The sequence below is a fragment of the Cannabis sativa genome, chromosome 2 (genome assembly GCF_029168945.1).
Source record: "Cannabis sativa cultivar Pink pepper isolate KNU-18-1 chromosome 2, ASM2916894v1, whole genome shotgun sequence".
NCBI classification, from domain to species: Eukaryota; Viridiplantae; Streptophyta; class Magnoliopsida; order Rosales; family Cannabaceae; genus Cannabis; species Cannabis sativa.
This window is the reverse complement of record NC_083602.1, coordinates 3,106,004-3,175,438: the sequence shown is the minus strand read 5'-3', so window position 1 is coordinate 3,175,438 and position 69,435 is coordinate 3,106,004. Positions and strand designations below refer to the sequence as shown.

Below are 69,435 nucleotides of genomic sequence, written 5' to 3'. Positions count from 1 at the left end.
CCAAGTTTGAACCGTTTAGCCTCTTTTTGTTGTGCAACCCAATCATACATCTAATGCCACTCTTAAATTGCATTTCTACATATGTCCTAACTTAATTGCTCACTTGTCAAGAGCCAAGTTTCACATTAAGTTTGGGGTGAGTACGGTGAGTGTAATTTGTGGCGAGCTAATTCAAGATTATACTTTTAGCCACATTGGGGACAATGTTGGGTTGTAAGTTTGGGGTGGGGGAATTAGCTCACAAGGTTTATTAGTATGCATTTTTAATAACTTTCTCTTGCTATATATAAGTATACTATAGTACTAAATTCCTTTTTAGTTCAAAAAAAAAAAAAATAAACATAGCAAGAGAAGTTAATTTTAATATCAAGTACTTGTGAGTATAATGAATTAGGGAAGTGAGTCAAAAGAAAAAAAAAAATTATGGAAGAGGCTCGGTTTTTGACAAGTGAAGTGGTTAGGTGTTGAGCTAGCTAAAATACATCCTTTACCATACCCTAACCCAAGCCTAGCATTACAAGCCTAATAAAGTCCTATTGATCAAGGGGATAAGTTTAGACTACATTAGTGGAGAGGAGTGCACTAATTCAACTTATGGAGCTGAAATGAATATAAAATTTTTTTTTAAGGTAATTGGAGAGAAGTTCGAAGTTTAGGTGGGATATACTTGTATAAATTGTTGATTAGGTGACTTTTGGGAAATATTAATGTTATCCAATGACAAAAATGTTAAAGGGGCAGCATACAAAGTTACGGCAAGCAATTTCATATTCCATTTAATTCCATTTTTTCTGAGAGCGTCAATGTTCGCTAGGCCATCTTAAATTTCTATAGAATCTCTCATGTGTCTTGTGTGTGAGTCTTAGTGTAAATTTGTTGTGTGCTTTTTGTTGTTTAATTTTTGTTGTCATTGCTCGAGGACGAGCAAGATTCTAAGTTTGGGGTGTTGATAACTCTAAGATTTAGAGTTAATTTCATATCTTTAAGCTTGAATTTAATGTGAATGGTGGATCAATTAATGTTCATATTGTGTAATTGTGTCTAGTTTGTTGTGTCTTTGTAATAAATGAAAGTGTGTGTGTTAGTAAGTGTTAAATAGACTTATGTTATTGTTTTTATGTGTTTTAAGCAGAAAAAAATACAAGAATAGGTATTTGAAAATGTTTGGGACAAGGAGAAAAAGGAGCAGGAAAATGATTATTGCTAACTGGCATTGCTGTAGCACTCATCGCGTAGCAATTTGTCAACCCAGTAAGTTTATTTTGGCAGATAGTCCAGCTGGCTTTAATGAAAAGAAAAACGAGCTGAGGTGGCGGAATTTGGCTATTGACTCAACAAACATGTGGAAAATGTAGGACAAGTGGGTGATGATTGGGATTTCCAATTAGGGTAAACTTTGGTACCCTAATTGGGTGGCAAAAAGAGAAGTGAGGTCATAATAGAGAGATGGTGGCTGCACCTGAATAGAGTACGAAAAATACAGCAGAAAAGGTTTCTAAGTACAAAGAAAGAAGAGAGTACAAAGAAGAAGAAGATTGAGAAGAAGGCAACAACCAAAGGAAGGATTTGAGCTCATCACTCATTTCCCTTGCTCTCTACTTCGTTTGTATCATTTCCTTCTCTTCAAGTTCTCTTTAACTCCATGAACAATATATTTTCTAGTTTTGAGTTTTTAATTTCAGCTATGAACTAAACTTTTTGAGATTTGGGTGGTTAAAAACCCTTGTATGGACTAGTGTTTTGGCTTTGCAATGATGAAGTAATCTTGTCTTTGTTCAATTAGTTGTGATGAAATGTTGAATGAATGTTAATTTTTGGCCATTTTTAACTTTAGCAAGCTAGATCTTACTTGGAAAAGTAAGACCTAGTTGAACCCTTCTAATTGATGCATGATTTCTACCTTTTCTTTTAGGTATTAATTAGTAGTGAAATAGGAATATTTTGCTACCATGTATAACTAAGGATTTGGTGCTTTATTGGGCTATTTGTGATCGAAACTGATGTAGGAATGCATTGTGAGATTATGAATGGTTATTTGCAAGTTTTGGAAAAAGCTTGCTGGTTTTTGTTGAAATTTGTTAACTCTGCCAGGATTGCTGGGTCATTGTTGTATCAACTGGGGCATACAAGTGGGAATTAATCACCCAAGTCTAATTTCCAAATCTGAAATTACCACCATTTTAATCACTTTTAGTTTCTTATTTTTAGTTTATTTAGTTTAAAAAATTAGTTCTCAAGTTTAGATTCAAGGCTATAAATTTTTCTCGTGAATTAATGTGTGACTTTATTTTATTTTTATTTGAAATTCTTGGAATTACTTTTAGTTGATTTAACATTATTTAGTAAAAAAGTCCCTGTGGAGACGAACTTTGATTACTTATCATTGTATTACTTGTTTGTGATTGTGTACACTTGCGCAATTATAAAGCAATAGAATTTTCACAACATTTTTCGGTAGCCCATCTCGAAAGAACTCCACAGTTAAGCGTGCTTGGCCTGGAGCAATTTCAGGATGGGTGACCTCCTGGGAAGTTTTCCCAGGAAGCGTGCGAGTGAGGACAAAGCACGCTGGAAACACTTGTGTTGGTCTGTAGGGTCAGTCATCAATCCAGGAAGCAGCCAGAGTGACGAACTCGTGTATAAGAGCTATTATTTCGTGGGTGTAAGGGCCCAATGGAGGCTTGAAGCGGGGACGTTACAAATGGTATCAGAGCCTTGACCCAGCCGGAAGTGTGGTCGACGAGGACGTCGGACCCCGTAAGGGGGGGTGATTGTGACAGTCAGTAGTCCCGTGATCCGTAAGGGGAAATACCGGGTAAGCTGTACAATCCCACACCGCCTGGGGAAGGTCAAGTGGGATGATTCAGAGACTGTGTAGGTATGGGACTACACAGTTGAAGAGAGCTTAAATGGATTGATTGGTACTACCTATATCAACAAGGTGCATCTTGTTTTTCGGTAGCCCATCACGAAAGAACTCCACAGTTAAGCGTGCTTGACCTGGAACAATTTTAGGATGAGTGACCTCCTGGGAAGTTTTCCCAGGATGCGTGTGAGTGAGGACAAAGCACGCTGAAAACACTCGTGTTGGTCTGTAGGGTCAGTCATCAGTCCATGAAGCAGCTAGAGTGACAAACTCGTGTATAAGAGCCATTAGTCCGTGGGTGTAAGGGCCCAATGGAAGCTTGAAGCGGGGACGTTACAGTTACTTAGTTACAAGGAGGATATTTTTTATATGCATGGGCTTACTGAGAAGGTTACCGTGAGGGAAGTTGTTAGTGTTTTCTTTAGCGGTGCATTGAAAGATAATGAAGATTATGTGAAGATAGCTCTTGTATACTTCTTTGCTGGGAATTTGTATGGTTATCCCCAAGGCAAAAAGATTGACAACTTTATATTTGCTATGATTAATGTGGATGATTTTATTGAAGTGTTTAATCGGTTTGGATGGGGAAAGTTATTGTGGGAAAATACTTTTTATCACCTGAAGATTGCATTGAAGGATGGAAATGATACCTTTGAACAACTTGCTAAGAAAAGGATGATTGAGAAGGGTTACAAGCTTAAAGGATTTCTTATTGTGTTTCTTATTTGGCTGTACGAGATCATTCCGTCTTTGTCACCTCGTTTTTGCAAAAGAATCGACAACAAGAGTCCTCGTGTTCTGAATTGGGAGAATAGCCCTACATCGGAATTTAGTGAGTTGATTCAGGATGTGTTTAACAATTCGAAGGTAATTTTTTAATTCAAATTTCATTGTTTTGGTTATTGTTTGTTTTATTTTTCTTTGGTTTTTTTTTAAATTGTTTAGTTTTTTTATCTTTCCAGATTGTTATAAAGGATTTTGTTGCTTGAGTTGTGAAAAGTCCCAAAGTCTCTTTTCTAAATTTAAGTTTGATCCCCAATACATTCCCAAGAGGGTTGATGATGCTGTGTGTTCTGATGAAATTAATGATGAGATCAAGATATTAAAAACCGGTTTCTTAATTTATTTTGTTTGTGTATTTTTGTATTTATATGTATATCATTACTTACTTTTTATGTTTTTTTTTGTCAAATATTCAGGTTTCTCATGAAAAGTTGGACCATATTTGTGTTGAACTGAATTTTATTAAAGAGTGTCAACAACAAATTAAGGATGGTATTTCTAGTTTGAGAATTGAGTTTTTGGGTGAGTTTGCTAAATTAGGAAAAATTCTCAATGGATTGAAGAAGAAGAGTGATGGCAGTTCTAAGGATTCTAAATTTTTTCCATCCCTTATAAGAGAGGTAACTAGTTTCTTTGTTTAGTGTTATTTGATTATACTATCGATGAACCATCGATATTATTGATGGTTTAGTGATGGCAGGATGACATATTTTTTCTTGGTATTTTAATTGATTATCGATGGTTTGTCGATGGTTTTTCCTTATGTGATTAATTTTGCTATATCTTTTTTGGATCGAAATAGTATCGATATACCATCGAAAAAGTGTCAAAAATTGTCATCTCTTACTTTTTACCCTAATTATCGAGAAGATGTTGACATATTATCGAAAAAGCATCATAATTATAGAATTATAAATATTCAATGTAATAGTTTTAATTTTAAATATTCAATGTTATATTTAAGTTTACTATTATTTTATTTTATTTATTCAATGTTATATTTAATTTATTAATAATTGATAAATATGTATCTATTATTATTAAATTAAATGAATTTTGAATGTACCGTGCTTAGCGTGTCGTGCCTTTAAGGCTAGTTTATTCGTATTTACATGCTATGCTTGTCGTGCTTAAACATATATTTTTCGTATCATGTCATGCCTAAGTTTATATTTTTTTGTACCTAATTGAACTCGTACCTTTCGGACTCATGCCAATCTCATACCTAATTTCGTATCGTGTCAACAAATTTAGCATTTATTTACACTGTCATTTACAGTGCACCAATTTAGGTCCATAGGATTCACCACATATTATTTTTCTTTTACCAACCACTTTTTATAACTCCACATGTTATTTAAAAAAAAAAAGTAGATTTTTCCAACTCTTTCCTTTCTTTAACACATGTTTAAATACAATTGAGAAAACCCCAATTTCTCTCTCTCTTAAAGTAACACATCTAATTTATTCGGGTATTCAACTCAAAACCAAAACACCCAAAAGAAACCTAAACCCTTACCTCTCTCACCCAAAATCAGCACCAAATACAAGCCATGGGGGTGAAGATATTAGATATGGAAAGGTTTGTTTGTTCTTAACTTTCAATGTCTATACTCATTTATTTCTTAACTTGTTTCTTTGCTCAAACTTCTTGGCAAATCATACCCCATTATGGGAAATTATTTTGTTCATATTATAAAGTAATCTTGGTTGTGTGAAATGTATAGTTATACCCATTTATGGTGTTGATAAAGGTTGATAAATTCATACACAAATACTGAAATATAGTTGAGTGTTATTACCATTTCAATCTAATACTTTGTTTTTTCACTACTTAACTTGTTTATTATTAAGGTTGATAAATGCACTTCTAACTATGTTTCAAATATTACAGCAAACTTTTCATGAATTTGAAGAGTACTTATTGCTTATTTGATTGTTTTATCTATTAGAATTTCTATTATCATTTTTAAGTTATCAAACTACTCTAAAATGACATTTTTGTAAGTTATTATCGGTAAGAATTTATAATGGATAACTAATTGATATGGTATAATATGAAACTTCTTTGGGATAATTTATATGATTTGAACATTCTTATTAGTAATCTATTAGGACTCTTTTGAGGGGTCCATTTGAGTTGGTAAACATGTTTTCTCTCTTTAATTCTTTTATTTTTTAAAAAAATTCTATACAGTATGCAATCATAATTTAAAAGTGCTTGTGAACTAGTTAAGATTAGCTTTGACATACCTGCATTTTCCCCAAAGATCTAAAGTGAAAAGGAAGAAAAATAGAACATAGATCAGACAAATAATATGTAATAACCTTAACTGCTCACTCATTATATATGAATAGAATCAGTTTTGGCATAAACTTGAAAAGAAAAAAAGACAGACAGATAGACATTTCATACAAGCACTTAACATTAGAATTGGAAAAGATATATACTTATACATGTATATATACATATAAAAACATTTATTGTCTAATAATTATTATTGTTCTCTTATTTTGGACATTGTCCCACATTGAACAATGATAGAGTATTGAGCCATATACATTATATAAAAACTCTCCATTCATTACTAATTGGTATTAAGATGAAATCCAAAAGTAAAACATGTTTTGATCAAGTTACCCTATCTTGTGCCAGTATCTTTTATTGTTTTTTTTTAAAAAACAATGTCTTACTTTTATTACAAATCTTGTCGGAGCTCGACTCACCCACCCGCCGCATTTTTGTCGAGAACCTCCCCGTGGAGGTCGACGAAAATGATATCCAAAGTCGTTTTAGTGAGCTTGGGATGATACTCGAGGTTCAAGTATACTAGAGAACACTACATAGCATCAATGTCATATAGTAGTATCAAAACAATATTCTATGATAGCATCTATTTAACTCTAATAGTATAGCATACATTTAACTCCAATAGTATAACATAATTTTGTCAAATAAGCAATCCACATACACGCATTCTCTAAAATTTAACCTTTGGAGATGCTCTAATAGATCCAATGGACCACTCAATTTAAGAGGTCGCACCAACATAGCCATTGCTAGGGCTTTTCATAGGTTGGGCTGACCGATTAAGACTATTTTAGTAGGCTAACCCAATAAGATTGACCTATTAGATTTGAACTCATTCATATTAAATTTTAGTTGTAACCAACCCCTACCCATTACATTATTACATTATTACATTATGTATTGAGTTGGGTTACAACCCTTATTTTGTTACAATTAATTTTCAATTTTATAGTTTTTGAGGTATAAGTTTGCAAATTCAAAAAAAAAATTATTTTATTAGAAAAAAGTTAAAAAAATATATGGGAAAAACAATATAAAGTAATTTTTTTTTTTGAAACATGAAATATCAACTTCATTGAAATAAAGCATTCAAATTACAAATTGGCATGAAAGTCTGCCAAAACATCAACATCATGAATGCTACGATCAGAATAGAAACAAGAGCGCCTAGCTACGAAGTGGGCAACTTTGTTTGCTGATCGTCTAACAAAATGAAAACTAACATTAGGTAGAGAGGATAAGAGAATTTTACAATCATGAGCAATCAGACCAAAGACGGAAGACATTTGTTGATTACTAGAGATTGCTTGGACAGTGAGTAGACTATCAGTTTCCACCTCTACCATATTCCAACCTTTATCTTTGAGCCAACTGAGTGCTTCCTTGACCCCCAAGGCCTCAACAACCTCAGCCGAGAACGAGCCATGATAGTACTTGGCCACGAAGTCAATGATCTTGCCTTCTGAATCACAAGCTACAATACCAAACCCATATGCATTGTCTTTCTCAAAGATGGCCCCGTCAACGTTGATCTTGATCGTATTATAAGCAGGTTTAGTCCAGTGCTCAAAGTTGTTTCCATCTCCTATCAAAGAAGAGGATAACTGTTTTATCTTGAGCTTTTAACCAGTGATCAAGAGTAGTCCACGCTGAAGAGACAACATGAGAAGGGGAAGAAGCTTTTTTGTCCCAAACTAAAGAATTTCTTGCCTTCCAAATCGACCAACATAGCATCACAACACGGCAAGAGATGTCTTCATCAAAACCATTGAACACATCATGAAGAAAGTGTCCAATGGTTCCAACAGAGTTAGCATGGGTAACAATATCAGCCTTTTGCCAGCAACTTATTGCAAAGGGACAGCTGAGTAAAATATGCGAAGTAGATTCAGCAGCATGATTGCATACAGGGCACATAGAAGAGACACTTACCCCCTTAGAGATGAGCTGAAGGAAGGTAGGAAGCACATTAAAAACTGCCCGCCACATAAAGTTCTTCACTTTAGGAGGTATTTTGAGATGCCACAGTTTACGCCAAAAGCCTGAATTGTTTTCCCCAGAACGGCTGTTCTTCTGATTTTGCAGCAAATTGTAGGCCGATTTGACAGAGTAATGGCCTGATTTCTCACCAAGCCCAATGATCATCAGTAACAGAGAAACTGAGGGGAATTCCCAGAATAAGGTTCGCATCCCTGACATTAAACATATCTCGCACAAGAGAGACATCCCAACTTCTATCATCCACATGAAAAAGAGAGTTGACCGTATAATGGTTGAGACTCGGAGTAGTGGTGGATACAAAAGGGTTATTATTATCAGGGAGCCAAGGATGAGCCAGAATACTTGCTGCAGTACCAGTGCCAATGATCCTCCTAGTACCAGATCGTACCAAATGTTGGGCATTCCAAATACTACGCCAAACAAAACTGGGGTTACTTCCGAGTTCAGCATTAAGAAAATTCGATCGTGGGTAGTACTTGGCTTTAAAGACTTGACTAACAAGGGATGAGTCAGAGCATAATAACCGCCATCCTTGCTTGGCAAGCATTGCAAGATTAAAATCGTGGAGATGACGAAAACCCATACCTCCCAAGTCCTTGTGAACAGCCAACCGATCCCAAGACATCCAAATAATGCCTTGTCCACTAGCACTCTTTGTTTTCCACCAAAAGCTAGCCATAAGCTTCTCAATATCATTACATATTTTTAGAGGAATCAGAAACACACTCATGGCATATGTTGGAAGAGATTGGATGTCAGTCTTTAACAGAATTTCCTTACTAGCACGAGAAAGGAACTTACCATCCCAACTATTTATGCGGTTAATGATCTTATTCTTGAGAAAGCCAAGGATAACCGTCTTCTTTCTTCTAATAATATTCGGCATTCCTAAGTAGAAAGAGCCTTCAGTAGCTTCAGGCATGCTGAGGGTTGAGCATATTTGAGTTTTGACCACACCATCAGAGTTAGGACTGAAGAATATCGAAGACTTGGATGCATTGACACGCTGACCAGAGGCAAGCTCAAAAGAGTGAAGGAGTCTATTCATACTATCAGCAACACTTGGGGTGGCTTGGCAAAATAAATAACTGTCATCAGCGAAGAGCATATGAGTCATAGAGGGGGCCCCGTTTGCTACACGACACCCGTGGATGATCCTATCTGTTTCATACTTCTTAATAAGAGCTGAAAACCCTTCTGCACAGATAATAAACAGATATGTGGACAAAGGATCGCCCTCACGAATGCCTCGCGAAGGAATAATAGGGCCCATGATATGACCACTATGGATAACAGAGTATTTAACCGAGGTAACACATTTCAGGATAAGATTAATCCATTTTCTGGCAAAGCCCATTCGACACATTACAGCTTGCAAGTAGCCCCATTCAACTCTATCATAATAAGCCTTGCTCATATCAAGCTTCAAGGCCATATAGCCTTTTTTGCCTCTTCTTTTCCTCTTGAGGTAATGCATGATCTCAAACGCCACCATAATGTTATCAAAGATGAGCCTACCGGGGATGAAAGCACTTTAAGTTGGAGAAATAATCAAATCAATCATGCTTCGCATTCTATTTGCAAGGACTTTAGCAACAATCTTGTAAGATACATTGCAAAGAGCAATAGGACGCAGATCACCATTGTGGAAAAGTTTTTCTTCTTCGGAATCAAAACAAGATTGGTATCATTGATATCAGGAGGCAAATCTTCAGATTCGAAGAAACTAGTAACAAGCTGAACAATGCCAGGACCAACAGTATCCAAGTGATGTTGATAAAAGCCAGGCCCCATACCATCTGGACCAGGAGCTTTATCAGGATGCATTTGAAAAATAGCTTGTTTTATTTCTTCAGGAGCGACCGGCTGTAAGAGAGCTTCATTATGATCATCAGTGACAGAACTAGATATACCATGTACCACAGAATTGCAATCAATACCATCAGTAGCATAGAGAGCAAGAAAATAATCAGTAATAACCTGATCAAGACCCGAAGACCAGTTGACCCACGCATCATCAGAGTTTTTCAGTTGAACAATTTGGTTGGTACGTCTGCGAGTACTAGCAGTGGTATGAAAATACATACTGTTTTTATCACCTGCGTGAAGCCAAAACTGTTTTGAACGTTGTTTCCAATAGATCTCCTATTGAGCTAAAATCTCAAAATAATTACACTGTTCAGCAGAGAAATCATGAGCATGAGAATCACCATTATCCACTTTCAGCTTTGCTATTTTCTTCTTACTCTGTTTCAGCCTTTTCTTAAAATTTCCCTTAAGCTCAAAACCCCATTCAGATAAAATAATGCTGCAACATTTTAACTTTTCAGCAAGGGATAAATGACTATTCACGGCCCAACAATTTTTCACAAGCTCAACACACAAAGGCTCACGAGACCAAACAGTATAAAGTAATTAGTTAACTCTCTTAGCGTAACTGGTTACCCATTTGGTTACCTTAAAAGTACTTGGTTACCTTTACCTAGTACTCTTATATTTTTCAACTTTTTCTTGAATTATGCATTTTTTTGCACAGATAATATAAAAACTCATAAAATTTATGATTTCCTCATTAAAAATTTAGAACTAAATATGATTACATTATAAAAAATTGGAAAAGTCATCAAAAATTCAAAATATTAAAAAAAAAAATCATTTATTACAATCATCCAACTTTAAAATACAAATAACTCTCTTAAATAGTAATTAACAACTTAAAAAACAAAATCAGATCAAAAGAAAGAAAGAAAAAACCATGTTTACACCATCATCAATGCCAATAGCCTTCTCTTTTGGTGTTTGGCCTTTGGTTTATTGCCTACGAGTAAAAAACAAACAATCTGAGAAAAAAAAATACATTTGATTTATGAATAATTAGCTTTTTCACTCTTGAACGTTTTCCATTATTTAATGTCTCTCAAGATATACGACTTGCAAATAATACTTATTGAAATATAAATTTTACATTATCGTGGTCTTTCTATCACATTCTATTTAATTTTTTCTGTGACACAATAAATGGTAGACTAATATTAATGAAAATATATTTAAAATGTATAGATTCAACTTCATCTAGAGAAGCAGCAAAATGTCCATGTTGAGTCAAAATGCCAGATGAATCTATTATCTACATCAATAGACAATAGATGAGAAATATTGCTCCAATAAATCTGTATTCCACTCTCTAGCATCTTTCATAAGTTAGCAACTACACTTAAAGAAACTAGTATATATGTCTTCTTAGTATTTTACATATATAAACAATTTCTCTATGCATGATTTTATACAAACAATATTGGTAGTTGTACAATATTGTACTCTTGTTTACCTTGAATATTGTACTCTTGTTTTCTCTAGTAATTCTATTATCATTTTTAAAGTATTAAATCATTCTAAAATGACAGTTTTGTAAGTTTTTTTTTTTATGAGTAATTATATTTTTATGATTTTAATTGGTACAAGGAGCAATTCAATAAATCATCTCAATAAATTTCTCTACTCGCGGTAAGAATTTATAATTGATAACTAATTATATGATATGATATGAGACATACTTTATTATTCTTTTAGATATATTTCTTATTTTAATGGTTGAATTAAATTTTATGTCTACATACTTATTGTTCAAATTTGAATTTTTGGAGATTTTTTTTCTTAATTGTGTCAATTTGTCTTCTAAAATCAAATACATATATTAACAAAATTAATTTATATATTTATATGCATAACCATGTATATGAATTTGGACTTAGTTGCTAATTGAGTCCATTGACTTGGTACTTCTTGGTTAGGAATCTTAGTATTGAGGGCCATGCATCACATTTATTCCCTCAAGATTATTCATATCGATATTACACCTCACAATATCTACATTAATTGATATGGAAGATAATGTTCAGCTAGCCGATTTCGCTTTAGGTAAAAATTATTTAAAAATTCATAATTATTTTTAGTATTGTAAATTACTTCATCAAATTTAAAATGTGCATTAATTTTTTTTTTCTTTCTTTTGTGCTCTTAGAAAAGAAGGGGAGAAAAGGTGTATACAATGAAAACGTCTTTACCAACCCGTTGAAGCTAATGAGACCAAAGAAGTGGATCAGAAAGTGTCTATACAAAACATCACTTGAAAATATGATATGTCCTCATTAGGGGTAATTTTTTATGAGTGGGCTGCAAAATTCACAACTGCCATGGAGAGAGAACCAAGCAAAAGACCAAAGGCAGATGAGGTATTGAGAGCAGACTCCCTTAAATGTTCCTTGAGTAACATAACATTGTTATGTGTGTTAATGGAAGTGAAGTTGGTTTTAGTATAAAATAGATTTTGATTGGACACTTAGTGCTTTCCTTTTTCATAACAAGGTGAAAGTTTCAATGAAAACTCTGTAATTTTGCTTGTAAATCCCTTTACAATCTCAGTAACATAGGTGAAATATTGTAGAGCATGAATACCATAATGTTAGTGTAATTGCTGTCAATTTTAGTACCCATATTGTAGATTTGAACTACAAAAGTATGTCATTTGTGATAGTTCTTTTAAGTCAATATTGTCAAATCATGTCTAATAGTTTGTTCTTCATACTTGAACTTAGTAACCCTTGTGAAAAGTAGTGCTATATATTAGGTGAGTTATTGCTAAATAGTCTATGTTTTAGAACAGGAAGCCATTGTTACATCGATGCTTCTGGTTCAAGTTTCTCTCGTCCATCAATGGAGAAATTGAGTCTCTTCTTAAAAGAAGAGTACAAGGATGGTGTTGAGGATGATGAGGAGTATGTATGAAAAATGTATTTGTGTGAGTTATTCTTATAAAATGATACTTTCTATAATGTTTCACTAGAATTCTTATATTTGTATCTTAAAAATATCTTCTTTTTTTCTTTTTGTACATGTATATAATTGTAAAATATATTTTTAACTACAATGGAAACATAATTACTGTACTAATTATAAAGTACTATAGCTTTGATCACTTTTGGTTTTATGTTGCTATATGAGAATATAGAGAATTTTATTCATTTTTATCTTTCTTTTTTAGGTATAATACTAGCAATTCAATAAATCATCTCAAATAATTATTTAGGTAAGTTTCCTTATTACCATTACTTTTTAATTTTCTTAGAAATATACTGATCATTTATGATGTTGATTTCCATTTGTCTGGGTTTTGAATTCTTGAGATACATTTTACTTATGTTGTTATGTTTGCCCATAATATTCAATAGAGCCTCTAGTGAAGACATTTTAACAAAATTCTTGAAGTGAATAATTCTAATTCTGTTGGTAAATCAGAATTGTTCTTATTGGTACCCTATACCATTAGTGTTTTTAACTTCATGTTAATTTTATTTAATTGTTAGATGAGTTTCAATACTTGATGATACAACTAATAGAATTATTTCACATTTCTCTCTTGCATACTCTATCAATGACTGACTATATATAAACTTTTTTCTTCACTTGCAAACTTTTGCTGATATCTTTTTCTCTTTTCTTCTTATATTAACAGGATTTTAGCTGTTTATGTTGGACATTGAAGGGAAATGAAGAGATTTTTGATACTTAAACCATACTTCATTTCGAAGGGTTTCTATATCAAGCCGAAAAAGAATTCGGATTTAGGAGGCCTCACATATAGTTCCATGTAGAGAGGACGTCGTCATCAATCTGGTTTCTTGAATATTTCAATTTGTTGCTCCAAAGTTTTATTGCAAACAATATTGGGTGTATATATTTTTTCTGGTGTCTTAAAAGTATTATAACTATAGTCTAAATAAGATTAATAAGCTTAGATTACAGCTTTTAGAAGTACTTGAACAAAACCATGTGTGCTCCAAACTAAGTCCATCTCTTGAGATTGGACACCTCCAATCTAAGTCTCCAAACTCTAGATTTATATTCGTGGTGCAGGGTGATTTTTAGGTAATTTTTCAAACAAAATTGCACATACGGTTTTTCGTAATCTTCTAAACCGCAATAGCACTGCAAGAGCTCAAAACTGCAAAAATCACACCACCAAAATGTGATGCGGTGTGACTATTTGTACTATCACAAAATAATTAAATTTTTAATATTTGAAAGGAAATAGTAATTAATTGTTCAATTTATTTATTTTTCAATGGTAAAATTGATTCTACCGATCACTAATTTACATACCCTTAATTATATATAACATATTAAAAGTAAGAATAACACCAAGTAGAATAGAGTAAATAACATTATAATTTTCATATCAAAAAAATAAGAAGACTGGTACACTGAACCAACTTCAAATATATTAATAACCTATGATAAGGTTTTGGTAATTAGATAAATGATATATTTAGTCTAATTTTATCAAAAAAAGAAACTTCAAATATACCAAAATATAGGACATTATTCATTTATCTCACACAAAAAATAATATATATTTATATATACTAGCAAAAAGTACGTGCGAGGCACGTATATTAAATTTTATGTTAGTTTTTTTTTTTTCTATATTATTTAAAAGTGATACAATTACAAATTAAAAAAAATTATTATTAGTTATTAGGTGAGATTATTATTACGTGTATCTAAATAATATACTTTATAATTTGGATATAGTGCGTGGAATTCGTAGTCCATTGGATGCTTGGCAACATCTTCAGGCTCGATTCTAGCAAGAACTCGAATTTGCAAAATGAATATTAAGAGTATGAATAAATATACAACTCCTAAAGTCATAACCCCAAAGTGTAGCAGAAATGGTTCTGAGAGGTAAAACTGAATATTTTAAATGGAATGCCACCGGTAAGTACCTTTATTATAAAAACTAAGCTCGTTAAAAATGTGACCAGGAGAAAACAAAATATTCTCAATGGAAAAATGTTATAATTACCACTGGATGAGAAGGAAAATATGGTGCCTAAGTGTTTCTTCACACCAGTAGGACCACCTCCTCCATGTGGAATACAAAATGTTTTATGAATTGAAAATTGAGATGGCAAACATCAACTCCAATCCAAATCACTGAATGAATTTCAAAATCAAAAAATAAATTAGAAATATGATAAAATAATGAATGAATGAAAAAAAAAAAAAAAGCCAAAAAAAAACTATTTTAAATGATTCGTCTATCTTTTTTAACTATTTTAAATGAATTTGTTCAATGTAATTCAACCATCTAATTATAATTTGGATGATTATCAAGGAGCATTGAAGCTTGTTTCTCATGTTTTGGTATCTTAGAACTCGATATCGATCTACTGGAGCTTGCAACCCCCTTTGATGCAATATCAATAGAAACGAAGATAATCCGCACTAAACATGTAGCAATAAATTATATATACACATAGAGTTTATAGATATTCCATTAAATTAATAAACATATATAGGGTGATACCTCAAATAAAACAAGTGTACCTTAACAAAAAAAAAAAAATGGGTTGTACAAGTTGTATTGATACTTGAAAATCTGATTTGTTTGGGCTCGGCTTTGTTCCAATCAAAAGAGGTAAATGAACCACATAATTAATTTCTTTCGTTCCGATTAGTTCTCTATTTAATTTTGTTTCCATTGAGAAGAGATTAGAATTTGACGCCTAAATCTTGATCGGAGATTCGCCATACTCTGAGGAAATCGATTGATGTGGCTCGGAGACGGGTTTTTGGCACTCCTTGTCTGGAATGAAGATTGTTTGGTCGAAGGGTATGGGTGTTAGAATGAGAGAGAGGCAGAACGGAGCAGATATCGCCATTGGAGTCGTATGTGTAGATCTCTGAACGTTTTTGCTACTTCAAAAGCTTAGTGAATAAATGATTTAACAAAAAGGAAAAGAAAGAAGAAATAGTTGGGATTTCACCAAGAACCAGGAAAAAATAGCTAAAAATAATTAAATAAATAATAAAAAAAACAATACAAATAAAAACATATTCATACTAAAAATTAAAAAATTTACAGATCAAGAATGCTTTAAAAAAAACGTTATAGATTCGACTAATGTCTAAGAATGAGCAATTCAGAGAAGAGAGTCCTGATCATCATCTTTAAAAAAAATCAGAAAATGTAATTCTACATAAAGCCCTAATCTTTCCACTAAACTAAATTAGATTTGTATGAAGAAAAGGGATTAGGGTTTGATTCCGTCTAAATAAAGCCCCATCTTTCTACTAAACTAAACTACATTTGAAAATCAGAAGTAGATATTGGGATTTTAGTTTATTTTTGCTAATAAATTGGTTTCAGTTTCGATTTCCACGGGAGATCATTTTGATTTCATAGTTTAATTTGTACTTTTATTTTTTGTTTATATTTATTTTGAGAAAAAATTAAAAACTTAAGAGACGTTACGTTAGCTTAGGCATTCAAAATTGTTAAATAGTAATTGGAATAAAGTCACCCAAAAACTAAGAATTCTGTTATATAGCTACATTTTATATAAAATAGATATATCTATAAATTAAATCAGAAACAAATTACAAATATCAGTTCAAATATTAATGAGATTTGTTTTATTTTTATTTTATTGTATATAAATAATATTTTATTATTTTATTAAATATAAATAAAAAGTCACTCATGAATTTCTCATAAACCAAGAAATTTAGTTATATAGGCACACTTTATATAGAATAGATAAGACTATTCTAATGTAGGGAATTTAAAAAAGACTATTGGTAGGACATTTAATATGGTTGAGACCTACATTATTGAGTGAGTATGAGTACAAGTGCAAATTTAATTTGGTGAGTTTGGTTGTAGGTAAATATTAGCATTGTCTGTCTCTTGATTTAAAAAAAAAAAAGTGCTCATCCAAGCTCTAGCTACTTCTGCAAAGTTGGAGATTAAGACTTTGCTTTATGAGTATTTTCTGCTTCTGTTGCTTCTGTAGAAATTGAAGGAAGAATTGTTTCTTTGTTGCAAAGTTATGAGAAACCAAATTTTGTTAGACTCTCTTTTATTAATTGAATTTAGTATACTGCTATACATGGTATTTTATAGCTCAATAAAATTTCTCCTCTTTCTTATTTTTTTAACAAGTTTAAGATAATTTAATATGTATCTCTACCCAGCTATACAATAAGTGTTCTTTTACTTCCTCTCGAGAGATCACTTGTGATATGGAACAACAAATGGCTAATTTCTTGTGGAAGTCTTCTAGTTCTAGAGGGAAAGGTATCAATTGGATATCTTAGGATCATTTGTGTCGACATAAAAGTATTAGCGGAATGGGTTTTCGCTTTGCAGGATTTAATATTGCCCTTTTGGGCAAGCAAGGCTGGCGTCTTCTCACAAAGTCATCATCTTTGGCTGCGAGAATTTTCAAAGCTAGGTACTTTTCCAATGTTACAATCTTACTACACAAATCGGTGATAATCCAAGTTTTGTTTGGAGAAGTATCTAGGAAGCTCAGCACTTAGTAAAGGAAGGGGTTCGTAGGCATGTGGGCAATGGTGAAAAATATTAAGGTTTTGAATTCCTCGTGGCTTCTTGATGTGGAAAACCCACTGGTTTTATCTAATTCCAACCTTAAATCATGTTAAAGTAAGTAAATTGATGAATATGAATGGGAATGGTTGGGATGAGGAGTTGCTTATAGAGTTGTTCGAACAACGAGATATTGATCTCATTTTAGGCATCCCATCACATCTTAATCAAGGAGTGAATCACTATGTTTGGAACCAAGAAGTCTTTGGTGCATATTTAGTTAAGAGTACTTACAATCTCTTGCAAAAAATTCAAGGGCGTTGGCATGAACATGATTTTTCAAGTTTTTGGAAGCTCAAACTCCCACCCAAGGGGAAGAGTCTCATGTGACGTGTTGGTATGGGTTGTCTTCCAACTATGACTCAACTTCTTACTAAGCGAGTTGAGGGGAGTTCTTTATGCCCCATCTGTAACACGGAGGAAGAGTCTATTCTTCACTGTCTCTTGTCAAATTATTCAGCTTGTTTGGAACAGGGTTGGGACCAATGTGGCAATCGAGAACACATTTTTGGATTGGGTGGTGAATTAAGTGTTTTCAACATGTTGATAATGAGAGGCGTTGTTTATTAACAACTTTGTGTTGGGCCATTTGGAGAGCTAGGAATGAGATTGTTTGTAACAAAAAGGCTTTTGGAATTTCTAGTATTGTTCTTTCGACATATGGGTATCTTAAGCAATGGAGAAAGGCTCGGGCATCAAATTTTGAGTCATTACATTCTTTTTATGAGATTGGTGATGGAGCTGAGCTTTGGATAGTACCTTAGTCAAACAATGTCAAGGTAAACATGGATGCAACAATTTTTAATGAATTTCAGTCATTTGGTTTTGGGTTTGTGGCTCGAGATGATATTGGGTCTTCATTGAAGGGGTACTCATTTGCTTCAAGGCAATATCAAGTCAATTTTAGCAGAAGCAATGGGGGCAATAGTAGGTGTATTTTTTAATTTTTTTTTTGTTATTGGCCCATGGGTTTAGTGGGCTCTATATCGATGCCTAACCCATCTTAGATCAAGTCCAATCCTAACATATTGTTACTATATTTATGCACTGATTATTTGACCAAGGTCTAATGATGTAAGAAAAAATTGGAAATTTAGGATTATAAACTCCTACAGTATTTGAGTATTAAAGCATCTCTAGATCCAACATTTCCACCAAATTAGTGTAGAATTTTCACAACACTATTTCACTCTAAAGAGACCAATTTATATTGGTGTATAAACCTTATACTTATTCTTTTAATTGCCCACAGGTTGGTAGCTTTCTAACATTTGCCCCTTTTTTAAGTGTGAGTGAGATAAAGATTGTACCTCTTTGTTACTACCTTTGGTTGTTTATTTATCAGAAATAAATAAATAAAAATGTAAAAAATGTTACCAAGGACAAGAATGAACTTTCACACCCAACAATCCCTATATATAAATACATATTTTTCTCACCAATACCATAACCCTACCTTACCTTCTCTTTCTATATCTCAATCAACGATCAGCAGCTCAAAGCATTTCTTCAGCTTTTGTTGCAGATCTCTCTTAAAGCAAATGAAGAGTTAGTACAGGTATTTACCTCTTTGAAAATTTATTTTATTGTAATTATTTATTTATTTTATTATTTTTTTTTTTAAAAAAAAAAGAAAAATAGAAACAGAAGCAGAGAGGGAAGATCATATATATTATATATAATTATATGTGGATGAATGAATGAGCTATAACTAGCTCATCTCTTACAACTTGTTTCCTAAACTTATTTGATTTTCTTCTGATACAAAAGGAAAATAAAAAATGAGTCATTCTCCAACTCTGCTCAATCCAAGGTATAATTACTAAACTCAAACTATTTTTCTTTTCAATATTTATTATCTTTTTACAAATATTAAAATAGAATTTTGTTCTTATTATTAAGTAATGATTGTTATGAAAAGCACATCCACTCTCTATACAAATATTGAAATAGAATCACCACACATATATATATATATAGTTGAGTGTAATTACCATTTCAATCTAATACCCTTTTTCCTCATTTGGTCTGCAGCAATTTACACAGAGGAAAACTTCAAAGTTCAGGGGTTGATGATTTCATCTACCATTTAGAGACTAAAATGAAAAGTAATCTCTACACTATTTAATTGCAAAACTTATTTTTTTTGAATTATTTCCTTCCTTCTTTTCCAATTTATATATATAGAGTGCTTTTGGCTTATTGTTTCCTGACTATGTTTCACATGACAGTTTTGTAAGTTATTTTTACAACTAATTGTATTTTTGTTTTTATTAGGTACAATGAGCAATTTAATAAATCATCTCAACAAATTCCAAACTCTCGGTAAGAATTTATACACTACTACAATGTTAGCCTTTAGAGGCTGTTTTTTCACCTCATTTATAAAAAGGGAAGCTAAAGATTGTAAAAATACCCGCTTTGTTCGAAATTGACATTTAAAGGCGGTTTTTTGATAAAAATCGTAGGTATAAAATTGCATTATACCATTTAGAGGCAGTTGGGAATTAATTATTTTTTTTTCTGGTCGACCCTATGGCGTCGGCATAGAGTACGCGGTTTGCTGACACGTGTACCCTATGCCGTCGGTCACTCTATTTTCTGCTTTTATGTTGTAAAACTTTATATTGTGGTTGTTTATGCTCAATACTTAACAATTTGTTTATGCATTTAATATTTCGTATACACTACTTGTTATATATATAGCTAACTTTAAATTTTGTTTGTTAATGGTGTAGATATGGCCAACTCGGGATCAGGATCTGATTCAGGCGCAGAGGCAGAGTGTCCAATCGTAATACTTACACGAGGGCCTACGCAAATGAATGAAATATCTAAACTAATGCATCGGGGCAAAAGAGTGGCCCTCGAAGTTAATGACAAAGGACAATGCTGCGGGAAAAATTATGCCAAGTTCGTATCAACTCTAGGAGTCAGATGCCGGCAGACGATAGGGTTGTCCTATAAAAACTGGAAAGAAGCCAACCCTACTCTGAAAAATAAAGTTTGGAAAGACATACAAGTAAGCAGTTATTTGTTAGAATTTTGATTTGTTTTTCTATTAATTCAAATGTTCACTCTAACCATGTTTGTTTTCCTTCAAACTAGATGGGATTCATTGTGCCGGACTCCTTCAAACATGATTGTCTCATCCTAGCTGGGAAGTTAATGAAAGACTTCACGAATAGGATGACAAAAGACATCATAATGCCCGCTTTGCAAGAGAAGGATCTGGGACGACTGACACAAGTCCCTGAAAAGCACCCCGAGATCGACCACGCTGATTGGTGCAAATTTGTTGAGAGTCGACTAACTCCTGAATTTCAGGTACACTAATTATATTAACACTAAGATAAACTCTTAAATACAAGTACATGTATCTAATGCATTTTTTTGGCATTGTAGGAGTTGAGTAAGGTGCAACGTGAACGTTCCTCGAAAATCCAATCCAGACATCGAAGTGGTTAGAGTGGAATGGTGAACGTACGGGAAGCTATGGTAAGTAATGCTTAAATTCTAATAATGTGCTATAAAATTTAATTGGTACTCATTTAATTATTATAAAATATTGTAGAAAAAAAATCTCGAAGTTCCAGATCCCCCCGCCACTGTGTTTGGATTAAATCTCGCACCAAGAGTCGAAAACTTGTCACTGATTACGACAAGGAAATTACAGAGAAGATAGTAAGTATATATTAATCTTTAATTGAGTTCTACTAATGAGTTAGTGTATATAATTGACATACTAATTGCTTGAATATATGTGTGCATTAGGCTCAATTGGTGCAAATTTGTTGAGAGTCGACTAACCCCTGAATTTCAGGTATGCTAATTATATTTGTACCAAGATAAACTTTTAAATACAAGTACATGTATCTAATGTATTTTTTTTGGCATTGTAGGAATTGAAAAAGGTGCAAAGGGAACGCTTGGCAAAAATCCAATCCAGACATCGAAGTGGTCGGAGTGGAATGGTGAACGTACGGGAAGATGTGGTAAGTAATCAATGAATTCTAATATTGTGCTTTAAAATGTAATTTGTACTCATTTAATTGTTATGAAATAATGCAGAAAAATGACCTCGACGTTCAAGATCCCCCACGCTACCGTGTTTGGATCAAATCTCAGACCAAGAGAACAAAACTTGTCACTGATTACGACAAGAAAATTGCTGAGAAGATAGTAAGTGTATATTTATCTTTAATTGAGTATTGCTAATGAGTTAGTATATATAATTCATATACTAATTGCTTGAATATATGTGTTGTGCAATAGGCTAAATTAGAGGAGCAACTTACTCAGGGTCAAATTCAAGTCCAGGGCCAAAACGACATCTTGACGCAGGCGCTCGGGACACCATAGCATCCTAGATGTGTCAAGACTGCTGGGTATGCTATGTTTTGGACATATAGATTTAGTTTAGTATTAAAATTATAGAGTACCATGTGTGAAATCTTATAAGACCATTCACTTCACATTTCTCTCTTGCATACTCTATCAATGACTAGACTACATATAAACATGAGATTTAGTTTAGTACAACAACATATTTCTTCACTTGCAAACTTTTTATGATATCTTTTTTCTCTTCTCTTCTTATATCAATAGGATTTTGTATGCTTGGTGTTGATAATGCTAAACACTTCCTCAAATGCTAACTAAGCTGCTGATGTTTGAAGAGGCTATGTTGGAGATGGAAGGAAAGTGAAGAGATTTCTGATTCCCGTATCCTACTTCAACCGAATTACGTTTCAAAGAGTTTATTTGCCAAGTCAAATGAAGAATTCGGATTTGATCCTCCAATGGGAGGCCTCATTCTAGTTTCTTTCTTGAATGTTTCCTCATGAGGGTGGACACCTATATATGACATTTTTCACTCATCAAATGTTTTTGTTACAAATTTATATTGTAAACAATGCCAGCATTGTAAATATTTTTTCTTGGTGTCTTAAAAGGATTATAACAATGGATTAAAAATATTTTTCAATGGACTCCTTGCAGCAAAAAAAAAAAAAGCTGAGCGATTCCTATGATACAACGAAGCATAGTACCTCTAAGTTTAGAAATTTAGGATTATCTTAGACAAACACTGATAACTACCACATCAAGTGTCTCCCTAAAGATCTCAACCACTAACAGATCCAAAGGACCACTCAATTTAGGATGCCACACCAGCATAGCCACCGCCTCATTACAATTGGAATGCAGCCAACACCGCTACAATCCCAGCAAACTACCTATTCTTATACCATCACGAATGACATAATTCAGCCACAACAAGAGAGTAAGGAAGAGAAAGAAAAACTTATCATGTGTTACCACTCCGACCTTGATGATCCCTAACAACAACTCTACTGCTACAACAACCTTTAACATTAATCAAAAGCTCAAATGTTCAGGTGATGCTTTTACAACTCGCTCCTTAACGACATTACAACTATTTTTGTCCAAAATTAGTCTTGGATAACCAATACTCAAAAATTGACCTCTCCATCAGCTCAAAATTGTAATGTATCATATTGTTGCGAGGTCCCAAGCTTGCCAAGCCAATATAACAAAATACTCAAAATAATCAACAAGAACCGACAACATGTCCCCATATACACCATTCCTCCTAATATATAAAGCTTTTCTAAAATATTTAAATAGGTTATATTTTGTAATCATAATAGTTAATGATATATTTGCAATTTAATGACTTGATAAAAAAAGTTGGAAGTAAATAATCCTACCCTTGATAAATAATTATTTGAAATTTATTTTTAACAAAATAAATTATTTATTTTTTTTTTTAAAAAATAGAGTTGATACATTATTATGAAAAAAAATAAAATAAAGAAGTTTTTCTCCCCAACGATAAGACTTTGTACTAAAATTAATTGTTTATTTTGTGTTTTTTTTTTATAAAATTTTACTCTAATATAAATATAAGAAGGTAAATGTTCTAGGAGAGTTTGAGAAATTTGGCAAAGGTATTAAATGCAACTGTAAAATAGAAACTTATTTCAAAAAGAGTATCGATTTCTAAAATAAAAAAAAGTTATCCTTGAAAGTATAAAAGTAAAGAATTTTTAGCAGTTAAACCTTCATAACTAAAGTTTCACTTACACTTAATTCTCTAAGATTAAATTTTAGAAGTAAAATTTTTTAACCTACTGAACTATTAATAAATTTAAGGTGTCAATAATTGCAACCATAGACTGTTTATGTATACACTACCGAGTGACACGTTTATTTTGATACATATATTATTATTATTTCAAAATTTATTTTAAAATTAAAAGAATTAAAAATAAAATCTACATTATAGTCTTTAAATAATAGTAATATTATTAATTTGAAACAAAAGTGTACACGTAAGTAGTTCATGTTGACAGTTAATTGTAAAAAGTAGATCATGACAACTTAAATTTGCTAAGGTTTAGTAGCAAAAAAAATTTACATAAAATAATATTTTTTGTAAAATTTTTATATTTTTACTTTTAAAGATTTTTTTTTTAAAAATTTTAGAGTGTTATAAATAAATAAGAAAATTATATTAAAATAATATATAAATAACAAAAAATTAATAATAATATAATATAAAAATACATTTTGTATTTTCTACAAATAAAATCATAAAAATATTTAAAATTTTATACAAGTCTATTTTTTGTAATTTTATTATGTATTTGTGATATAATAATAATTAAAAAACTTATGCTAAAAGAGTTTAAAATATAATTCAAAAAAAAAAAGAAAGTAAAATATAAGTATGAGACGAGGCATCTCTCTAAGAACCCTATTCTCAATTTTCTTCTCATAAACACTAATCTCATCGTGATGCTCTTCTCTCTCTGCATCTCGCTCATTACTTTGACCATTTGGTATGCAATGGCTTAGATTATTTCTATTATGTACCCACAAAATGTTCTTCTTCAATACTTCATTTTCTTAAAAAAAAAAAATTAATTTGGGGATTTTTCAGTTATTTTAGTGTTCTTGTTCTATGCTTTCGTTAGTAAGTGGCTGAGATTTTTACTCAACCTAATCAGAGTCCAATTCTCTCTTTTGACCCAAAAAACAGATCATAAGGTGGTAAGTGGTGAGCAAGTAACTCAGGAAAATCAGAAATGAGTCCTTCTCCAACTCTGCTCAATTCAAGGTATAACAATAATATATTCTCTTATATTATTATCTTTTCTTACATTTGGGTTCTTTAAAATTGATTAGATTTATAGCATTTTGTTCATATCATAATGAAATGCTGGTTATGTATAGTTCTATTTGTAAAAGTTAGACAAACTCTTACTTATATTAAATAAGTATATACAAATCCTCAGATACAATCACCACAATTATAATCAATCTCATACTCTTTTTTCTCTTTTGGTCTGCAGCAATTTACACACAAGGAAAAAGCTTCAAAGTTCAAAGACTGATGATTCAGTCTACCATATAAACACTAAAATGAAAAGTAATCTCTACACTAATTACATGTTACTTAGGGAACTTATTATATTCCCTTTCATTTTTTTCCAATTTCCAACTGCTATTTTATTTTTTTGCTATTGCAGTGCTATTTGTACTGATTTTCGACTTTTGGATCGCAAAAGTAGGAACCAGGCTGAACAATATTGTAAATTGTTCAAGGTATCACATTGCTCTCTCCACTTTTATGTTTTATTAGTATTGAATCTTTGTTCAGCGCTGAATGTAATGATCATTTGTTTCGCAATTTTTACAAAACATATTCTTGTTAAAAAATGTGCTTGCAATAGTTGAGTTTCTTGTGGTGGCAGTATATCAAACAAGTTCTTTGAATAAGTGATCCTTCGAAATCAGTTTGCTATTCTTTTGCCATTAGTTTAGCTTGTGAATTTATATTGATCTTCCATTTTTTCTCATTGTGTGATTTGAGATTGGAGGAGCATGTGATGAATGAGAGAACAAGTTTATTTTTCGCAGCTTGTTAGTTAATAAGTTTCCGAATACACCACCCAATTTGTTTCCTAACTATGTTTCAAATATGACAACAAACTTTTCATGAATTTGAAGAGTACTTATTGCTTATTTGATTGTTTTCTCTAGTAAAAATTCTGTTATCATTTTTAAGGTATTAAATTATTCTAAAATGACAGTTTTGTAAGTTTTTCTTATGATTAATTATATTTTCATCACTTTTAATAGGTACAATGAGCAATCCAATAAATCATCTCAACAATCGGGTAAGAATTTATGATTGACAACTAATTGATATGATATGAGACATACTTTGATATTCTTTGAGGTATATATTGCTTACTTTTGTGGTTGAATTAAATTTTATGTCTATGTACTCGTTGTTTAGATTTTTAATTTTTTGAGGTTTTTTTTTTTTTACAATTATGTCGATTTGTTTTCCAGAACAGATAAAAATACTAACCAAATAAGTTTACATATTGTGGATTTCCACCTTCTAATCAGAACAACATTGAGTTTCTTGCCATCAAAAATCATCTCAATATGCCATCTCCAAAGGGTTTCACACACTAATAGGAGGACACACATAAAAAATCAAGACAAGGAAACTTTACAATCAAAAGCACTAATATTAAGTTGCACACAAAATTAAACACTTAAACCAAAACATAGAAGAATTCACGCTCCCTACATCATCAACAAACACAATCCAGATTTCTCTTCTCCATCAAATGCGTTTGGAATGATCACGGTGTTTAGTGGTTCTTCCTTGAAGATTAGGCTGAACAATAATACATAAGTTGAAGCAACATCTAACACAGCTGCAAGCATTTCTCTATTTGAAACTTACCAAGCTACACTTTCGTAGACGCAACAGCAGCCCCTTCTCTTCTCACTTCATTTCCACAACAACAACATCAAACAAAAGACATTTTAAATATATGAAAGTTCCACCTGATAGTCTTTAGCCATTAGTCCCTACTTTCATTGAAAGCAAAGGAAAATATAATATAAGAATTTGCTTTAAGTTATTTATAGTTTAAGAGCTAAACATTATTTGGCCAAGGGAGGTGTTTTTAGACCACTAAAATATCAGTGAAGAAGACCAAAACAGATACCCTTCTCTGAAAGAACAGTCAATCGAAATAGTAATCCACACTACAACAAATATATCTTTTATTTTTCGTTTTTTTTTCTTTGATAAATTAAAAATCCCAAGATAAAATTATTTTAAGTCCTGTATCATCGCCTTTGGATTGGCGCATAATAAAATTTTGGTTATATTTTGGTTTTTGTTAATAAGTTAAAAGTGCTTGTAAATGTGAAGACCTTTGTCTTCGGTAACTATAAAAAAATTGAAATTGTAGGCGTCCACGTGGAGACCTTTGTTTTCGGTTTTTACATAATTACTGTTGGGGACGATATCATATCATCCCGTAATGATGGTGAAGGATTATGGTTGAACGAATCTATCAACACATGATTCATATATCAAACACGTATTGATATTTAGTCTTTTTGATATATTTACATTTCTATTAATTTGCCTATTCTTGTATTTTCTATTGTATAATTTTAAATTTGTGTAGGCTTTTATATCATGGAACGAGGTGGGGACGATGAGTGGAGTGCGTGGTTGGATTATGATGGTGATGATGGTCCATCCGTGCTAGAAGGATCAAGTGTTGATCATGAACAACCATCCATGGAAGAAGGTAGTGGTGATCCTGAACAACCAACACAGAAAAATACTCGCGGGAGAAGCAAACGAAACGATATATCAAAAATGGTTAGCGAGGGAAAAAAGTTAGAGGTTGAGTACAACAACTACGGACAACACTGGGGAAAGGGAGCGACGACAAAACTTACTCGAATTGGAGCATGGGTGCGAACTAATATTCCACTTCGAGATATTACGTGGCCTAGAGTGAGTCAGGACCTTACAAACCAATTATGGGAACACATAAAGGTAAAATTAATTCTATTATTCGAGTTCTTTACTATTGATTATAATTTGTACTTATAACTACTATTGTCAATGTGGCAGGCCGCGTTCGATGTACCAGACACAGATAAGAAATTAACAATTTCTAAAAGTGGAGATAGGTGGAAAGACTGGAAAAATACCCTAACAGAAGGTATTTTTACATTCAAAGATGTGGCTCTCCATCTTCTCGAGAAGCCCCCCAAACTTTATGAAAAAATAATTGATTTGCAAGAATGGAGAGAGTTTGTGGCCTCGAGATTAAGTCCAGAATTTGAGGTGAAGAGGAAGAAGGCCCAAAAGAGTAGGTCTTGTAATGTTTACAGCCATCGCACCGGATGAGGTGGTGTAAGGATGGTTCAAGAATAGATGGAGAAAGAGGCCGACTACCAAATTGCTGAATTTGACAGATTTGAAATCTGGAAAAAATGTCACATGAACACGAAAGGCGAGGTGGAGGGCCCAGCTGCGAAAATCGCTAAACAGATTGTAAGCTTAAAGTATAATTTTATTTGTATTAATTCTTATGCTTCATAATTTATTTCTAACTCTAATTGTTTTGTTTGTAGGACAAATTACGCAAGCAAGTGGAAGAGGGTGTTGTACAAGTGGAAGGTAAAAGGGACGTGCTGACCATGGCGCTCGGGACAGATGAGCATGGTGGCTGGGTTCGAGCCATGGGTTTCGGCGTCACCCAAACCAAATATTTCAACACACGACGCCCTAAAAGGAAAAACACCGATGGGTCGAACCAGGCATCATCTGATTTGGAGAGACGCGTGCGTGAGACAGAGGAAAGCAACAGAAAGCTGCAGGATAAAGTGGATGAGCTCATTCGTCTTATTAGTTCCCAACATAGCAGCGTTGCATCTGGTTCCGGTGTTGGAGGAGCATTAAATGAACAACCCCATGTTGACCTTGCCTTTGATCCAGTAGCACAACCACTGGGTGCTGCCAATGTCTACTCCGCACCAGATCCCATAGCACAACCGTCGGGTGCTGCCAATGTCTACTCTCCATCACCACCGCATTTTCGAGAGGAAATTGCTCCAGCAGCAGCACTGCCACCTAGTGGTGGTAGTTCAGAAGAGGTAATCTTAATGTTATTTTACGAATTATTCTAATGCAAAATTATAAATATGGTCAACTTACAAATTGAGTTGTTGCTTGTTTGTTTTGGATTTACAGACCTTACCATGTTGGATGCACTGTCTGTTGGAGCCTAGTGGGATGGTACTGAAGGTTGCTTCGGGCCACATTCTCAAGGAAAAATATTTGAGTTTTTCATTGACATGGATGAATACCTACACAAAGATTATCGTCGGGTATATATCGAAGAAGCCAATATGGAGAATGCACTGCTCCCGTGTCCCATAGCCGACGATTCATTGACGACAGTAGGTCAAGCTGTAAATTGTTATGTAGCATGGCCAAAAGACTATCTTACACCTGTTCGAAAACATTTGGTATGTTTCAATTTGTTTACTTAACTTATTGTGTTTATTCATTAATGACATTGCTAACTTTATTGTTTCTTTTTCATATATATATAGACACAACCACCCACCAAGAAACTTCAAAAGCAACCCGTGAAGAGAATCACAAAAGCCTTTGAAGATTTACTTGGTCCTCCAACACAACCTCTAAAACACCTTGAGAGGCCGAGTAAGGCAAAAGTTCATGGTCGTTATGTCCAACCACACCAAACTTCCTCCATTATTGCCTTTTGGAACTTCGTTAGAAGGTGGTCCAATTCATCCATAATCCAATTCCAAGTTGATAATGAGCTATTTGGGGTCGCAGATGACTTTATTTGGCTTGCTAAGAGTGACAATCAGAAATTGTGCACAATGCAATACTTGGGAGCCCAACAAATAGGAGTTTGGTGCAAGTATCATTTCTAACTCTTAAAAATAAACTTGATAATGTTCTTTTGAAAGCAACGATTATTAATTATGACTTTTTATCAGGTACATGAAAGAATGACTGTTGGACATTGGTGGCCTGAATCGAGTATATGAATTTTTGAATCCAGGTGCGATTGCCACTGATTCAGGGGCTGATAGTAATCGTTGCCAAGCACTAGTCACTCGAATGACTTGGATGACTAACTCAGACAATGGCTTATTGCCCCATATAATAATAGGTATATGTAGATGTAAATGTTGTACATTATGTTGCATGTGAAAATGTTGTTGAAATCAAGAAATTAAAAGTTGAAATTGAGAGGCTAAAGGCACAAAGAAATACACAAACAAAAGAGCTTCAAATGTTAGACGATGCATATAGAGATGAAGAGAGACATGAAGACCAAGAACCGACCGAAAATTATGAAGACTAAGAACCAATCGACAATTATGAGGATCAAGAATCGGTCGGAAATTATGAAGACCAAGAACCAACCGACAATTATGAGGACCAAGAGCCAACCGAAAATTATGAAGACCAAGAACCAACCGATCGACAATTATAAAGACCAAGAACCAACTGAAAATTATGAATACCAAGAACAACCCGAGCATGATGAAGACCAAGGACAACCAATGGACTATGAAGATGAAGGTCAATGTGTAAAATTATGTTCGGATAATGACAATGTCATGGCTGAGGGTGGCATGATTGAACCGGTTGATATCTTTTCATATCATGGTATCGTGATTTCAAATAATTATGCACGGGTTTAAATCACAAAAATTATTCAAGAAGTTGAAATCCCATAGGTGTTATACGCTATGTTTATTGGCCTAAGAAATTGATTTTGATCGAAGAGGTATGCAATAATTTATTTGTATTTACATTAATGTTTTATCATAAATTGTTCAAGGTACAACATTGCTCCCTCCCCCTTATTATTAAGTTCTTATGCTGGTAGCACATCATAGAAGTTCTTTGAATAAACTGATGAGCCTTCGAAATTTTGTTGATTTCCGCATTCACCTTTCTACTTGTTTCCTGTGTTTCAAATATTACGACAAACTTTTCATGAATTTGAAGAATTGCTTATTTTATTGTTTTCTTTAGTAGAAATTCTATTATCATCTTCTTCTTCTTTTTTTTTTTTTTTTAAAGAAAAATGGAAATTTTCATTAAATGAAAATTCTATTATCATTTTTATGTATCAAACTATTCTCAAATGATAGTTTTATAAGGTTTTTTTACAATTAATTATATTTTCATTTTTATTAGGTACAACGAGCAATCCAATAAATCATCTCAACAAATTTCGACACTCTCTTGGTAAGAATTTATTAGAGTTCCGGTGCATATACATTTTTAGTTCATGTGGCCTTCTCTTGTACACGCTCTCTTCTTTCCTATAGATAGATTAGTGAATTTGATAAATATTTTTTTTATTATGTGTAGTATTCAGTGCTTGATGTTAGTTCTCATTCAAGTCTAAAATCACCGAGTACAAGTGTCGAATCTAATGGCATACAATGTTGATATTCGTTATGAAGTATGCCTAAAGTTTTACGACCAAGTTAAATCCCGCAAGTTTCTTAAAGACTCAGGTAAACATGAATGATTCTTTTGATAAGTTGTTATTTTAAATACATTCAATACAAGATTATTGTTTTCTATTTTTTATTTTATCGTTCAAGATTGACTATCCTCACGCGCTACAATGAGATAAATGCATTACAGAACGGATGAGCAGAATTTAGAATTTGTGAAATCTCATTTATCAGCTATTGAGTGTGGTTATCACTTTTAATTATAATATATAGTGTATAACTTCTATCTATCACTTTTGGTATTATATTAGCTATAGTTACTTTTATCTCTGTTAAAGAAATGAGAATAGAGATAATTTTATTCATTGTCTTATAGATTCAGTTTAGTATTAAAATTATAGAGTACCATGTGTGAAATCTTATACACCATTCACTTCACATTTCTCTCTTGCATACTCTATCAATGACTACTACATATAAACATGAGATTTAGTTAAGTACAACAACATATTTCTTCACTTGCAAACTTTTTATGATATCTTTTTTCTCTTCTCTTCTTATATCAATAGGATTTTGTATGCTTGGTGTTGATAATGCTAAACACTTCCTCAAATGCTAACTAAGCTGCTGATGTTTGAAGAGGCTATGTTGGAGATGGAAGGAAAGTGAAGAGATTTGTGATCCCCATATCCTACTTAAACCGGACTTCATTTCGAAGAGTTTCTTTGCCAAGTCGAATGAAGAATTCGGATTTGATCATCAAATGGGAGGCCTCATTCTAGTTTCTTTCTTGAATGTTTACGAGGGTGGACACCTATATATGACAATTTTCACTCACCAAATTTTGTTGTTACAAATTCATATTGAAAATAATGCCAGCATTGTAAATATTTTTTCTTGGTGTCTTAAAAGGATTATTTTTATAATTTTTAAATAATAATAATATTAAGTGTGCTAATATAAATGTGCAATGTATACAAAATTATATATACACATAAAATAATATTTCTTTTGTAAAATTTTTATATTTTTATATTTTGGAAAATTCTAAAAATGTACCTCCTTAAAATGGATACATTGATGCACTCTTATCTATTTTAGCACTCGAAATAATTTTTTAGTCAAATTTTTTCTCATGGTCATGTACGTTATAGTTATTTAAGACATCTTGCAAAATTTTAAGAAATTTGGAAAAATTTAACACGCCGAAAAATACGTTCAAACAGTGTGTTGCACGCGTGACTATTTTATTTTATACGCGTGTAAAATAGACTGTTTGAACATTGTTTTCTATATTGTAAACTATTCTGAATTTTTCAAAATTTTGTAGGTTATCTTAAATATCTATAATGAATATGAAAAAAAATTAGACTAAAAAATTCTTCTAAATACCGAAAGTAGATCCCTTTTAAAGGGGTGTAATGTAGAATTACCCTTATTTTTTTTTTAATATTTTTACAATATTTTATAAAATAACAAAAATACTATATAAAAGTAATTTGAAAATAACAATAAATTTACAATCGGACAATATAAAAATACATCAAAATATCACATTAATAGTAAATAAAATCTTGAAAATCGTATTTAAAATTATATAAATCATATTTTTTTTTTAATTATTTTTATGTATTTGTGAAATAATAATAATAAAAAAAATAAAACTTGTCAAAAGAGTTAGTTTGAGAGAACCTCAAATAAAACCTCATTTTCTTCTCATAAACCCTAGTTTAATCGTGATGCTCTTCTCTGTCTACATCTGCATCTCGCTTATTACTTTGACCATTTGGTATGCAATGTCTTACATTAATTCTATTCTGTATCCACAAAATGTTCTTCTGTAATGCTTACTTTATTTTCTTAAAAAAGAAGAAGATAATTTGGGGATTTTTCAGTTATGCAAAGGGCTTCAATCAGAGATTGTTACTCATCTAATCAGAGTCCAATGCTTTATATTTATTTTCATTCAAAAAACAGATCGTAAGGTGGTAAGTGGTGAGCAAGTAACTCAGGAAAATCAGAAATGAGTCATTCTCCAACTCTGCTCAATCCAAGGTAACATTTTTATGATATATTATTATCTTTTTTTACATTTGGGTTCTTTAAAATTGATTAGATTTATAGCATTTTTTTCATATCATAATGAAATGCTGGTTGTGTATAGTTCTATTTGTAAAAGTTAGACAAACTCTTACTTATATTAAATAAGTATATACAAATCCTCAGATACAATCACCACAAATATATTCAATCTCATACTCTTTTTTCTCTTTTGGTCTGCAGAAATTTACACACAAGGAAAAAGCTTCAAAGTTCAAAGACTGATGATTCAGTCTACCATATAATTATAAAGACTAAAATGAAAAGTAATCTCTACTCTAATTACATGTTACTTAGGGAACTTATTATTTTCCCTTTCAGTTTTTTCCAATTTCCAATTGCTATTTTATTTTTTGCTATTGCAGTGCTATTCATACTGATTTTCGACTTTTGGATCGCAAAAGTAGGAACCAGGCTGAACAATAACGTAAATTGTTCAAGGTATCACATTGCTCTCTCCACTTTTATGTTTTATTAATATTGAATCTTTGTTCAGCGCTGAATGTGATAATCATTTCTTTCGGAAGTTTTACAAAACATACATAACCTTTCTTCTCAAAAAATGTGCTTGCAATAGTTGAGTTTTTTTGTTGTGGTAGCATATCAAACAAGTTCTTTGAATCGAGTAAAGTGAGCCTTCGAAATCAGTCTCCTATTCTTTTGGCATTAGTTTGTGAATTTATATTGATCTTCCATTTTTGGTCATTGTGTGATTTGAGATTGGAGGAGCATGTGATGAATGAGAGAACAAGTCTATTTTTCACAGCTTGTTAGTTAATAAGTTTCCGAATACACCACCCATTTTGTTCCTAACTATGTTTCAAATATGACAACAAACTTTTCATGAATTTGAAGAGAACTTATTGCTTATTTGATTGTTTTCTCTTGTAGAAATTCTATCATCATTTTTAAGGTATCAAATTATTCTAAAATCACAGTTTTGTAAGTTTTATTTTTGATTAATTATATTTTCATCATTTTTAATAGGTACAATGAGCAATCCAATAAATCATCTCAACAATCGGTAAGATTTTATGATTGATAACTAATTGATATGATATGAGACATACTTTATTATTCTTTGAGGTATATTGCTTACTTTTGTGGTTGAATTACATTTTATGTCTATGTACTTATTGTTTAGATTTTGAATTTTTGGAGAATTTTTTTTTTTTTTTTTTTTTTTTTTTTTTAAAAAAAATTATGTTGATTTGTTTTCTAGAACAGATAAAAATACTAACCAAATTAGTTTACATATTTTGGATTCCCACCTTCTAATCAGAACATCATTGAGTTTCTTGCCATCAAAAATCATCTCAATATGCCATCTCCAAAGGGTTTAACGCACTAATAGGAGGACACACATACAAAATCAAGACAAGGAAACTTTACAATCAAAAGCACTAATATTAAGTGCTACAAGTATTTTATAAACTTCAAGTCAATGATTATTTTACTCATTCAAAAACAGAGAAGAAGTTGTCACAAAATTAAACACTTAAATCAAAACATAGAATAATTCACGCTCCCTACATCATCATCAAACACAATCCAGATTTCTCTTCTCCATCAAATGCGTTTGGAATGATCATGGTGTTTAGTGGTTCTTCCTTAAAGATTAGGCTGAACAATAGTACATAAGCAGAAGCAACATCTAACACAGCTGGAAGCATTTCTCTATTTGAAACTTACCTAGCTACACTTTTGTAGACGCAACAACAGCCCCTTCTCTTCTCACTTCATTTCTACAACAACAACATCAAACAAATGACATTTTAAATATAAACTGGCTCTCAGTTATACATAGATGAAAGTTCCATTTGATAGTCTTTATGTAATTGATCAGCTTATAGCCATTAGTCCCTTCTTTCATTGAAAGCAAAGGAAAATATAATATAAGAATTTGCTTTATGTTATTTATAGTTTAAGAGCTAAACATTATTTGGCCGAGGAAGGTGTTTTTAGACCACTAACTGTTTGCTAATTTCTACATCTAGCGTGGTTACAAAGTTTGGGCAGATTGGAAAAAAGATTGTCTTAAAATTGCAGGACGAATTATGAAAGATTTTAAGACAAATTACATCCGACGTCATAATGCCTTTGGCCAAAGAGAATATGGTGAAGGAGCTCGCTATTCCCCAAAAAACCATCTTGAAATTGATCAACAAGATTGGGTAAAATTTGTTGCGAGTCGTCTAACACTTGAGCGTCTGGTACGTACATGTATATTCAATACATTTATATAATTAGCTTGGATATATGAGCCTTAATAGTATTTAACTTACACATTCTTATTGTAGGCTTTGAGAAAGGCACAATCTGAAGGAGCTCGCCAGAATACATTAAGGCACCACGCAATTCGTAGAGGCATGGTGACTCTCCGAAAGGATGTGGTAATGAATTACATACTTGTTTCTATTTAGTTTAATTGTTTACAATGACTTCATCAATAATATCTTTAATTGTGTTCTTTTATAAATAGAGCCTTTGATTTCAATCATGTAAAAGTAAGTAGCAATATGATTTTGTTGTTGACTAAGGAATCCTAACCCTTTTTTCTAAAGGGTGTCTTTGACAAGTTTGTTTTATATGCCATATTCATTTTCAGAGAGCACCATCTGAAGCAAAAAACACTTCTGCAACAATAAGAAAATATTTGTATATACTATATTCATGTGAAGAATGTGAGAAGTTTATTGAATCTTTTTAAGGATTTATCTAGACAAGGACTAATTAGGACGTAACATGGTTTTAGCACTGGACAAGATTTAGCTAATGAAGTTAATTGAGCTAGTAATTTTTGTTGAAATTTCATTGCTGCAACATTGTTTGCTGATATAAGCATTTCTGTAAGCCTTTGGTGTATATTGATTGAAATTTTCTATACATGAACAAAAGGAGGCTATTGAGTTTATCTTACATAGTATTATTTCACTTATTTCAGTATGTTGTAAAACTAGTAAAATTTACAACCACAAAAGGTTACATTTGCTGCACTTTATATTATTACCATATACTATGTGTTTTCTTCAAGATATCAACCATTATTAATGACATATTTGTTGCAGAAAAAAGAAAATAGAATTCCAGATCCACCCTGCCATCAAGTTTGGTTAAAATCCTGTAAGACAATAATTTTTTAGTTACAAACTTAGATAGGGTGATTGCTGCAAGGATAGTAAGTGATATCTAACACAATTCAGTAACATGAATATATGGCTTGTTATTATTAAGTACTAAGTACTAACTATAATCAATCATACTGCATAGGCTGAACTCAAGGAAAAAGTAAACTCGGGTGAAGTTTTGGCCAGCAGTCGGACGACATATTGACTCAAGCATTAGGGACACCCGAGCACCCTGGTCGGATCAGAGCTGCTGGGTATGCTATTTTCTTGATTTAATGTTAGATCATTTTATTTATTTTACTTAATTTTTTATTGAATGAGTGTTCCAACTGTTATTTGTAGGTTCACTACAAAAGCCACTAAGATATTTGGTCGAAAGAAAAGGGCTAAATGTAGTGACTTAACCTCCCAAAAACAAAAAATTCTTCAACTCAAAAAAGAAATTGAAGAGAAAATTGTCTGCTGCACAACAAGAAAATGATGGGAATGACAACTCCTCAGAAGAAAATGTTGATTACTTGGATGATCAGTAGGAGTTTGGTGGGTATGAAGATGATAATTAGGCATCTCCTGTCATGTATGACTTCTCATCCACTAATAACAACGATGTACTTTTGCGTTCAGACAACATCCATAATATAGTAGCGAAAGGTGTAATTCTGCAATCTGTTAGTCCAGTAAAAGTTCATACGGTGGAGTATGAAGAAGGGATTGCATGAGTTTTGATTATAGAACCACTTCAAGAGGAGGCTGAAATCGCTCACTCTATCCAAAATGTCTGATATGTTCATGGGATAAATGACACATTCCTTTCCTGGCTAAAACATATAGTTCTAAATTTGAATAAGGTAAAAATTATTTATTTATTGTCATATATGATTAATGCATAATTATTATATATTGATGTCATAATTCATATTTTGTAGGTTCCCATATTCCCGGATGTCGCAACCACCCATAGATCACCATATAAGGGGAAATAGATGTCAGATCCCTGCTATGTCTTTGACTGGATCACAATCAAATGTCAGGAGAGATCCAGTGGAAAAGAAGAAAACATTCTCCTCGAAGGTTTGGGCTCAAATACCTACATGTCTCCACTTTTTGGTTGAAGAATTTCTAAGGAGGAAAGGGATGCACAACATTGTTGAAGTTCCAATTGATTTTGATTTCATGCCACCTTGCACAAATATTATCTTGACATCAGGGGATGTAGAGCAAGTTGGGACTTTGAATTATATTGGATGTCAAGGCATGATCTTTGGAATTAGGTATGTTTTACATAATGATTTTTTGAATTAAGTATGTTTTACATAATATTCTTCCCAATTGATTAAAATATAACACTTAACCATGGTAAATTTATGCAGATGCATTTGGGATGATTTAACGAATATGCGGGATTATTTCAAGTTCTTTGACCCAGAGTTTCTCAACGCCATGGACAAAGATGGAGTTATCGACCAAGAAGTTATCAAATTGGTTGAATGGTTGAATACAATGAATAACAATTCCCAAATGTTCTTTATACCGTGGAACCACGAGTATGTACACGTACTATATAAGGACTATCTAAATATAGTTTCATTTTTTAAAATTAACATTTAATATTTTCTTATTAATTTCGTATTAGTGATCATTGGATGCTTGAGATCGTTCACTTGGACCCTTTGTCAGGACATAGACGCCTAAGATGACTATTGACCTCACACTCCAAAGGTACATTTCAATTTTTATTTTCATGTTATAATTTTTATTTTAATTTATACCAACTATAGCTAATTGAATCTAGTATAAATTATTGAATTTTCATTACTTTGGTTATCTTTCTATAACAATATAGATAGGGGTTGAAGAGGGGGGTCAAGTGTAAAAGAACGTTGGGACCTAAAGTTGTTTGTTCTTGATGTATTTTTGTTGATAAATTATAATGAGCTGTTCTTAGCTCTCCTGGAAGAGCTTGTTTAGATTTGTGGGGTTCCTTTTTAGACCACCAGGCAAGCCCTCAAGTATTCTATTGGGCCATTTTTCTACCATGTCCACTCACAAGACTTCAAAGAATAAGTCATGGAAGTTGGCCACTTGTTAGTAACATACTTCAATTATGTGTTTAGATGGTATTTGGACTAGGTAGTTTAGAGATATAAGAGTAAAATAGAGATAAAAAATGATATTGAGATGCTATATTTTTTTTAAGTGTGTGGAGTTCAAATGATACATATTTCGTCTTGATAATTTGATCTTTTGGATATAATTTCTTGATTGGATTTTTTTGGTGGTTTTTGAGGCATATGATTATACATTCGGATACAGTCCTTGAAATTCATATTTCAACTGCAGTCCAAAGAGTAGGTATTGCTGTAGGGAGTAAAAATGAATGAGATCAAAGATATCGGTTTAATAATCAATCATGGCTTTACTATGCTTTTTTTAGTTTTCTCTTAGCAATAATTTTTGCAGGATTGGGATTTTATTAATCACCTTATGCAATATGTATAATGTCTTTTTGTTTTTATTTGATTTGGTCTTGTGAATTGTTTGTTGCGTCTCTTGACAAGAAAAATCCTAATGTATGGTGTGTTTTTTATTCTAGCTAGGATAATTTCCGAACAATTTCTCTTGAGATTTTTCTTTTTAAGCTTTAGAGATTTGAGAATTTTTATGAGATTTGAATTTGGCTCTTTAGATCAAATTTTCAATGTTGCCCAGATATATTCATAAGTTTATGATTTCTCTTATGATTAGAGTTCAATTTTTTTTTAGATGCAGATGACTATCCTACGAATGGGCAAAAACAGCAACAAAAGGAAAACAAGCTTGAAGTATCAACTTGGTACTCATGACTTGCTACATGAAAGACCACTTAGTAAAAAAAAACTTCTCTGTGTAAATTGGCTGCACCATCTACTAGGGTTGTCAATGACTCACCACCTGCCCTTAGTACAAGGGTAGCAACTCGTCGCATGATTCTAATTGATTCACCTAAAGTAGTAGAGGCTCCAACCAACCAAAGTATAATTGATTCTCCTATTGCGACTCAGAAAAGCTAGACACTTGTAGAAAATCAACTCGATTACAAAATACAAGTATTGCAATTCAAAATCAGCTGGATGCAACACCTCAGGATCGTAATGCAGATGAAGAATTAGAGATGATCACCAAGAAGGCTAGAGGCAGAACTATGCTAGCTAATCTTACTGGAAAGAATGGTGATTTGATAAAAGTTAATTGGAACATGAATGGGCAACCAATTAGTGATGATTCAGTACAATTTGCATCTTTTGTTGGTATTCTTGTGAAGGAGATTGTTCCTTACACTCTATCCGATTGGAGGAAAATGACACCAATGATGAGAGATATTCTTTGGGCATCTATTCAGGTAACCGTTAATTTTAGATAACTTCCTAAATATATTATGTGTAGTTTTAACATTTATATGTTATTATAGGCCAAATATGATTTGCATCAAGATTGGGAAAAAAGTTATGCTTTCAAATGATGGTTGATCTATAGAGAGCCTCAAAATCTAGACTTGTTAAGACATTATCAATGCTAAAAGTGATAATAAACAACAAGCACTAAAACCAGATTGCATCAAGAGCGATGTAGAGTGGAGGAGGGCTTTTGTTAAACAGGAAACGAGTAAAGAACACATGGTACATATATTTGTCTCTTTATTTATTTATATATTTTTCTCTTTATTTAGTAACATAAAAATTGTATATTTTGTATATACATATAAAGTTTCAAGTTTCAGGTGACTTTTATACTTTGCATTTTAAAGTCGCCAAGTCTTATACTTTTTTTAGTGTTCTCTAAGTTATGTCACCACTATTCTTTTTGCTAGTAAATTGAAAATATTCTCATACAAGGAAATATTTTTTTAGTCCACTATAACTAGCCTTTTAATTTTTTTTAGATATAGTTTGTTTTACTTTGTTCTCTTCTAAATAGGCTTTAAGTAGAAGAGGGTATACTCGAACAATTGATGATATGGTATTTCATTAACTATTATAATATTTTTATTGCGTTACTTAAATGTATGTAATTGCATTAGTTAACTTGTTCTATGATATTTTATGCAACATGCAGATTAAACAAAATGAAGGTATAAAAATAACTAGGGTCCATATATTTCAAAAAGCCCATACTAAAAAGAATGGTTAGCCAATCAACTCAATAGCTTCTGAAAAATTGGTGAGTACTTATTATTCGTAATTTTTTTTTTTTTTTATGTTTCTACTTTACTCTTGTTATTTAACTTTCTAATTGATGTGTAGGGACAACTAGATGACATTATACGTGAAAATCCAAATTCTCAAACTACAAATAATATTGACGAGGATGCACTAACAATGTTGTTTGGTATACCAAAATCTGGTCGTCACATTGGCCAAGGAAGAGGGATATCAAAATCAAAAGTAGCTGTTGTTAACATGTTCCAAGATAAAATTGAAGCTTATAATAAAGAACTAGGTAGCATGAAGAAGCAAATTGCTGAGTTATTCAAGTTGTTAAAGCCTTGAAGCTCTTCTTGCAATCATCTTGACAATAATGTAGTCCATAGAAAGAATAGTAAATTTTCTAATGTGAATAATGCTTGCAACTTACTTTACTGGAAGGATGAAATAGTTGCTGGGTCATTGGTGTTCTAGCGATCCGAACATAGAAGTTCATGGGATTACTCTTGGATCTGAATTCATGCAAGTGTGGGTTGACAAAGACAAAGTTATCTCACCAAGTGCCTATTTTTTTCGTCCTAGCCACCCGATGATTACTATACAAGAAGCTGTCGGCTCTTTTGTTGTATGTCCATCAGAGAAGGTTGTTCCAAGATGTTAAGGTTAGTTTTTTTGTTTATCTAATTTAATGATGTTTGACTACCTTGTTTTGCACTATCGAAAAACAGAGTCCTAAATTAGTTAAACATACTACTCCACAAATGATGTTAAGGTGAGAATTATTGTAGAGTATTCAATAATATTTTCAATATAATTCAAAAAATAAATTATGAAAACTAAGAGTTTTTAATAATATTTTAGTAATATGAATACCAAATTTTCTTGAAGTGAATTATTCATTTTACCTTATGAGTTGATTTAACTTTTTTAGGTATAATACCTACAATTCAATAAATCATCTCATCACAGATAATTAACCAGGTAATACTCCTTATTATTACCACTATTTTTTAATTTTCTTTTAAATATACTGATCATGTATGTTTTTTCTTATTTTGCTAAATATACTTTATCGTTTATATTGTTGATTTCCATTTGTGTGGGTTTTGAATTCAGATATTTGTGTTATTGATTTTCAGTTGGCAAATCATGGAATGAGTTTGATCTTGTTAGTGGCTAACAAATCGTTGAGCTCTTCGTCTTATTGATTCTCTTTTGCCTAACGACGCCAGTGAAATCAGCCGCCATTAAGTTTTTCTTCTTGAATTATTCGCTTACATACACTTTCTTTTTAAGTCTTCTGTTTCTATTGGTACCCCATACCATTAGTGTTTTTAACTTCATGTTAATTTTATTTAATTGTTAGATGACTTTTGGTACTTGATGATACAACTTTAATGGAATTAACTAAGGTTGGGGATGCTTGTGTGAACTCTTACAACTATTCACTTCACATTTCTCTCTTGCATACTCTATCAATGACTATATTAACTTACATTACAAAAGATTTTATTGTGACTAAAAGTAAAAAAGTTGTGACTAATTATAAATCATAAAATTTATATTGTGACTAAAACATCCGCGGCAAAAGTATTACACAACAACAAATACCATTATTTGGGGCAGAACAGTCTACTAGTAAAGATATGAGATTTTGTTGGTAATAAAGGGTCGCTATTCATCATTAATACCTGTGGGCTGACACCCCGTTGCTTGTTCATTATCAATAGCAGCAGGTCTCGCTGGTATATTTATTAGTGTTATGAATTTTATATTTTAAATAATTATTTTTTTTTTAAAGAATTGAAACTTTTTTTTTTTGAATTAACTGAAACGTTTTTTCATTAATATGAATGAACCTTAAATTGATTTCTCTTTTCCATATTAATAAGAGAGAAATTATTGAAAAAGAAAATGCTAAGAAAAAAGATATTCAAATCCAAACATTAAAAAAAATGCTAAGAGAGAAGATATATATTAATCTATATTCAAACATCAATATACAATATACAATCAATACCTATTTAACTACATACAATATACAGAGATAATAAATAAAAAAAAATAAATGAATATATACATGTATATATTTACATATATGACGATTAACTAAAATTAAAATCTTTACCAAAAAAAAAATAAAACCAAAATTAAAAAAATATATTGAAACTTAAATCTAAGAAGAAATTGAATCCACTCCGGTGAGATGCACCGCCTCTGTGAGCCCAACCAAGCCCAACCATGAAACTCTAAACCCGCTCTCATCCATAAGCGAACACCGTAACCCAAATGCCCAAATGTGAACCCCGACGACGCAAGACACACAACCTCAAACATTAATGCTTAACATGCAAAAAAAAAAAAAAAATAGAAGAATAACAAAAAAAAATCAAATCTGCCATTAGAATAAAAATAACATAAGAAAAAAAATATTATGGGATAAATCTCAGAAAATAAGGAGATGAGAAGCCAAGAAGATGATCACTGAAAATCTGGCCAAATGTTTGTTTTTCGTTTTGTTTGGCCATCTGAAGATCTCAATTTGGACAAGTGGTGGAGTTAGCGAAGAAGACTGGTTTGGCCAAGCTAGTTCTAATCCATCAAAAGAGGAAGAAAAGGGAGAGGGGGAACGAATAAAGGGCAGCTGGTTATCCAAGAAAAAAAAAAGGAAGAAAGAGGCTAGTGGTGTTGTTAGAAAGAGATGAGTAAATATTGTGTAGGGTTTTATGCAATCCAAACACACTTGTTAGTTGGGTTTATAAAGCAAAATATTTCCCCAACTTTGACTTCCTTAGTGCTGATCTTGGTTCCAATCCCAGCTTTATTTGGCGTAGTATTTGGAGTGCCCAAAAGCTTCTCAAATTAGGAGCCCGTCGCACTATTCAGACTGGTATGACTACCAGTATCCTTGACCATCCGTGGCTCCTTGACAAGGACCATCCGTTTGTCACAACCATCAATCCTGGGCTCTCAAACCAGAATGTTTCTGCACTGTTTTCAACATATTCTCGTTGCTTGGATTATGATTTAGTCCTTGATATTTTTAATCCTAGAGATGCTACTCTCATCCTCGGCCTCCCATTGAGTTCTACTCTTGAAGATGACTGCTGGTACTGGATTGGTGAATCAAATGGGAGCTTCAGTGTCAGCAGTGCGTACTCGCTGTTGCAGCAAAACAAGACTCCTCAACCTGCAGCTAACAACTTCGGGTTCTGGAAGGAGTTATGGCAGCTGAAAATACCTCCAAAAGTTAAAAACATGTTGTGGCGTGCCTTGACAAACTGCCTCCCCACATGCCTAAACCTTGTCACCAAACATGTAAATGTTTCTATCCTTTGTCCCATGTGTGATGCCCAACCCGAAAACACATCTCACGCCTTGGTTGAGTGTTCTTTGGCTACTGCATGTTTGGCAGCAACTTGGTGTTCACTGTCCGAACCCCCCAGGTACCTTTGCATCTTGGTTTGAACTCACATTTTCTTCTACAGCAACCGAAGATATGTGTAAAATTGCTATGGTTTGTTGGGCGTTGTGAAAAGTGCAAAATAAAAAAGTGTGGAAGAATTAAACCTCCTCTTTGAATGAGGTTATGGTATCGACAACTACTTCTCTTGATCATTGGAGAAAAACTCAAGATATTACTTCTCTTTCATCTATATTTCTCAATAATATAGGTGATCAAAATGAGCTTTGGGTCAAACCGGTGTTGGAAACTATCATGATTAATGTTGATACCGCTTTATTCGAGCAGGAAAATTCCTATGGGTTTAGGATGGTGGCTCGCGATCATCTTGGTTCCCCTCTTCATTTTCAAGTTGCGTATCATGGAGGCTACTTTGCACCTGAAGTTATTAAAGCTACGGGAATCAAATAAGTACTTAGTTGGATCAGGGAAAATCATTGGAAAGGTGTTACGATTGAGAGTGACAGTATGCTCGCCGTCCAGGCTATTCATTCTACTCAGTTAATGACTTCTGTGTTTGGCTTAGTTGTTAATGACTGTAGAAATTTATTATCCTCTCTTTCTGATGTTCAATTACGTTTTGTCAGACAACCAGCAAATCGTGCGGTCCACTTTGTTGCTAGGCACGCACGATCGCTAACTGGTTGTAGCATTCTGGGGTCTTTTATTCCTTTTGATCTTCAGACTATATATCATATTTTTATATAATACTATGTCAAACTTTAATTTATACTATAATATTATGTATTTAGGTGTCCATAAAAGTTAATACCACATATAGTTTTACATAAAAATATTGTATAAAATACAATTCAATATAATACAATACAATACAATACAATACAATACGACCTAATACGACGTTCCAAACGAGCCCTTAAGGCTCTTAGAGTCTATTCAGACAGTTAGAGTTGTGTGCACTTGTAAGGAAATCCAGTATTCCACGACAAAACAAAGCATGTGGAAATTAAATATGACTTTATCAGAGACAAAGTGATACTAGGTGAAGTGCAAATAGAAACGGTCCCCACAGAGGAGAACCCATCAGAAATGGTACTAAGATTGTAACTCTTAGTAAATTCAATCATTGTAGGAATTAAGTAGGAGTTGACACAGGATGGGGTGATAAGGGACCTATTCAAGTTAAGACCCTCAAAGACTAAGTAAGACTATCCTAGACAACTCATGTGAAAATTTAAGAGGAAATTGTTGTGAAATTTCTATATTGTCCTCACAACATTATCAACTAATCAATACAATTACAATAACATAATAAAGACCTGCAACTGAATCAGTCACAACAGCTTATTATCGACCTCAATAAATACTCTTCACTAAGCTAACAATTATAGACTAAGGTGACGTTTAGTTGGGAGGAATAAAAACATAGGAATAGAAATGAAATGAAATAAAATTTAAAATGCATAAAAAATATTGATAAAAATATCATTAATTTTTTTTTTCATGTTACATTGAAATGGTTTTTCCTTTCATTTCAAAATGGAATAGTCATTCCACCAAAATGGTGGAAAGGGCATTCCATTGAAATGATATTCCAATACTTTAATATGCAGCCAAACAAAGGAATGTAATGAAAATTGTTTCCTTTCTATTACCTCCAACCAAACGCCACCTAAGAGTTTCAAACCACAGGTTCCCTAATTAGAATTTCTCAAATTAGAGAGAGAAAGAGCTCGAAGAGTGTAAAAACCAAGAAAAAGAATAGAGAGAAAGTTAGAGAGAGAATTGTGAGACATTGTAAATAAACAAATAGAGAGGAAGAGAGATCAAAATTACCTTGCTGACTTCTATAGCCTGGAATCTCCACTTATTTCTTGTAACCTTTTGATGATTGATAGTGCACGATCAAGCATCTTTGAGACGAGCTTGACAGAGACATAACCCTAAAATTTTGGAGTAAACTCCGAGATCAACTCTCTTTGTTTATCTTATTTGTTTTGCGTATCTCTAACTAAACCTAATCAATCTAAATCTAGGTTGTGTGGTTTTGTTCTAGCTAGTTTTGCAAGACTGGAAAAGAGAAGACAAAGTAAACCCAAGGGCTAGGGTTTTAGAAGTGGATCAAAAGTGTTCTCAATCCTTCAGTATTGGTTTTATGGGTCGTTTTGATTCTTTTATTGGTATTCCACATAGTTTGTGAAAGGTCTTTTCTGACCTTGGTTTAGTTAGTGAGATGCATTTTTAGCTTAAATTTCCTACACTGTAGAATCAGAGAATTTATCTATGCAAATCTATGAGGACACAATTTCAGAGAATGAATCACAAGACTTTGCGAAAGTTAGCAAGTCTTGAATTGAAGCATATTATATATAGCGAGGAGATTACAGAGTTAGTTACAAGACCTTGAAAAGAAAAAAGAAATAACAGAAAAGTAACAGCAACAAAACTAACAACCTTGAGCTAACAACTAACTGTTATTAACTGTCAAAACTAACTCAGTACACTGCTTATCATACACTTATTAGTTTATTTGGAATCTATTTATGAATTGGTAATGTACTCACTTTATTTTAGTTGTAAGGATCAAATTTATTTGATCCGGCAAAGACAAAGGCTGATGATTTTCATGTGAGCATTTATCGATCAAAATGTGAAGTGGCCATCTGTACAAATCTTCTCAGTTTCACTTTCTCGAACCATATATTCAGTAATAGTCAGAACACATGTCCATGCATGTGTGATATATATATATATATCTCTATAATACATATATTGCTGCAAATATTTTCTTTCTTCAATTTTATATACACATATTTGACCCTTTTCCTCATGCACACTATATATACATAGCACATTATAAATTAATATATATCAACAGCTCAAAGTTGAAAAAGACTAATTATATACAAATTATAAATATATATAAACCTAAGAGAAATATTTGATGAGTAGGATTAGTCTTGTCAAAAAAATCTTCATACATATTCTTGTCAAATTAATAATGACATTAATTAGTAGTTATTGAGCTGTATCAACAAAGAAGGTCCAAATCAATATATGCTATTGTCAAATATATAATACATATAATATTCTAATATTCGATCGAGTAGTTATTATATATATTTAATAACTGTAAAGCCTAATTTATCTATATAAAATATTTTATGCAAACTACATATATTGATTAAATTGCTTATAAAAGGTTATTTAATCAATTAATTTCCAAATCACATATATAATATAGTGATAAGAAGCATGGAGAGGATTTCTCACTCTCATCATTCGAAAATGTTCTCTAATTATTTCTTCATTAGTACCTACAACATTCATTTAATGTAGTAGATAATAGTACCTTTCTGTATGATTGATTATATATATATTTATATATATTATTCTCTAAAGGGTCTACCATTTTTATAAACAAGGTTAGTGGTGTGGGGTACTAGAGTGTGTGCTTATTTTATCCATTGACTATTATTTGGGTACTTAGAGACAATACCATGTGATTTTGTATTCCAACTTACTATAAATATGAGCATCTTTAGTTGTGTCAACCAAACAACTCAACTACTCATCCAATAGCCAAAAAAATCTCCAATTCTTTCCCTTTTGCTATAATCTTTTCTTTGTACAAATTTCTTCTCCAATATTCATAATGGGTTTTTCTTTGCCAGGAGTAGCACCAACTAAGAAATTTCTACGACGATCTTTGTCAAACTCGAGCAGAGGAGCATCAAATGTTTTTGATGTCCCGAAAGGCCATTTCGCAGTTTATGTTGGGAAGAATGAAAAGAAACGGTTTGTGATTCCCTTGTCGATTTTGAATCATTCTTCGTTTCAAGAATTGCTAGTTCAAGTTGAAGACGAATATGGATATGATCATCCAATGGGAGGCCTAACAATTCCATGCAGAGAGGATACATTTATGGATCTCATATCAAATCTAAATTAATGCTTCATAAAAATGAGGCACATATATTCGTTCATTTACAATATTTTGTAAAACAAGAAATAGGTAGAAAGATTCTTTTATTATTATTGTATCATTCTCTTTACTTGTGGAGTCAAAATGCAGCTCCCAGAATGAGAATTAATAATGTATAATTGAGATCCAATATTTGTATTAATTGTTATAAGAAATTTTATTGTTTAATCATATATATTTATGATTTCGTAAAATAATGTTGATATTATGTATATATTAATATTATATATTTGAAATAGATAAAATATAATTTTTTTTAAGAAATAAAGTTTTAGTGTGATGTATTTTAAGGAACTTGATATATGGTGTAATGTAAAAGTGTGTTGTAAAATAGAGAAATTAGAGATTTTAGTGATGTATAGTAGCTAACGTATGCATCTTACACATTGTTAATATACAAGATTCTCTATTATAAAAAATCTTACTTTTAGTTACAATAAAATTTGCGACTAAAAGTAAAAATTAGTTGTAAGTTATTATAAATTATGATTTTTATGTTGTAATTAAAATGTTCGTCACTAAAAGTATAATTAGTCACAAAATTATAAGTTGTTATAACTAATTAAATGTGTTTTTAGTCATAATACTTATTGTGATTAAAATTAAATTAATTTAGTCACAAATAAATTTTTATTTTGACTAAAAGTCACATTTGGTCACAACAAATTTAACAAATTTATATTATGATTAAAATTTATTGTGACTAAAGGTAATTATAATTTTTTGTAGTGTGCCATACAGATCACAAGTGTATTCTCCACTTTCCATTACTTCCATATGACTTTTGTTTAAAAGAAAAACAGTACTTTCTACTTAATTATGTTTGTTTTGTGATACCTCTGTTCTGTTTATGAAAGGAAATTTACACAAATTTATGGATTAGTATAATATTAATTAGTTTAGCTAGTATGAAATGAGTAAAAGGGGACCAGATGAGCAGCAGTACAAACCATCTTCACCACTAGTCAAAAGAGACAACACCATGTGATCTCTACACTGTGTTCATCATTGTCTTAAATATATATAGATACACATTAATATATATACTTTTCACAATTAACTTGATTCAAATAAAAAACAATCTCATGCATAAGAGAAATACCTAATTCCCATTTTTTTTTTCCTAATTATTATCCTTAACTTGGTGACAAGTTTTTGTTTCCATGAACACAATGTCAATTTATTAACAAATTAATAAAATTAATATATGGGTAACAAAAATCATTTATTCCTTTGCTTTTTGTCACTATTCTCTTATTTTTATTACTTCAAAATATTAGTGAAATATTTTATGAATAAGATGAATCTTGTCAGAAGATCTTCAAATATATATTAGCCTATATGGTCAAGTAGTTGTTGAACTAGGAACAAAGAAGGTCCTATAATGTACAATATTTAATATTCAAGTAGTTATAAAAGAATGGGGACCCAAATACATGTGCCTAATCAACAGTAAAGCCTTTAAGTACTTTTTTTTTGGAGTACAGAGCTGAGGATCAAACATAACCATGTGAAGTTAATTTCAGATGCATATGTTTGTTTGTATATGAATATTATTATTATTTGCAAAACCAATATTTTGGGTTGTCTTTTCTTAGATCACATTTGTTATAAAAACTTGTTTGACAATCAATAATTTTTTTTTTTTCAATCACATATATTAATTAATGGAGAAGAATATTAAAAATGATTTCACACTCTCATCACTTGAAATTGTTTTCTTTCTTCATCAGTCTACAACATTCATTTAATGTAGCAAATAAATCTGTTTAGGTAGGTATAATCATTCTCTCTAATGTAGGGTATGCCATGTTTCTAAAAATACATTAATTAAGCTAAGTTAATTACAAATTAACAAAGTTCTATTATAAGTGGTGGGGTAATGTGTTATTTTCATGAATTTTATTTGAGTAGTTAGAAGACATTCCCATGTGTTGTATTCCAACTACTTCATTATTAGCTTGCAAAATTCTCACTTAAAAAGAGACAAGTCTAATAACTATAAATAAGCATATTTAGTAGTCTTAACCAACAAGTCAAGTACTACTTACTCATCTCAATAGCAAAGAAAATTTCTTTCTTTCTCAACTCTTGTAATCTTTTCTTGCTTATTCAAAAATTATTACACCAATATGGGTTTCTATTTGCCCGGAGTAGCCCCAACAAAGAAATTTCTTCGACGGTCTTTGTCTAACTCGAGCAAAACAACATCAAACGCAGTAGATGTCCCGAAAGGCCATTTAGCAGTTTATGTTGGAGAGAGACAAAAGAAGCGGTTTATCATTCCAGTATCGTATTTAAGTCACTCTTTATTTCAAGAATTGCTTGTTCAAGCTGAAGACGAATATGGATATGATCATCCGATGGGAGGCCTCACAATTCCATGCAGAGAAGATATGTTTGTTGATCTCATATCGAATCTCAATGCTTCATAATCAAGGTTGATCACTAAGAATGTGGCATATTCTTTCATCACAACATTTTGTGAAACTAGAAATATTGAGATTTTTTTTATTCTTATTATCATTCTCCTTACTTTGTGGAGTGGAAAAATAGCTCCCAGAATGAGAAATGTATAATTCTGATACAATCAATTTGCAATTATTATTATACCAAAATTTAAGGTCCAGAGATATTTGCTTTGTTCTCTCTAGCTTTAGTTACTCTTTTCCCATTTTTTAGAATGATGTGATTGTTGATTGTATATTAAGTACTCTACTTTTTAATGATAGCATCAAAGACTTAGATACAAAGAATTTTACAAGTTTTAATGAAGTTTGACAAAAATGAAAAAAAATAAGTTAACCTCTATTAATAATCTTTTAGTTACATGAATTATTTTATCACTAAACATCAATTTTAGTCGCAACAAAAAAAATTAATTTTTATAACTATAAAGTAATATTTAGATACAACTTATCACTAATGTACAAATGACATATAATTAAAGATAAATTACTTTCTTATGATCGACTAAAATCACATTTTGTCATAATAAATTGTAATTTTTAAAATTATTAATTAAATTTTTTTTAGTTTCTCTCCGTCCCAAGCTTTTGTGACTAGTAATAAAAAAAAATGTAGTGTGACATGACATACTTGACAATTGTATCTGCATTATCAAATATTAGCATATTCAGTTTGGGGAGTCAACCATTTGAAATGAGCCACGACCGGTTCTAAGGTGAGCAGAAAATAAAATTAAATTTCATTACTACCAAATGGTCTTTTAACTTTCGATTTTTTCGGACATTTAGCTTCGATTTCAACAAAATTAAGAACAAACGCGTTCCAAAGAAAGCAAATTAAAGTGGTCAAAAAAGCAAAGGAAAAGGGTCCCTATAGCTTCGATTATTTGCTCATAACTGAACCCATTTGGGGTCGTATATATGAACCCTATGACTTTGGTTATTAGCCAAATAATCAAAGCCATAGGTAATAATTTTTTTTTTTAAATATTTTTATATTTATTTTCAGCCTAATAAAGAATGATTAATATAGATAAAGAGAGTTGACTTAACATAAATATTAAATAGTCCAGGATGATATTAACAACCCTAATATTAACACAAATAATTTTTTTTCCTTAAAAAGTAAAATAACCAACTGCAAATAAAAAAATAGTGAGATCATAGAAAAATCAAGAGAGAGAGAGAGAGAGAGAGAGAGAGAGAGAGAGAGATTCTAATGAGTGGGGGGAAAGGGAATTTGAATAAATTAAAAATTTGTGGGTCCTACTTTTTTTATTATTATTTTCTTTTCTTTTCTTTACTCGGTTTGATCGAGTCTTCAAAGCTTTTGTTAACTGTAAAAACGTATTTTGTGGGTCTTTCTAGGGCTTCTATGATCTATACATATAGAACCTAGAGAGCAACCATGCATTTATCTCTTCTAGTCTTATTATTTCCATATTCTACCTTTGTGACAAGGTTGTTCTTTGTATAAAAACCTAGAGCGTTCAGGTAGGTTTTGGTGCTTATAATTCTATTACCATTCATAGAGTAGGTTGGAGAGTTGTTTTGAACAAGAGGAGGTCTTTGGGAGAAGACTTGTCAAGGACTCACTTCGGGAGAAAGTCAATGTGCACATCAAAAGATGAAGAAATTTTACTATTTGGTGTGGTTCATAGATCAAATTAGCATGATTACAAAAATATTGTGACAAATCTTTAGAGAGAGTCAAAATTTGTTGAAGTCAATTCTATTTGTAATCTTTAAGACTTTACTAATAGATTTTATTCTTTGGGCGTGGTCCCATACTGGACTAATATTATTCGAAGGAATACTCATTTGTGTAAAGTTTTAATATCTGCAATTGTTTTGCTGCTATAAATATTGTTTCTGTGCATTTGAGCAAGTATCCAACTTGTTACTGCAAGTCTTTACAGTTACGATATATTTAATAACTATTATTGTAGAAATTAACTATTTTTTTTTGCAAAACAGCGACTTTTAAAACTAACCTTGGAAAAATCAAGGTGTGTATAGTAAGATGTATACAGTATGATATTTCAAAATTAATTGGCAATAAGTGAAGTAGTCCATTCATCTTATAATAATATTAAAGTATCACACATTATCAACGTGAGATGGAAATTTTACCTGTGGAAATTTATCCCTGCACATATACCACCCTATATATTGGAGCGAGGATTCCATGCCTAAATTGGAAACAAGGTGGAGATCACAAGGATAATTCCATCTCTACATAACAAGGTAGCTTTGAGTTTTGAATCCAAGACTGATTCATTCATAGAACTAATAGAAAAAGTTTCCCAAGCCATGTTCCTATTGTCAACAGCAAGGACAATCATCCTACACCAATTATCCTTGAAAGCACCATCAGTATAAAGGATTTTTCAAATGAAGGGGGCCCCAAATTACACGTCATCTTTGTATCAGATTTGACCTCTCTCGCACGCATCTCCATTTAAATAAACTCAAGTATTTCCTTGTAATTTCTTCTTGCAGACTCTTCACATCTCTTTTCTTTCCACCAAAAAGAATTACATTTCTATAGTTCCAAATAGTATCACAAACCGAAGCGAAACAAACCAGAACCTGCAATATAGCCTCTCCCCATGAATGTTTTTGCACAAAAATAGCAAAACCTCAATCATGTTTTGGCCAGTAAACTTATCGATCCTAGAAAGGATCAGGGAGCAAAACCAGAGCAGCCTAGCCATGTGGCAGTTGACAAACGAGTGTAACAAATTTTCCACTTCAAGATCACAAACAATACAGTTTTTGTTACCATCACAACTAACTTTATCCCGTGTTGAAAGTGCCCCATTACACACCCTCCACAACAAGCTTTGTCTTAGGTGCAAATGGTTAGACCAAATTAATTTCCAGCAAGGGTTAGCAAGATCAAACCGCTCACCTTGATCAAGCCAATAAGCAACCTTAATCAAAAACTGGTCATTAGAGGAATTTTTCCAAACTAACTTATCATTTCCCAAGAGCCAAAAAATATCAATATTAAGAATCTTCTCACCAATTTATTCCCCAAACAAATATAGCACATACTTTCTATTCCAAACATGGTGGGTACTGTCTAACAAATCAAAAAAGGTCATGAGCTTGGAAGCCTTTAATCTCACCTTCTCCATAACAGCTTGAAAATTATCATACCTCAGCCAAGGCATCCAAGGTCACCACCAAATGTTTACATCTCTCCCATTTGCGATAATAGTACAGGCCCCTTCCAGAATGATTTCCCTAGCCTGTAGAATCCCTTTCCAAATAGCAAAATTCGAGGCTCTAGGCCTTACAAACCAGAAAGACTCCCAAGAGGAAAACTTGGCCCGAAAAGCCATAGCCCAAGGTTTCTCAACATTGCCAGCTATATCCCAAGCCAATTTAGCCATCAAAGCTCTGTTAATATCCTCAAACTTCCTGAATTCCAAACCACTCCGTTGTTTAGGTTGACACAAAGAGTCCCAAATCTTAGTAGCCAAAAAATGAGCTTCTCCACACCACCTATCCACTAGAACCTACGAATCAAGGCATCCATTTGTCTACATAGGGTGACTGGAAGCATGAAAGTGGACATGGGTAAATAGGCAAAGCAAGAGCCATTGAATTGATGGCGCGCGACTTGTCTCCCCGAATAAGACAAGCTTCTCATTCTCCAACCTTCTAGTCTTGCCTTCAACCTCTCTTTAAGGAAGGAGAAATCATTTCTACGATTTTTCGACAAAATAAGGGGACTTCCCAGATAAAAATCCATCGCATCTGTCAATTTAATCTGAAACAACTCCTCAATTCTTTTTTCCTGCCACTAGAACAATTCCTCGAGAATAGAAGTCCCGATTTATTTTTACTACACAGTTGCATAGACCACAACTCATACTTTTAATGCACTCCACACTACAAGAAATATCACTTTTACCAGCACAGTTCGCTACTGCACTGGTAAAAGTAACTTTTACCAGCGCATGGCAAAGAGGTCAAAGTTTTACCAGCGTACATTTATAGTGGCTAAAATCTAACTTTAATTACCAGCGCATTTACCCGCTGGAAAAAGTCTTTTTTGCCAGCGCTTTTAATTTTATGCTGGTAAAAGTTCTAATAAAAACCTGGTTGTCTTGGAACATAGCAGCAGGTTCATTGAGTGCATTGACCAGGTGGATTGGAAGATCAAAACTCAGCCAATTCAAGAGGAATGTATTAGCTGCTGCCATCAGTTGTCTGTGTGGAGAGCACGCAATCTGTCTGTGTGGGAAAGCACAAAACCGGTTGCAGAGAAGGTTATAACAGGGGTGAAACAAGAAGTGATATATAGAATTAATACAATATGGCCAAAGAAAGTCTCTACTGATGATACTGTATGGTTCCACAGTTTGTAAAAAAGAACAAAAAATGTAGTTGGTTAAAGAGAGGATCAAGAAATAGAAAACTATGTACAAATTTTATTATTTAGGCCCTGTTTAGGGTGCTATTGTTTGTAAAAATTTGTTGTGAGCAACACAAATTTCCTGATTCATAAAAAAAAAAGTTCTTATACCAATATTGATTTGCCAATCCCCTTTTGCCAACACATCACAAGTAAATTCTATTTTACCAGCGCAATACTAACTTTTGCTAGCACAAAAATATGTTGGCAAAAGTGACATTTCTTGTAGTACCCCCAAAACTGCACAACCGCCTTTTTGCTTGGTCTCACAAAGATCATTATATCATCTGCAAACATAAGATGTAATTTTGGATCCTAATATTTTCTAGTCAAATAAATAATGATAAACTAGTCTTGTCTTATATTATATGTTCAAGTAATTAAATATACACACTCAAGCAACTGATAATTTTAGGGAATATGTTTCTGCCTCAAACATAATTTCTATATCTTCTGATCAGTTGCAAACCTAATCTTTATGGTTGTCTTTTCTTTTGGGTTTTTTTTTTTTTTTATTATTATTATTTAAAAGTTTTTCTCTTTCCATGACTACCCTGCTGTCAATTTATCATATAACTAATATTATTTCTTTCCTTTCTGTCACCCCTTCTCTCTTATTTCAATTATGAAAAATAAAATTTTTTTTATTTCTTTTTATGAATATATAGTATTAATTATCTTTTCCAATATGATCTTCACATATTCTTGTCAATAATGATATATAAAAAATGAAATATATAGCGAATATATATGTTCAAGTAGTTGTTATAAACACTCAACACACTTGAACTGGAAAACAAAGAAGGTCCTAATAATAATGTAGGGCCTCTTTGTCACATATAATATTCAACACACTTGAACTGTATATATATGCATATTATTATTATTTGCCAAACATATCTTTTGGGTTGTTTTTTCTTAGATCACATTGCTTAATCATTACATATAATCTATAACATTCATTTAATGTAGCAGAGAAGTTTGTTTTGATATATACATACATATATATAAATATATATATATCATTCTCATCTCTAGCTAAAGTAGGGTCTACCATGTTTCTAGAAAAGATTAATAATCAAACTAATTAATTAAGTTAACAAACTAAAAGTTCACATAAAGTTGTGCAATGTTTCTTTAATTTATTTAATTAATATGAGTAGAGTTAGAAGACAATCCCCATGTGATTGTACTCCAAGTAACTTCTTTCAAAACTCACTTGACAAGCCACAAGTCCAATCCTCCAATTATACTATAAATAAGCATCTTTAGTTATTAGCTCTACCATACCAACAAGCCAAGTACTCATCTCAATAGCAAAGAATCCCTTTCTTTTAAAAAATCCCATACTTTTCTTTTTTCTTGTTCTCTCCTTCTATATATACACTCATAAATTATATTATGGGTTTTTATTTGCCAGGAGTAGTAACAACTAAGAAATTTCTTCGACGGTCTTTGTCGTCTAACTCGAGCAAAACAACATCAAGCGCAGTAGATGTCCCGAAAGGCCATTTAGCAGTTTATGTTGGAGAGAGACAAAAGAAGCGGTTTGTTATTCCGGTGTCAATTTTAAGCCATTCTTTATTTCAAGAATTGCTTGTTCAAGCTGAAGACGAATATGGATACGATCATCCAATGGGAGGTCTCACAATTCCATGCAGAGAAGATATGTTTGTTGATCTCATATCAAATCTCAATGCTTCATAATGAAGGTTGATCACTAAAAATGTGGCTTATTCTTTCATCACACATTTTGTGAAACTAGAAATATTGAGATTCTTTTATTCTTATTATCATTCTCCTTACTTTGTGGAGTGGAAAAATAGCTCCCAGAATGAGAAATGTATAATTCTGATACAATCAATTTGCAATTATTATTCTTATACTATATACATTTGTATTTTCTCTTGTTCCCTTTACCTTTGGTTACTAATTTTTTGTAATTATAACTCTCTAGCTATAATTAATTTATCAAGAGTCAACTAGAATTTGATAAGGTATATCTTCTGTGGTGATGCTTTGTTTGATAAGAGCTTACATAACAATGTACTTGCAACATGCATAGCATGAATTTTATAAGTTAAATATCAACTTCACCTTCAGTCACAACAAAAGATTGACACTACAAGAAATGTCACTTTTACCAGCACAGTTTGCTACTGCGCTGGTAAAAGTAACTTTTACCAGTACATTTCGCAAACTGCGCTGGCAAAGAGGTCAAAGTTTTACCAGCGTACATTTGCAGTGGCTAAAATTTAAATTTTACCAGCGCATTTACGCGCTAGGAAAAATTATTTTTGCCAGCGCTTTTTATTTTATGCTGGCAAAAGTTTTAATACCAACATTGATTTGCCAACTCCTTTTTGCCAACACATCACAAGTAAATTCTATTTTACCAGCGCAATACCAACTTTTGCCAGCACAAAAATGTGCTTGCAAAAGTGACATTTACTTGTAGCGTGATTTGTATCTAATATACTATGTTGATACATTTTATTACGTACTAATAATGTAATTTGGTTTCATATAATATACAGTGATAGAATTTATATTGTGACTAAAACATATTCCATTGCAACATATAATATTTTTTGTGACTAATATATAATTAGAGAAATTTATGGCAAAAATTGTTGAATTGTTCACTTTATTGTAGATTAGTCCTCAACCTTCAAAAATAGCCGCAATAATAGCTAAGCTTGCCTTTCTTACAAGTTTGTTTCATCTCCTCTCCGTTAAAGTAAGTTAGTTAACTTACACGTGTACGTTTATGATTTAATCCTATTTTTTTGTTTTATTTCTTTCTCTTCAATAATAAGACAAAAAATAAATTACAAAATTAAAAATAAACCTTAAAACCTAAAATTAATTGATCCTAGCACTGTAAAACTATTAAAAAGTTAGAAACACTGTTAAAAAAATTGGGTTTTCCTAACTGTTTTAAATAGTCGGGTAAAGTATTCTCGTTTTTAAGTGGATACCCAATAAAAAATCCCACCTAATTTTTAAGTGACTATATTAAATCGTCGAGAATTCCTTATGAGTGTTTAAAACCGTGATCAGAAATATCCAATTATAGCCAACAAATTTTAAACAATCATGTAACTTTATTAGCGACGATCTTCCAAAAAAACCGATTTGAGAACCGTTGGGAATAAATCTTTTTGTAGTAGTGAAAAGTTAAAATAAGAAATTCAAACATTCCCTCGACCACCAAATTCATATTCCCTAATCTTTAGCCTTCGATCAAAATCCTTCAATGATCGACCCAGAACCCAGTCACAGAGTGTCCAACTACCTAGAATCTAGCCGTATTGAAAACCCTTGTCACTTTGTTGAATTGTGACCTAAATCCCTAGAGCTTGAAGTCGACTACAGAGGAGGTACCCAAAAATTGATCGAACAATGGAGGAGGACGACGATGGAGGTATAGTCTTGTTTCTCTTCACCTTTATTTGATACTTTAATAGTTATATGTTGGGATTGTAATTTTTTAGAATTTTTTGTTTTTCTTTCACTCTTTCTGTTTGTATTTCCCACTCTTAATCTTTTTTAGTGATTGAAAATATTTTTTTTTATTGTTGGTTTGTGTTGGTGTGAATGTTATTGTATTAGCTGTACAAATTTATTTTTTGTGATGAGATTCTTGGGGAATGCACTATTTTTTTTGGCTGAATAAGTAAAGTTTCACTTGGTTTTATTGTGGGGTTATTTTTTATGTGAGGTATAGTGCTTTGTTTGGAATGTGGTAATCTGTACATGGTTTTAAAACTTATAACAACCACTTTTATTGGAATCAATTTATTATTTTATTGTTTTGTTATTTGGTTGTTGGCAAGCATATACTTTAGTGTAAATATGCACTATGGGAGTAATTGGTTTATTGAAAATAGTTTGTAAAGGTATGAGGGTGTCACTGTCACCGAGTTTGACAAGTGCCATAGGTATATGTTTAATATGATGGAACTAGAAGGCATGGTCATGCAAGTACAGTGGTGCAATGGTGTTGGAATTATTTTACCAGGATCTAGATTTACTAACAAGTATGTTATTAACATCCTAAATATGAACTTCTAAAACGATATGAAATAAACACATATAAAGTATCAGGAACCTTACAGTGGTTGCAGCGGAATATAATGTCTCCTTCCACTCAGATCTCTAACCTTTGTATCCTTTCTGTAGCAAGGTATCACCAAGATCTGAGTCCGAATCTCCTTCTCTTGAAACTGGATTCTTCACAGCCTTACACACTATGATTGAGTACCACTTGATGTGTGTGGGAACTCACTCTTTCACTATAGGCTTTAGTTTTGAAGAGAGAGAGAGAGAGAGAGAGAGAGAGAGAGAGAGAGAGAGAGAGAGAGAGAGAGAGAGAGAGAGAGAGAGAGAGAGAGAGAGAGAGAGAGAGAGAGAGAGAGAGAGAGAGAGAGAGAGAGAGAGAGAGAGGTTTCAGCTAGGTATAGGAAGAGAGGCTCAAAATTTTTACTGAAGGAATGAGATGCATCATCTTTTCCCTTAAGCCATCACTACCTATTTATAGGAAACTACTTAAGGTTAGGTTAGATTTAATTAGCATTAAAATAATAGAAAAATAAATGGTAAATTACAATAGTGTGGCTGGCCATAGATTGTTATTGGGCCCCACTTTGTAATTTGCCATTTTCTCATTTTTCCATCTTATTTTCTCAAAATTGCCAATTTTCTAATTTAACCACTTAAATGCCAACTCTAATTATTTAATAACTAAAAAACAATTATTAAATAATATTTTCATTTAATATATTTATTAATTAGACTTAACAAAGTCTCTTAATTAATAAATAAACCCTAGAAACTCTTTCTTCACAATTAAGCCATTGCTTAGTGAAAATTCATTAACTAGACATAGTCTAATTTTAGAATTATAATTGATTAATCAAAATCAATTAACTGAGTCTTACAAGTAGTATTGTCTCAACTAGTATGGGGACCATGGGATGTTGTGAAAATTATATTGCTTTATAATTGCGCAAGTGTACACAATCACAAACAAGTAATACAATGATAAGTAATCAAAGTTCGTCTCGACAGGGACTTTTTACTAAATAATGTTAAATCCACTAAAAGTAATTCCAAGAATTTCAAATAAAACTAAAATAAAGTCACACATTAATGCACGAGAAAAATTTATAGCTTTGATTCTAAACTTGAGACTAACTTTTTAAGCTAAATAAACTAAAAAATGAGAAGCTAAAAGTGACTAAAGTGGTGGTAATTTCAGATTTGGAAATTAGACTTGGGTGATTAATTTCCACTTGTATGTCCCAGTTGATACAGCAATGACCCAGCAATGACTCAGCAATCCTGGCAGAGTTAACAAATTTCAAAAAAACCAGCAAGCTTTTTCCAAAACTTGCAATAAACCATTCATAATCTCACAATGCATTCCTACATCAGTTTAGATCACAAATAGCCCACTAAAGCATCAAACCCTTAGTTATACATGGTAGCAAAATATTCCTATTTCACTACTAATTAATACCTAAAAGAAAAGGTAAAAATCATGCATCAAGTAGAGGGGTTCAACTAGGTCTTACTTTTCCAAGTAAGATCTAGCTTGCTAAATGTTAAAAATGGCCAAGAATTAACATTCATTCAACATTTCATCACAACTAATTGAACTAAGTCAAGATTACTTCATCATTGCAAAATCAAAACACTAGTCCATACAAGGGTTCATAACCACCCAAATCTCAAAGAGTTTAGTTCATAGCTGAAATTAAAAACAACAAACCAGAAAATAAATTGTTCATGGAGTTAAAGAGAAAATTAGAGAGAAGAAAATGATACAAAATGAAGTGGAGAGCAAGAGAAATGAGTGGTGAGCTCAAATCCTTTCTTTGGAAGTTGCCTTCTTCTCCTTCTGCTCAATCTTCTTCTTCTCTTCCTTTGTACTCTTTTTCTCTGTACTTAATTTCTTTTTCCTGCTGTAAGTTTCGTACTCTCTCCTTCAAAGTGCAGCCACCATCCTATTCTATCCTCTTCTTTTCCTTTTTGCCCCCCAATTAGGGTACCAAAGTTTACCCTAATTGGAAATCCAAGTCACCACCCACTTGTCCTTCATTTTCCACATGTTTGTTGAGTCAATAGCCAAATTTCGCCACCTCAGCTCCTTTCTTTCTTCATTAAAGCCAGCTGGACTATCTGCCAAAATAAACTTACTGGGCTGACAAATTGCTACGCGATGATTGCTATAGCAATGCCAGTCAGCAATAAGCATTTTTCTACTCCTTTTTCTCCTTGTCCCAAATATTTCCAAATACCTATTCTTGCATTTTTTTTTTCTGTTTAAAACACATAAAAACAATAACATAAGTCTATTTAACACTTACTAACACACACTTCTATTTATTACAAAGACACAACAAACTAAACACAATTACATAGGTTAGTCACTAATTGCTCCACAATTCACATTAAATTCAAGCTTAAAGATATGAAAATAACTCTAAATCTTAGAGTTATCAACACCCCAAACTTAGAATCTTGCTCGTCCTCGAGCAATGACAACACCAAATAAACAAAGTAAAACACAACAACAAATTTTTGCACAAAAACTCAACATACAAGACAAATGAGAGATTTCATAGAAATTACGGTTGGCCTAGCGAACATTGATGCTCTCAGAAAAAATGGAATTAAATGGAATATGAAATTGCTTGCCGTAACTTTATATGCTGCCCCTTTAACGTTTTTGTCATTGGATAACATTAATATTTCCCAAAAGTCACCTAATCAACAATTTATACAAGTATATCCCATCTAAACTTTGAACTTTCTACAACTACCTTAAACTTTTTTTTTTTCTTCTTTTTCATTCATTTAAGCTCCATAAGTAGGATTAGTGCACTCCTCTCCACTAATGTAGTCTAAACTTATCCCATTGATCAATAGGACTTTACTAGGCTTGTAATGTTAGGCTTGGGTTAGGGTATGGTAAATTAAAGGATGTATTTTAGCTAGCTCAACACCTAACCACTTCACTTGTCAAAAACCGAGCCTCTTCCTAATGATTGTTTTCTTGACTCACTTCCCTAATTCAATACTCACAAGTACTTGATATTAAAATTAACTTCTCTTGCTATGTTTATTCTCTCTTTTTTTGTTTTTTTTTATTTAATTCAAATGGGTGAAACACCCCAAACTTAGTTGCAAGTATATATATATATACTTATTTTTTTTTCTTTGCTGAATTTTTTTTTATATATGTTAGAAAGGAATTTAGTACTATATTATACTTATATATAGCAAGAGAAAGTTATTAAAAATGCATACTAATATACCTTGTGAGCTAATTCCCCCACCCCAAACTTACAACCCAACATTGTCCCCAATGTGGCTAAAAGTATAATCTTGAATTAGCTCGCCACAAATTACACTCACCGCACTCACCCCAAACTTAATGTGAAACTTGGCTCTTGACAAGTGAGCAATTGAGTTAGGACATATGTGGAAATGCAAATTAGGATTGACGTGATATGTATGATCGGGTTGCACAACAAGAATAGGCTAAACGGCTCAAACTTGGGTGACTAGGGAAAAATTCATTTTATAGGGAAGGTTAGAAAGGCTCAAACGTCCAAGGATGGCCTAAATCATTTCTAAGGGACAAGTCTAACTAGGATTTCGCTTCAAGGAGATGCACTAACCAATTCTAGATGCTAAAATTACATGTGAAATAATCGTATGAGAAATGCAAAGCATGGTGGAAAAATAAAAGTATAAACTAGTGAGGAGAGACTAAAGAGAAACATCTATAATATCCAACAATTCAGCATGACAAGGCAACAAATAAAATTAGGCAGCAACAATAATGGAATGAGCGGAAAGTATCATCATCGAGTAGAACACTAGGCCACAGAAAAACTCAAAAATCTCTCAATGTCAAACTAACAACCACATAAACAACATAAAATAAAAGTTCCAAACACAAAAGACAACACACACTTAGCACAATACAAACTAAAAACGGCACACAACAGAAAAATAGAAATTAGTTTAGGTATTAGAAAACTCCCTCTACTCGGAGTCCTCGTGGGGCTCCTCCGGATTCGAAGCTGATGGCCTAGCCCACGGGTCTAGAACGTGCTGAGGGAAGTCCGGGAACTTCAGATCAAATCGTGGCGTCACCTCTTGAATGTTAGGCATTTTTCTTTTTTTTTTCCTTTTTTTGAACTACCCCAACACAACAAATTCCCTCTCTTCTTTGTCTTCTTTACAACTGTCCAGCACCACACCCCTAATTCCAACAATACACTACTCTAGCATTACTTCAATCTTGCTAAAAAAAAAATCCCCCAATCTGACCCAATCGCACCAATTCACTTTCACAGCATTCACAATAAAATTCTTGCACTCTTCACCAAATCAGATTTAAGACATTACACACATTCCACGAATCAATTCGCCATGGTAAATTTTCCCTGTATAAGTTATTCACAATCCCATATATCCAAGACTCAACACTTTCCCCACTTCACCAACTCAAAATTCCAAGCATTTACACTAATAACTACCATCACAAACAGCCACGACAAAGAACCACACCATTATTCTAATATCACACTAAAAATTTAAAAGTCCCACCACTAATTTCAAATTATTAATGTACCCAATTTAAATCTTTCCCACACATTATCCACTACTCAACAGCCATAATGTGATTCAATTAAGAAAAATGAGAATTTTTTTTACCCAATCACTCTTGACAATGCTTTTTGTGGCAGGTTTGACTTCCTCTGCATTTCACTAGCAAAAATGAACTACAATGGTGGTCGTAATGGTAGCTGCTTGTGTTTGAAATGAAGTGAAGGTGAACAGTGAGATGGGCTGAGTGAAGAGCGAAGGGGACATGGTTGATTGAAGTTGGTTCGCATGGGTGATGGAGATGGTGATTTCCGAAGGTGGTGAGTTCGTGGTTGGGTCGAACGAAGGTTCGACTGGAGTCTCGGCTTGGTGCAGTGGTTCGTGGCTGGGTCGCATTGATGGTTGAACGAAGCTTTGGGTTGGTTTTCTTGGAGTCAGGCGGAGGTTCGACTGGAAGTGGTGGCTACGGGTTGGTAATGGATGGAGGTGAATGGAGGTTATGGTGGTGTTGGTGAAGAAGGCGGCTGGGTTGAGTGTGAAGGGAAATGAAGATAATGATGATGAATGTGGTAGGGTTGTAATTTTTGGGTTGACCAATAAATGGGCTGTCACATAAAGGGCCCAGTTGACTAAAAATTAAAATTTAAGCCCCAATCTCTCTTAAATCAATCTCTTTTTTAAGTAACTAGTCAACTGAAATGTATCAGCCCAAATGATTGGACTGAACACACAAAAGAACATGTACCCAATGATTGCTTCATTCAACAAATTTTCAATCAAATGTTCTTATTGCTTTCAACCCAACACTCCTTTGATCAGCCCAGTATCAAAATACATTTGCTGTCAAATAAAATTGCTAAGCCATTGCTATAGCAACTGGGCATATCTCTTTCTACCCCAAACTTAGTTTCTTTGCCCAACTTTGAAATTTCATCACTTCCACAGCCTCCTTGACTTGATTTTCTGCACAAAGAAAAGAAATATTTTCTCAATTTTACCATGACATTTATTTTAACTAATTATAATATATCTATATATATATCTATATATCTAATTATAATATATCTATATATATAATTTCTTTTTATCTTTTTTTTTCTTTTGCTTTTTTTTTTCTTGGGGTGCCTTTATTGAATTTTTTCTTCTCTTTTTTTTTTTTCTCTTTTCATTCTCTTTTTTTTTTCTTTTGGCACCCCCAAACTACAAACATCAAGCATCCTTCAAGGAAATAGAGGCCTTTTCTCGGTTGACCTCTCCACTCCCAAACTTCACTCCTTGGCCTAAGAATTTTCTTCTTGAAAGTGCTTCACGAAGTTCCACCACCCCATCGGGGTATACTCTCACCACCAAGAAAGATCCATCACACCTTGAATCTAGTCGTCCATCAGTAGCCTTCATTAAAGAGTTGGAAAAAATCACTTGTTGCCAAACTTCAAACATTTGAGACCGAAATTTTCTACTAAGCTTCTTTTTCTTTCTCTTCTTTTTGGGTGGTTTTTTAGAGTCAAATGATGCTTTGTCTTTGCTTTCTTGTGCCTCGTGATCCTTAGCAATTTTTTTAAGGAGAATCTTCTTTCTCACCTTCTTACTAACTTTGAATTTGGACTCCTCAACCATGTTAGGATCCATATCTCCAATTGCTAAGCATTCTCCTATTGCATCCGGGGCACGTATGGGATGGAAAACCTTGAATGTGGCTTGCTCATCTTGAGCTCTCATGGTGAGCTCTCCTTTTTCAACATCTATCAAAGTCCTTCCCGTGGCAAGAAATGGCCTCCCTAAAATGATTGGAACTTCCCTATCTTCCTCATAGTCAAGAATAATGAAGTCCGCCGGAAAGATGAACTTATCTACTTGTACCAAAACATCTTCAATTTTTCCATCCGGATGAGCCATGGAACGATCCGCTAGTTGCAAAGTGACGGTGGTTGGCCTTGCTTCTCCAATTCCCAACTTCTTGAATATAGACATGGGCATGAGATTAATACTAGCTCCCAAATCACAAAGAGCTCTTCCAACATCCCGTCCCCCAATAGAAATTGGAATTGTGAAGCTGCCCGGATCTTTCAATTTAGGTGGAATTTTGTTCTTCAACATAGCGCTACAGCCCTCGGTCAAAGCGACCGTTTCAAACTCGCCAAACCTCCTTTTCTTTGTCAAAATATCTTTTAAGAACTTGACATAATTTGGCATTTGCTCTAGTGCTTCTACCAAGGGAATATTGATATGGAGCTGTTTCAACACATCCAAAAACTTCCTGAATTGCCCATCTTGCTGCTGTTTCTGAAATCTTTGAGGAAATGGAAGGGGTGGTTTAGTATTAGAACATACTGGTGCGGATTCTTGTTGTCGGGTTGCCGATCCGATCTTTGTATCAAGCGGTGCAGTATCAGCAATTTCCTGGGCAGTTTTTTTACTCAATTTTTCGTCGTTTTGGATTGAAGTGGGCTCCCCACTACCCTTTATTTCCTCCTCAGAATTTTTCAGATTCTTGCCACTCCTTAGCTGAATGGCGTTGCATTGTTCCTTCCCATCCCTCCTTGGATTTTCCGTGTCGCTAGGCAAAGAACCTTGCGGCCTAGCTTTTAATTCATTGGCCAAATGTCCAAGTTGCAACTATAAGTTTCGAAGAGAGGCAGCTTGACTTTGTATCACCGCATCATTTTTGGCCATATAATCCCGCATTAGACTCTCCAAAGAACTTGGTTGGGAATTTTGAGCATGTTGTGGATGTCACGGTTGTTGTGAGAAACCCGGTGGATATGCTTGTCTTCCTTGGGCTGGTGCGGTGCTTGAGCTTGCTCCTTGACCTCCCCAAGACAAATTAGGATGATTCTTCCAAGATTGATTGTAAGAGTTTGAGAATGCCCCATTGTTTCTGTTAAAATTCTGATTTCCCATGTAACAAACGGACTCTGGATTAGATGGACACTTCTCAAACGCATGCCCTTCTCCACAAAACACACATGAGACATCATCACTTTGAATGGCGGCGGTGGTTGAATATTTTTAGCGTTCCCAATACTCAAATTCTTCAAAACATTCGTCATGGAAGCCATTTGAGCTGTCAAAGCCGTTATTGCATCTACCTCAAGGACTCCCGCCACTTTTCTACTTGTTGGAGCTCTTGTGTTGGACCATTGGTAGTTGTTACTTGCAATTGTCTCCAAAATCTCAAATGCTTCATTGTAAGACTTTGACAAAATAGCACCGTTGGCCGATGCATCTAACACCATTCGAGAAGCTGCATTCAAGCCATTATAAAAAGTCTCCATCTGAATACAATGTGGAATGCCATGATGTGGACACTTTCGCAAAAGTTCCTTAAACCTCTCCCACGCATCACTTGTGGACTCATCTTCAAGTTGCTGAAAAGACATGATCTCACTTCTGAATTTTGCATTTCTAGTAGGAGGAAAGTATTTCCTCAGAAACTTCTCAGCAAGGTCATTCCAATTGGTCACAGAATCAGGCGGCAAAGTGTTGAGCCATGATCTAGCTCGGTCCCGTAGTGAGAATGGGAATAGCTTCAACCTTAACACCTCTTCACTCACTCCTTGGATCTTGAAAGAATCGATCACCTCCAAAAATGAACGGAGATGGAGGTGAGGATCTTCAGTTGGCATCCCACTGAATTGCCCCACGGTTTGGAGCATTTGAAACATCACTGGCTTGAGCTCAAACTGCGGTGCCTGCAAGATTAAAAGCACAAAAATTCTTAGAATGTCAATTAGTTGATAAAACAAAATTTAGAACTTAAAGTCCCCGGTAACGGCGCCAAAAACTTGTTGTGAAAATTATATTGCTTTATAATTGCGCAAGTGTACACAATCACAAACAAGTAATACAATGATAAGTAATCAAAGTTCGTCTCGACAGGGACTTTTTACTAAATAATGTTAAATCCACTAAAAGTAATTCCAAGAATTTCAAATAAAACTAAAATAAAGTCACACATTAATGCACGAGAAAAATTTATAGCTTTGATTCTAAACTTGAGACTAACTTTTTAAGCTAAATAAACTAAAAAATGAGAAGCTAAAAGTGACTAAAGTGGTGGTAATTTCAGATTTGGAAATTAGACTTGGGTGATTAATTTCCACTTGTATGTCCCAGTTGATACAGCAATGACCCAGCAATCCTGGCAGAGTTAACAAATTTCAAAAAAACCAGCAAGCTTTTTCCAAAACTTGCAATAAACCATTCATAATCTCACAATGCATTCCTACATCAGTTTAGATCACAAATAGCCCAATAAAGCATCAAATCCTTAGTTATACATGGTAGCAAAATATTCCTATTTCACTACTAATTAATACCTAAAAGAAAAGGTAAAAATCATGCATCAATTAGAGGGGTTCAACTAGGTCTTACTTTTCCAAGTAAGATCTAGCTTGCTAAATGTTAAAAATGGCCAAGAATTAACATTCATTCAACATTTCATCACAACTAATTGAACTAAGTCAAGATTACTTCATCATTGCAAAATCAAAACACTAGTCCATACAAGGGTTCATAACCACCCAAATCTCAAAGAGTTTAGTTCATAGCTGAAATTAAAAACAACAAACCAGAAAATAAATTGTTCATGGAGTTAAAGAGAAAATTAGAGAGAAGAAAATGATACAAAATGAAGTGGAGAGCAAGAGAAATGAGTGGTGAGCTCAAATCCTTTCTTTGGAAGTTGCCTTCTTCTCCTTCTTCTCAATCTTCTTCTTCTCTTCCTTTGTACTCTTTTTCTCTGTACTTAATTTCTTTTTGCTGCTGTAAGTTTCGTACTTTCTCCTTCAAAGTGCAGCCACCATCCTATTCTATCCTCTTCTTTTCCTTTTTGCCCCCCAATTAGGGTACCAAAGTTTACCGTAATTGGAAATCCAAGTCACCACCCACTTGTCCTTCATTTTCCACATGTTTGTTGAGTCAATAGCCAAATTTCGCCACCTCAGCTCCTTTCTTTCTTCATTAAAGCCAGCTGGACTATCTGCCAAAATAAACTTACTGGGCTGACAAATTGCTACGCGATGATTGCTATAGCAATGCCAGTCAGCAATAAGCATTTTTCTGCTCCTTTTTCTCCTTGTCCCAAATATTTCCAAATACCTATTCTTGTATTTTTTTTTTCTGTTTAAAACACATAAAAACAATAACATAAGTCTATTTAACACTTACTAACACACACTTCTATTTATTACAAAGACACAACAAACTAAACACAATTACATAGGTTAGACACTAATTGCTCCACAATTCACATTAAATTCAAGCTTAAAGATATGAAAATAATTCTAAATCTTAGAGTTATCATGGGCCTATATATCTGAGCTTCCAATAAGCAGACCTAGAATTTACCAAGTAAATTCACTGACTTATTAATTCCTTGTTGCATCCACCATAGAACTTGGAATTACACTCTGAGTTATATAGAAGGCTCTATATGTTCCACGATATAGATACACTATTAGTTATCCATTGTTATAATCCCAATAATCAATGATCCTCTATAGATAATTTATATTGTATAGGGATTAATTTACCATTACACCCTTCAATGTGTTTTATCCTTAAAACACTTAGCCACCTATAAATGATATTTCAGTGAACTAAGATAATCACTGAAATGAGTACTCAACCATTTATCTCTGTAATTAGCCAAGCTTGAAGGAAATCATCATTTCACTTCTATGTCCTGATAGAAGCTATAGATTCCATATCTATGTTTAGCGCTCCCACTCAATTGCACTACCATGTTCCCAAAATGTACGTATCACCCTGACCAAAAAGTAGGTTTAACTAACAAATCAAAGAACATGTATAATACTCTTGAGATCGAACCTAACTTTGTCAGGATTAAGATCATTTGATCTAGGATCAACTAGGTGATATTGAATTGAATAGATATTACGGTAAATTTATCATATCTAATTCAAAGTTCAATATCGGTCCCTTCCAATGCATACTCCATGCATCCAACCCAAACTTTACTTTAACCAATGCCCTGGAAATGACATAACACTTATCCAAGGTGCAAGTAAACTATGTTGTAAATTATCATATCAGTTAAACCCAGTGTACTGATAAATCTAGGAATATATATTTATTACATAATATTGATTACTTTCCACTGTGCTAACGACACAATAAACAAGAATATTAATGTGATAAGGGTTTGGATGAATTTATAAATCAAATAAACATATAAATGACAACATGAACCAAATGACACATTAAACAAGTGATGAAAAATACTTCTGTCTCTTTATTGATATTTAAATAATAGAAATTACATTGAAATAGAGT

The 69,435-nt window shown here is 32.8% G+C and overlaps 5 protein-coding genes, 4 long non-coding RNA genes and 1 other non-coding gene across 14 annotated transcripts; all 10 read left to right on the top strand.

Annotated features, from left to right (window-relative positions):
* Positions 1–3,189: 3,189 nt before the first annotated feature.
* Positions 3,190–6,636, top strand: LOC133029065 (uncharacterized). Of its 2 annotated transcripts, none has more exons than XM_061109862.1 (2): positions 3,190–3,733; positions 4,066–6,636. In XM_061109862.1, exons 1-2 carry the CDS (start codon positions 3,236–3,238, stop codon positions 4,288–4,290), a joined length of 723 nt encoding a protein of 240 aa, XP_060965845.1. In that variant the 5' UTR covers positions 3,190–3,235; the 3' UTR covers positions 4,291–6,636. The 2 variants fall into 2 exon arrangements, with proteins under 2 accessions (XP_060965845.1, XP_060965846.1); XM_061109863.1 differs by lacking the exon at positions 4,066–6,636 and adding an exon at positions 3,829–4,059 and having other exon boundaries at positions 3,191–3,733.
* A 5,522-nt stretch (positions 6,637–12,158) lies between these two features.
* LOC115719729 (uncharacterized) lies at positions 12,159–14,067 on the top strand. Its single transcript, XR_004012242.2, has 2 exons — positions 12,159–12,193; positions 12,620–14,067. It is a non-coding gene; the product is annotated as an uncharacterized LOC115719729 (long non-coding RNA).
* A 4,774-nt stretch (positions 14,068–18,841) lies between these two features.
* LOC133034647 (uncharacterized) lies at positions 18,842–19,586 on the top strand. The gene is made up of 3 exons (XR_009686037.1): positions 18,842–18,973; positions 19,186–19,228; positions 19,450–19,586. It is a non-coding gene; the product is annotated as an uncharacterized LOC133034647 (long non-coding RNA).
* A 21-nt stretch (positions 19,587–19,607) lies between these two features.
* Positions 19,608–22,402, top strand: LOC115719718 (uncharacterized). Its single transcript, XR_009686036.1, has 10 exons — positions 19,608–19,740; positions 20,154–20,437; positions 20,524–20,742; positions 20,821–20,913; positions 20,990–21,099; positions 21,190–21,238; positions 21,318–21,410; positions 21,487–21,597; positions 21,691–21,803; positions 22,024–22,402. It is a non-coding gene; the product is annotated as an uncharacterized LOC115719718 (long non-coding RNA).
* A 1,724-nt stretch (positions 22,403–24,126) lies between these two features.
* Positions 24,127–27,682, top strand: LOC133028967 (uncharacterized). Its single transcript, XM_061109887.1, has 7 exons — positions 24,127–24,281; positions 24,482–24,559; positions 24,795–24,871; positions 24,972–25,047; positions 25,585–25,622; positions 26,946–27,325; positions 27,404–27,682. The coding sequence occupies exons 2-7, from the start codon at positions 24,528–24,530 to the stop codon at positions 27,680–27,682; spliced, it is 882 nt and encodes a 293-aa protein (XP_060965870.1). The 5' UTR covers positions 24,127–24,281; positions 24,482–24,527.
* A 10-nt stretch (positions 27,683–27,692) lies between these two features.
* On the top strand, positions 27,693–36,239 carry LOC115719717 (uncharacterized). Of its 4 annotated transcripts, XM_061109891.1 has the most exons (11): positions 28,896–29,231; positions 29,311–30,577; positions 30,704–30,852; positions 32,773–32,850; positions 33,079–33,161; positions 33,261–33,336; positions 33,883–33,919; positions 34,893–35,108; positions 35,196–35,288; positions 35,504–36,018; positions 36,166–36,239. In XM_061109891.1, exons 4-10 carry the CDS (start codon positions 32,819–32,821, stop codon positions 35,603–35,605), a joined length of 639 nt encoding a protein of 212 aa, XP_060965874.1. In that variant the 5' UTR covers positions 28,896–29,231; positions 29,311–30,577; positions 30,704–30,852; positions 32,773–32,818; the 3' UTR covers positions 35,606–36,018; positions 36,166–36,239. The 4 variants fall into 4 exon arrangements, with proteins under 4 accessions (XP_060965873.1, XP_060965872.1, XP_060965871.1 ...); XM_061109890.1 differs by lacking the exons at positions 32,773–32,850; positions 33,079–33,161; positions 33,261–33,336; ... (3 more) ...; positions 35,504–36,018; positions 36,166–36,239 and adding exons at positions 27,693–27,829; positions 27,910–28,431; positions 28,529–28,806; positions 31,365–31,690 and having other exon boundaries at positions 28,894–29,231; positions 29,311–29,486; positions 30,527–30,577; XM_061109889.1 differs by lacking the exons at positions 32,773–32,850; positions 33,079–33,161; positions 33,261–33,336; ... (3 more) ...; positions 35,504–36,018; positions 36,166–36,239 and adding exons at positions 27,693–27,829; positions 27,910–28,431; positions 28,529–28,806; positions 31,436–31,690 and having other exon boundaries at positions 28,894–29,231; positions 29,311–30,110; positions 30,527–30,577.
* Positions 36,240–39,959: 3,720 nt separating this feature from the next.
* Positions 39,960–41,628, top strand: LOC115719726 (uncharacterized). The gene is made up of 5 exons (XR_009686058.1): positions 39,960–40,019; positions 40,116–40,220; positions 40,304–40,866; positions 41,136–41,185; positions 41,344–41,628. It is a non-coding gene; the product is annotated as an uncharacterized LOC115719726 (long non-coding RNA).
* A 7,927-nt stretch (positions 41,629–49,555) lies between these two features.
* Positions 49,556–50,231, top strand: LOC115719724 (auxin-induced protein X15). The gene has a single exon (XM_030648895.2). It carries the CDS (start codon positions 49,746–49,748, stop codon positions 50,046–50,048), a length of 303 nt encoding a protein of 100 aa, XP_030504755.2. The 5' UTR covers positions 49,556–49,745; the 3' UTR covers positions 50,049–50,231.
* Positions 50,232–55,618: 5,387 nt separating this feature from the next.
* Positions 55,619–56,370, top strand: LOC115719723 (auxin-induced protein 15A-like). Its single transcript, XM_030648894.2, has one exon. The coding sequence runs from the start codon at positions 55,912–55,914 to the stop codon at positions 56,215–56,217; it is 306 nt and encodes a 101-aa protein (XP_030504754.2). The 5' UTR covers positions 55,619–55,911; the 3' UTR covers positions 56,218–56,370.
* A 10,059-nt stretch (positions 56,371–66,429) lies between these two features.
* Positions 66,430–66,536, top strand: LOC115721535 (small nucleolar RNA R71). Its single transcript, XR_004012550.2, has one exon. It is a non-coding gene; the product is annotated as a small nucleolar RNA R71 (small nucleolar RNA).
* The last annotated feature ends 2,899 nt before the right edge of the window (positions 66,537–69,435 follow it).

Coding starts and splice junctions, on each gene's coding strand:
- LOC133028967 (XM_061109887.1), top strand. CDS start 24,528: ATGAGTCCTTCTCCAACTCTGCTCAATTCAAG. Junction 24,872..24,971: donor TATAAACACTAAAATGAAAA/GTAATCTCTACA, acceptor TTGCTATTGCAG/TGCTATTTGTACTGATTTTC. Junction 27,326..27,403: donor AATTATGGGAACACATAAAG/GTAAAATTAATT, acceptor TCAATGTGGCAG/GCCGCGTTCGATGTACCAGA.
- LOC115719723 (XM_030648894.2), top strand. CDS start 55,912: ATGGGTTTTTATTTGCCAGGAGTAGTAACAACTAAGAAATTTCTTCGA.
- LOC115719724 (XM_030648895.2), top strand. CDS start 49,746: ATGGGTTTCTATTTGCCCGGAGTAGCCCCAACAAAGAAATTTCTTCGA.
- LOC133029065 (XM_061109862.1), top strand. CDS start 3,236: ATGCATGGGCTTACTGAGAAGGTTACCGTGAGGGAAGTTGTTAGTGTT. Junction 3,734..4,065: donor ATGTGTTTAACAATTCGAAG/GTAATTTTTTAA, acceptor TCAAATATTCAG/GTTTCTCATGAAAAGTTGGA.
- LOC115719717 (XM_061109890.1), top strand. CDS start 27,710: ATGGAGAAAGAGGCCGACTACCAAATTGCTGAATTTGACAGATTTGAA. Junction 27,830..27,909: donor CGAAAATCGCTAAACAGATT/GTAAGCTTAAAG, acceptor TTTTGTTTGTAG/GACAAATTACGCAAGCAAGT. Junction 28,432..28,528: donor GTGGTGGTAGTTCAGAAGAG/GTAATCTTAATG, acceptor TTGGATTTACAG/ACCTTACCATGTTGGATGCA.